The 60,948-nt window shown below is 32.1% G+C and overlaps 2 protein-coding genes across 10 annotated transcripts; both read right to left on the reverse strand.

Annotated features, from left to right (window-relative positions):
• Positions 1-11,401: 11,401 nt before the first annotated feature.
• On the reverse strand, positions 11,402-29,441 carry LOC143245511 (uncharacterized). Its single transcript, XM_076491875.1, has 6 exons — positions 29,420-29,441; positions 27,174-27,269; positions 25,822-26,133; positions 16,469-16,627; positions 16,234-16,317; positions 11,402-15,627 (listed from the first exon to the last, which is right to left on the reverse strand). The coding sequence occupies exons 1-6, from the start codon at positions 29,439-29,441 to the stop codon at positions 15,578-15,580; spliced, it is 723 nt and encodes a 240-aa protein (XP_076347990.1). The 3' UTR covers positions 11,402-15,577.
• Positions 27,196-57,928, reverse strand: LOC143243942 (uncharacterized). 9 transcript variants are annotated; one of them, XM_076487785.1, is made up of 11 exons: positions 57,732-57,928; positions 56,612-56,687; positions 40,450-40,604; positions 38,292-38,378; positions 37,242-37,319; positions 33,295-33,484; positions 30,729-30,795; positions 29,750-29,846; positions 29,420-29,614; positions 28,418-28,481; positions 27,196-27,269 (listed from the first exon to the last, which is right to left on the reverse strand). In XM_076487785.1, the coding sequence occupies exons 1-9, from the start codon at positions 57,789-57,791 to the stop codon at positions 29,459-29,461; spliced, it is 966 nt and encodes a 321-aa protein (XP_076343900.1). In that variant the 5' UTR covers positions 57,792-57,928; the 3' UTR covers positions 27,196-27,269; positions 28,418-28,481; positions 29,420-29,458. The 9 variants fall into 9 exon arrangements, with proteins under 9 accessions (XP_076343900.1, XP_076343901.1, XP_076343904.1 ...); XM_076487786.1 differs by having other exon boundaries at positions 38,292-38,363; positions 57,732-57,927; XM_076487789.1 differs by lacking the exons at positions 56,612-56,687; positions 57,732-57,928 and adding exons at positions 53,690-53,749; positions 54,453-54,535.
• Between the last annotated feature and the right edge of the window lie 3,020 nt (positions 57,929-60,948).

The raw sequence follows: 60,948 nt of genomic DNA on the forward strand, positions 1-60,948 counted from the left end.
GCAGATAGCCCGATGTGCACTTGCTACAAGAAAACACACACGCAGTCTTGACAAATTATCATTACATTCATAACACTTTGGTGCATTTTTATTTGTACGATATTCCTTTCTAACCAAAGAACTTATTCCTAATAGAGGGCTCCATTCTAACAATTTTTACATTCGAAATTAAAGTATTCGAGGTAACCTCTGATAATGCATAAAAAACTACTTGTTCTCTCTCAAGCAAACTACCTATTTCAGTTTATTTATGCTTTAGATAAAGTTGAGATCCTTCGTATCTACAAAAGGATATATTTTATTTATGCTTTAGTTGGTTGGTTTGGTGTTTTATGATAGATGAAGGTCCTTCTTTAATTTGCAAAAGAAAATATTTTATTTATGCTTCAGGCTAAGATGGAGGTCGTTCTTTGATATGCAAAAGCAAAGTTACACGATGGGCTATCTGTGTTCTTCTCACCGAGGGTATCGAAACGCGGTTTCTAGCACTGTAAATCCGTAGACAAACCACTTTGTCACTAGAGATCCCAAAATTGGGTAATTATTTGAAACGTCTGACAATGGCCGTTACGATTCATCGACTTTTACCCGAACATTCTATTAACGGGTAGCTCGAGAAATGACCGAGAACCAAGATCACAATTATTATTCCACACCAACTCAAGCATGATCAAAACTCGATACTTCACTCACTCGGTAACAATTACCAAAGGATGTTACATCTAGAAACGCTCACAAGGGGTCGATGACCCTTTTACCTACCTCGTTTTCAAATTTAAAAAGAAAACTTGTTCCATATAAAATTATTTACATTTTTTTAAACTTAGGAGCTACCATAAAGCTCGTGTATACAATCGAAAAAAAACAACCTGTTCTTAACATCTTATTTTATTATTGTCATAATGAATTTTGCATATGGAAATGTTCTGGTAATCAGTTATTCATAGAACACTGTCAATTTAACACAGGTTTGTTTCTACAAGCTATCCAAAAACCTCCAGACACCACACACTGTCTGAGAAAAGTACATCAGTGCACTGCTAATTACAGAAAACACAATTAACGTGTACAGTGATTCATTTATTGGCTTTAAGAGAAAGTTCAGTAATTCCAAGTTGTTTTTTCCCATTGTAGTTAGAGAAAGATTTAATTAAACAAAGTTAAATAAATCGAATTCTATCATAGGGTCTGGATCCTGTTAACAAATAGTAGGAAGAATTTGGCAGCAGAAATAACGTAACTCTTATAAGCTTTTACCTTTCCTTCCTTTGTGTATTTCCAGAATAATTGATTTCCCTCGTTACACCCGCTAATAAGGGATAATTCGATCAGAAAATAAGGAGAGTTGTTTGTCTTAGATAATTTATCGGAGTTTCCTTGGTACGTGTGTGAAACAAATAAAACACATCGTATATATTTGGCACACGAAAAGACAGTCGTTTCTATCGAATTGTGATTATATCTTCGGCTTTTTTTTTCCTTTCAGGATAAACTTTTGTTGTTGTTTTAATGCTTTATCCATACCTTTACTCGAAGAACTCCATATAGAACTAAACTAAAAAAAAAAAAAAAAAAAGCGCATTTTCACTCTACAGGTAAATAAACCGTATTTACCTAGTCGACAATGTGACTTTGTTACTTCTTTCCAACTAACATACAGACATTGTAGATTCAACCAGCAAAGGATATCACAGTTGTCAATCCTTTCAAAGCGAATGTCATATGTTAACGTGATATACCTGCGTGTTTAGTAAGACGTTACCTACTATGTAGAACAAAGCAAAAAGAACGAGGCAACCTCCATGTGTTTTTGAACCATGCGTTTATTTTTAAATTGTAAAGAAACAAAATAAACGAAAGTTTTTAACTATATAAATAGAAGCAGATATAAAACATGACACACTCACACATCTAAGGTTATCATACTTCTAGAATGAAAATTTGAGACATTTTTCCAAACAGAACACATCTGTTATATATCAGGGTATGAACATGATTCAGCAAATGAACTGCAGACAGTATCAAGTTATTTAAGTAATATACAAATCAGATAAACATTTGCATTACAGCATGTATATGGAATTTCAACGCTAGAAACCAGGTTTCGATAACTTTGGTAGAAAGAAGACACAATCCTTTATGAAGCGTTGTGCTTAAATACTAACAAACATATCTTGTTCCAGGAGTGATGACAAGTCGTATATACATACATATAATATCAAACTCAAATTGAGGTACAGTGAAACTGGTAAAATTTAATACTTTTACTTGTTCTAATTAGGATCAAAAAACAAATTTGGATGATCCTAGTTTCACTTAGCCATCTGGTACCCCTGTGCATACAACACCCCATAACCATTGGAATAATGCACGATAATTTACAGCGACATCTGCTGATATGAAAAAAATATAATAAAAACAATCTTTAAGAAAGCACCCTGGGCGATATAAATTATACTCACCTTTCTTTAACCCTTAAAAAGCAGCCATCATCAATTGATGCTGCTACCTACAACATTCCTGTTGTTTAAGGGTTAATAAAAAATCATTCTTGCTCTCAAACATACAAACTTTTCCTCTCCTAAGGGCGTACCTTTCGCATTATTATTATTATGTCTCCATTTAGAAATTCCAATTAAAATAATCAAAGTGAATAACAACTATAATTTTTACTTACAAATTAAGCTATATAGCCTTGATTTGCTTTGTACTTCAACTTACAATGAATAATATTTCCTTTCAACTCACCGATTTTTGGTAATTACGTGATAATCACAAATATAAATAGCACTAGATTGGCAGTTACTGTGTGTTGAACTTTTAAAGCTCGCTAGTCGAACTGACTCTAGCAAGGTGATCACGCTTCACAACTTATGGCTGTATTCTAAACTTGGCGTTTAGATAATTTTATCTGGTTTTAATAAGTTTCTCAAGATGATCTAAATCTGATTTTGACTAAGAAAGGCTACCTGTCTACAGAAATTCCAAACCAAAGTGGTGTTATGTTAAAGTGCCACTGACTTAAACGGACCTGTTAAGGACACTCCTCAACCACCAAAATCCTCTCTTCTCCTTCACGGAATGCCACGCATGGCAAACACGTAGGTGAATGTTTAGATCTCAAAAGTGAACTGAAACTACAGAATCTTCCGTGGGAGGGCTTCTCACAACATACAGAAATCTATCTTATAGGGTCTTCGAGAGAATATAGGAGTCTTAGTGGTGTGACATCTACAAATCAACAGAAATTATCTAAAATAAATATATTTAAATCATGATATGTTACATCTGTAATTGTAAGACTGTTTAGTATCTGTTTCTACGTATCAAGACTTGTTAACACACAACTTCATCTTGAGTGCTACAAACGTTTATCGCGGTTACCAGTTACTAAAATTCATTGTTATTGCTTCCGTTTACCACACTTTTCCTATTAAATAATTCCATACTTTAACCTTTAAAGATTTAAATTGGAATACGTTCGAATTTTGTCACTGAACAAGATCGTCCTTAAAGCCACGTGGGCGTAATAACATATCGGTTAATCCCAATCATTGTTGTTAGAGTAGCCTATGAGTTGGCAGTGGGTAGCGTTAACTAGCTGCGTTCTCTCTAGCCTATCACCTCTAAATTACGAACGACTAGCACAAGCAGCTCTCGAGGAGCTTTACTTGAAATTGAACAGAGAATAAAAAAAAGGCATATACATATATTCAAACGTTTAGGGACAGAAAGGGACCTATTGGTTCACCTCGACAGTCCTATCCTCTGAACCAAACTAAAAATTATTATAAAAATAAATCATACCTTTTCATTCATGTTTATATTAAGCTTTCTTTTAAAACTCACCAACATTTACTGCTTCCACAACATCCGAACGCAGCCCATTCCGTAGGCCAACCACCCTATTTGTCAAATAAAACTGTCTTAGCTGAAGACAGCTTGTACCTTTCCTAAATTTATCTTTGTGTCCTCTAGTCCTATAATTCTCGATATTAAGCATGAAAAATATTGATACATCAATATTATCAATTCTTTTTGCAATCCTAAACACTTCAACCAGATCACCTCTAATTCTTGTTTGTAAGGATCCTCATCTCTTCTCATATGACAATCCCTCCATTCTAGGAACTTTTCTCTGAACCCATTTCAACAATTCAATGTATTTCCTAACGTAAGGACCCAAAGACTGAACACAATCCTCCAAATACAGCCTAACCAGCGAACTACCTGTGTATATGTATTTTCTTATAGTAAAGCCACATCGGGGTATCTGCTAAGTCCACTGAGGAGAATCGAACCCCTGATTGTAGCGTTGTAAGTCCGAAGACTTACCGCTGTCCCAGTTGAGGACATGTAACCTGTACAATGAACATTTTAGACTTGTATCCATAACTCAATTATTCAAATAACCACCATATAGAAAGAATATTTATGTAAACTACTGAAATAGGTTCAGGAACAAAAATCACAAAATGTAATCTAGTAAGGGCAAAAAAATGAGGAAGTACGAACATGCACATGACAGTTTTACTACACGTGTATTAAAGTTTTGGCTTTATTCAGTTTTCAAAATAATAAAGGGCCTTGGCGAGTTTATATATACATTTTTTTTCTCTTCTGTAATATGTGTTTAAAATAATTGTTTTTAATTAATATTACTAACAACTGTGGTACCAGTAAATTGGGTAACAAGGGGCTGGATATCCAAAAATTGATCTCGGAATTTGATTGCGAAATGATACCCAAGTATCACTAACAAGTTTTATATATTTTAAAAAAAATTAAGTATAGATAAAGAAGTGGCTTTTTAAATATTGATGTACCAACAAATATTAGCTATATATTAGGAATGTCGGATACAGATGAAGATATGGCTTCGTAAAGATTGATGAACCAATGAATATTAACTATATATAAGGAATGCCATATATAGGTTAAAATATGACTTCGTAACGACTAATGTATCAACGAAAATTAGCTATATAACAGGAATGTTAGAAAACTATTTCTAAAATTATTAACAGCCTCATTGCGAATGCATTTAAAAAACGTGTCAAGCTAAAATATCAGATAGTCTATTGTGATTTTATACAAAAAAAAACAAACGAAAACTTGACAATTTTGTAGTGTAGCACATAATGAAGCTAAGATTTTGTTGAACTTTAATTATATTAACTTATTATGGATTTCATGTTTCCCTGTATTCACAACAATTCGTTTGGATCATTGGAAAAGATAATAAAGCACATTTTATTTAGTATTGAAATACTGAAGGTAATTATATGAGTTGCTTTTTTCAACAGAATTAAAGGATTAACTTTCACATGATTCTCGACTTGGTAAATTTCTCGTCAAAGAAGTACCTCTTCCGAAAACATCTCTATCGTATATTTGCATTATTTTATGACGTATTCACATTCTGTCATCATGAACGTAAATATCAACAAAATCCATATCGTTATTTTCATCTATCATAACCACCAGTGGTATCAAAAATATTCTCATTATAATTTGGTTACAGTTGTTTTCTTCAGCCGTTTGTTACATTATTAGTACTTGTTAAGATATTTTATGGCTACTTTCTTCCATAACTCTCACAAACACAGCGAGATCATATTAAACACTTCAGCATCAAGATGGTTTACAATTGAAGATGAAATTTCCACTTTGAACTACAACATTTTTTTCAACTGTCAACACGACTTTCTCAGCAATTTTGATCCATCGATTTAGAGTGACCAGTGGTCCCCTGAAGTTAAAACAGCCTAAAATAGTCATATTTTGGCCAACGATACTGCTCAGAAAAAGACTATCTACAGTTGGTCATTTTTCCTGACCAACACCAGCTAACCCAATTTCCAGACAAGGGTGGTGTAAGTTAACCAACGTATAGCGTCCAACTTACATAAATTTTTATTTGGTTTTTGAAAAGCACCGACTTTTATAAAACTAAAGAACTCTGTAGTACTATCTATCAGTTTAACTCCTACAGTAAGTTCAGGAAATCGTGCATTACAAGTTAGTACGAGTACCACTGGTTACGTATGTAAAGAAGTCTGGCTTCCAGAAATGTCTTAACTTCAGGTTGACATTCTTCCTACCGACTTCTCATGAAATGACCGCTTTTATTGAAGAGACATTCCAGGCTCCTTTTTGTATCATCCTTCACCTATGACTAAAGGATAAGCTTATAGCTCAAAATTATGTCTAAACCCCCTTCAAAAGTGGCATAATAATAATAAAACCATGAGTATGCCAACACATACTGCTTTAACCAATTATATGGTAAACATAGAAGAAAGCTAGGAAAAAAACAAAACATTGATGTGTTATCAGTGATAATGTCTTGGTCCTGGTATAACAATGTATTACCATGACGTGATTTAAGTTATAGTTAAGCACTATGTTTCTAGACTTGAAGCGACAGTTAAACGATAACTTGGCAAATATGACATCTTTACAATATACTGTTGACATCTCACAATTTCAAAAATATAAAGTGAAAAGACAGAGAAATAAGATATATTGTTTAAACTATTTGACTGAGTCACCAACTGAAAAGATTGGTTGGTTGACTTAGTGTTTTATGGCACAAAGCAGCTAGGCGATCTGAGCAAAACATCCGGTAAAAGTAAATGTAGTAAAATTCATAAAAGGAAATGAAGGTAAAACAAAACAGCATTGAAAAACATAAATAGCATAAACCAACGTTGACATCTAGTCTACAATGTTAAGAGAGAAACTAGAGTAAAAGAAGTTGTAAAAGACTTTCCGTAGCATAATGGTAATTACCATAACCCGCCAGGAAGACTAACAGGTAAGTATAAGAACCACCGTCAGTCACCTGAAGTTGGCCTTTCCAGTCCTGGTTCCGGGTTATGTGTCATTACAGCCATTATCAAAGGGTAAAGTAATAAAAGTATTAAAAGACATGCAGCAAAATTGTAATAATAACTCGCCAGGACGACTAACGGGTAGTTCAAACAGCAGCGTTAGTCACATGAAGGTGGCCTTTCCAGTCCTGGTGTCGAGTTATTTAATGTTACGGCTATTTTCTAATTTCAAATCGAACTAGAGAGATTGTGACTCTTAAAAGGGAACCACAATATAAAAAAAAGGTTTAATGAAGAAATATAAAACACTTAAATGACATTAAAAAGTTTAATGGCTGTTAAAAAAACTAAAAATGTTATCAAGGTGGACAGTGTTACCGTCACCCATAACACTGGCAAATGTTATGGACAAACCTTGGGACAGAACATGTTTAAAATAGCGCCGTCGTTGAGTCGTAATGACGACAAGAAAGTAAAATGTGGCTTATTGTGATCTGAGTGTTACACAAACAATACATCGGTGCATCAGTTCCAGATAAAAGAAAACAATGAGTTAAACTGTGACCAATGCGTAGTCTAGTCAGAACAACTTCCTCCTTCCGATCCTTACGGAAGCAAGACAACCAGTTCAATACAGTTTTGTTTGAAAAAGCTTGTTTTCGCGTTGCTCACTCCAAGTCGACTGTTAGCTAGCACGAAGCCGAGCCTTGAATACAGAACCATAGTCCATTATGGAATAGGCACAGTGGTGATAGTGCCAGAGCAGATAGATTTAGCTGCCGTGTCTGCAAGCTCGATCCCGCGAATACCAACGTGTCCTGGTATCCAGAAAAACTGGATAGAAGTGGATGTTAATGAGAAATGGGCCAGTCGGTTTTGAATATCAGCGAGAACAGGGTGTGAACCAACGTGAAGCGATTCCAGGGCAAGTAGAGAACTAAGAGAGTCAGTATAAATTGTGCAGTTGGAGTACTGCTTAGCTTTAATATGATACAGGGCAAGAAAAATGGCGTACAGTTCAGCAGTGAACACAGAAGCTGTAGAGAGGATTCTTTGCGCAACCACCAAGCTGCAACAAACCATGACAAAGCCCACAGTCTCATGATTTGGAACCATCCGTATAAATTGGAATGGAAAGATTGTTTGAAAGATGCTCAGTAAATAAAAGATGGTACTTCCAATCGAGAGTATCTGCTTTTCTCAGATGGCTTAAAGAAAGGTCACATTTGGGGACTGTAATAAGCTATGGTGGGATGGGCTGACCAGTGGATTCTGCAATGTTATCCAAGGACAGACCCAATTTATCCAGTTGCACCTGGATGCAAAGGCCAAAAGGAGCAATGGCACATCGTCTGTTCTAAAAGTATGGCCCACCGAGGAGGGAAAACACAACCCCAAGTAAGATGTTTTGGTAAAAAACAAAGTTTCGAAGAATATAGTAAAGAGAGTTGCAAATGGCAAAGGTGCAAAGAAGGTTCATGAGATTCTACATATAAGCTCTGAACTGGGGAGGTGTGGAAAGCCCCAGTGCAGTCGAAGTCCTTGATGATGAATGAGGTTCAGCATCTTTAAGGCTGATGGTCTGGCAGAGCCATAGACCATTGATCCATAGTCGAGTTTCGATCGAATAAGAGTACGATATATCTTTAACACAGAACATTGATCCGCTCCCCATCTGGTAGCTGCTTTAAGTGTGGTATAAAGGTAAGCTTAAGGTCAAAGATAAGCCCCAAGAACTTGGTCTCAGGGACCACAGGCAGTGAAACTTCACCAATACGGAGTTCAAGATCAGGGTGAATACCCCGTTGGCGGCAAAAGTGCATGCAAGCGGTTTTAAAGAGAGAAATTAGAGCCATTCGCCATGGTCCACTTCAGTACACGATCGAGGGCAGTTTGTAGTTGCCACTCAGTATATCTCATATTCAATGACTGACACGAGATGTGAAAGTCATCGACATAGAGCCCGTTTGCAACAGTGAGAGGGAGTTGTTCAGTTATGGCATTAATCTTTATACTGAAAAGTGTGACACTCAAAACACAGCCCTGAGGGACCCCAAGTTCCTGTAGAAAAGAACAGGAAAGTGTTGAATCCACACGACTTGGAATCTGCTGCCCATTAAAATTTTTTTAATAAACATGGGTAAATGGCCATGTAACCCATATATATGGAAGTCTCGCAAAATGCCATACCTCCATATTGTGTCATAAGCCTTCTCAATGTTAAAGAATATTGATACAAGATGTCGTTTGAGAAAGGTTTCTCTGATTGATGTTTCAAGTCGAATTTGGTGGTCCATGGTGGAGTGCTGTCGTCGGAACCCACAATGGGTGGGAGAGAGGAGGTTGTTTAATTCGAGGAACCAAACAAGACGAGCATTAACCATCCTCTCTAAGGTCTTACAGAAGCAGCTCGTCAAAGCAATTGGATGGTAGTTTGAAGGAATCTTGGAATCTTTCTCAGGTTTGGAGAAAGGTAAGATAATAGCCTGGCACCAGGCATTAGAAAAAACATTCTCCTGCCAGATCTGGTTAAAAACAATTAGAAGAATATCAAGAGAAGCAGGAGAGAGATAGTACAGCATGTCATAGTGTACATCATCAGGTCCAACAGATGTACTGCCAGACCAATGAAAGGCCATTTTCAGTTCCACCAATGTAAAGAGACGATTATAGTCAAAGAGACAATCAGTTCAAAAGGAAAAAGGTGAAGACTCTGCCTGAGTCCTGATGGCCAAAAAGGTGGAGGAACAAGCAGAAGTGCTAGATACCCAGCAAAAGCATTCACCTAGTGTATCGTCGATACTCCAGACATCAGCTACTTCTTGGCCATCACAGGGGGGTACAGAATTGTAGTGTCCACTGACCTTTCGAACCCTATCCCATATGACCTTGGAACTGGTTGTAGAAGATGTGCTAGTTGTGAACTTATTCCAAGATTCCTTCTGGCTTTGACGTCTTACCCACCTAGCATGTGCACGGGCCCATTGGAAAGCAATGCAGTTTGAAAATGTGGGATATCTACAGAAAGTATCCCAGTCCCATTTTTGAGCCTTCTATGCCATGTGGCAGGCAGGATTCCACCATGAACGAGGATATAGTGGAAAATGTGTCGATGTTTTAGGAATACACTGAGCAGCTGCTTGTATAATACAGTCAGTTACCTCTGCCACAGAGTCTATTGATGGCTGACAGACGATGGCAGGATACATTCTTTGAGAGCAGTGAAAGTGGACCAGTCTTCCTGATCCAGCTTCCACTAAAGCACGTGGGTAGGGTGGCATCGACCATGGCCAGTCTCTCTCAAAAGTATAGTAAAATTGTCACTGCCTAGTGGATTATTGCCAAACCTCCATGAAAAATGGGAGAATAATGAAGGGGAGCAAACCGAGAGATCAATAGCAGTAAATGACTGACTAGGTGCATGAAAATAAGTGGAAGAACCAGTACTGAAAAGAGAAATGTTGTGATCATAGAGCATATGCTCTACAGAGCGATCCCTCCTCTCAATAACAGCACTTCCCCAGAGGGAATGATGTCCATTAAAGTCCCTCAGGATTAGAAAGGGAGAAGAACTTCCAACTCTGGTACATGGTTTACTCTAGCCCAAGTGGACCAGCCGATTGACCCAATGGGGGCCACCCAAAGGCTGCCCGTCTACAGAAATTGAAGGCCAAAGTGATGTGTTAGGGTTGGACCTCTCAACAACCAGGATCCTCTCCTTCCCTACACAGGTCGCCACGCAAGGCAAACATGTGGGTGGATGTTTAGATCCCAGAGGCTGTAACCTGAATGAACAGAACCTCCCATGGGAGGTCCCCTCACCATGTACAGGAACCCACACCGAGTGGAACTGAAAAGAAATACAATTATTTGTACTCCCCTTAATAAAATGAAGTATACTTCTGTTACCAAGTCATCATGGTAATTTGACATTGAGAAGTTTGTTTTATTGCAAAGCTACACACTGTGGGCTATGCACTCTGTCAACTGTAAGGAAGTGAACACACTATTTTACCACCTAACTCCAAAAATTTATTACTGACACACTGTGGGACCCATACTAAAAAAATTGATTTTTTTTTTGGTGAATTTTATTCACCAGTATACAAGCAATAACTTACGGTTAAAGTTAGTTTTCAGTTTCCATACAAAATATGATATTAAATTAAAATGTGCAAATATTCCATATTAATATTCCATTAAAAGACATTACCAATTTGTGCTCAGAATTGTATTTTCTTCTTTTTTTTCAGTATCTGGATTTTCTAAGCCTTTAATTGCCAAGTTTATATTGTCTGTAATCAGAAAATCACATTTCACATGAAGATGTGTCACTGAATGAACAAAAATGGTTCTTTCCGAGTTAAAATCTGAATGGAACACATCTACAAACCATGTAAATTAATCAGTTGAAACTTTTTGTATCAAGAAGGCAGAAATAAGACAAGATCAGGAAACATTGATTTACAGGCTGGTTAAGGCAATACTGTTTCAGTAAAAAGATCAAATACAAATAATATACTTGAATTATAAAAAACAACAACAAATAAACATCACCAACACACTTTTTGTTACTTAGTTTATTAGCCATCAGTTTAACAGAAAAAGTTGTACATTTATCAATGTAACCCTGGCTAAAATTAATGGGTTGACAGGAGAAGTTCAAGAGATCTGTGAATGATAACACCCACTACTGCCTCTCTAACTACTGTGGGCTGCATTATAACAAATACTGGTAGACATTTCAGTAAGTTTATCTTTTAAATAACCAGTTCTTCCACAGACAACTGTCATTCATTGAGCTAGGTTTTGTTTCTGAAATAGACCCAAATCATTTATCTCCTTACATTTTTAATGTAAATAATGAATGAAAATTGGAATTTTTGGCAGAATTGGAAAACTAGAAACATACTAGTTATAAAGCACAGTTAGCACTTGAAACTTTGCTTAGAACAAGTTTTTCCAGTTATTACTCATATGAACAGCTGACTGATGGAACTGATGTAATACATCCTACATACAAGAAATGAATCAATGAAACTTTCAAGTCAACTGAAATGTTGGCTACCAGTTCAAACATTAAATGTTATACTAAAATTTGTAAAAGCTTAGCTATTTTTTTTGATTTGGCAGTTTTTTGTTTTGTTTTTATATATATATGTATTGTAGTATGTTCTTAAAAGTCTATTAGTAAACAAAATTTAACTGCACATTGTTTTGTAATGTTTTAAACAAGTAACAGCTTTCGTAAGTAACTAAAAACATTCATGATTCTTTGGTTCACTGATTAGTAAACATCTTGATATTTATTTCAAGTTTCACCTAAACCTGTTTTGTTTTTTGTAATACTTCCTATTAAAAATAAGCTGTCAGGTATATAATAGCTATGGATCATTATTAAGAAGTGACTATGATATAAAAACTAATTACAAATAATCCTGATAGTGTGAAAATACTTAAAAATAATGAATATCTGTTTGTGTACAAACAACCCTGCAACTATTTGTTTCGATTATAGTATACACCAACTGGCTGAAGCAGTATTACCAACAATAATCTGATTACTGCATACACCAACTGGCTGAAGCAACATTACCAATAATAATCTGGTTACTGCATAGGCCAACTGGCTGAAGCAACATTACCAACAATAATCTGGTTACTGCATACACTAACTGGCTGCAGCAACATTACCAACAATAATCTGATTACTGCATACACTAACTGGCTGAAGCAACATTACCAACAATAATCTGGTTACTGCATAGACTAACTGGCTGAAGCAACATTACCAACAATAATCTGGTTACTGCATAGACCAACTGGCTGAAGCAACATTACCAACAATAATCTGATTACTGCATACACTAACTGGCTGAAGCAACATTACCAACAATAATCTGATTATTGCATACACCAACTGGCTGAAGCAGCATTGCCAACAATAATATGATTACTGCATACTCCAACTGGCTGAAGCAACATTACCAACAATAATCTGATTACTGCATACACCAACTGGCTGAAGCAACATTACTATCAACAATCTGCTTACTCCATACACCAACGTCCTAAAGTTACAAACAAAACCCTGATTACCAGAATACATTAACTTCCTGAAGCAATATTAGTAACAAAAATCTGATTAAAGCATATACCAACTTTCTGACCACTATTACCTAACAAAAATCTGATTAAAGCATATACGAGCTTTCTGACCACTATTACCTAACAAAACTCTGATTAAATGTATACAAATCTGCTGAAGCAGTGTTACTAAATAAATAAATAACGTTAATATTAAGATAAAAATATACACATAAGAACTATTCTAACAAAACACTCTACTCAATGAAGTTTCATGCAAGTTGATTTAAGCAACAACAAAAAAAACCTTTGTCATCATGTCAAGCATTTCTCGTTGTTCATTGTTTTGTTCTTTTATCTTACAACATAAACTTACAAGACAAGCATTAATAGATGGAAGCTTAATAGTTAACAGCTTACTTGAGATTTGAGTTAATAAATTCTCTCACTTTGGTTCTTAAGATATTAACATTATTTATGTTTCAGCTATTCATTAAAGAACTTTGATAATGCTCATAAATACAGCAGTATCAACTATGCAATCAGTATCTGTGTTTATTACATATTACGGTTTTTAACAGTATTTCAGCAGTTATGGTTAATAAAGCTTTACACTTTAAATACAACCAAATCATGCAACTGTTAGAAGTAACTTAAAACTAGCCAGTCTTAACCAAAGCACGTCTACCTGACATCTGTACAAAATGCTCTTTTCAACTCACACTTGTATCATCTAGTTCACACATATAGCAACCTTACTGATACATTAGATACATATTATTAAACAGTGCAATCTACCTTTTCAGTATGTATTGTATCTGGATGTGTTTTAACAAAAACATTGTAAAAACTTAGTTTTATGTGGTTTCATGTCTACCTCCTTTCATACAAGTTGAAAGTTGCCGACTACAAACCGACCGTTTCATATTAACAATGTTTCTAAAGAAGGTTTAAATAGAGAATATATGAACAACAAAATGCTACTTAATTTGTTCTTAGTTTGTCAACTAATACCGAGATCTATTTGCTATATATTACTAAACTTTTAATATAGATGGTAAAGAAAAAAGAATGTTTAAAATTCATAAAACACTGTTCTTGATTTCAACATTTGATTTGCTTAGCCTTAGACTATTCTAGAGTGAATGAATAAAAACTTACTAATAGAAATGTAGTTCCAAATATTTCTATTAATTAAAGTATACTGTAAGAACTATTTATTTCAACTTAAATGCTTTGACAACACTGAAATATGGCTTAAAGGTTCCTGTATTATTATGTTAAACATATAAAACTCAACTAGATCAAAAGAAAGCTTTACACAGAAACAAATAACTGAATGAAAACAAGTTTTCTTTAAAATTGTCTTAAACTAGCAACCAATCCTTATGATTTACTAGAAAGTTAAAACAAACATTTGTGTTTTGTATTTGGTTAAAGACTAAACACAACATGTGTGTGTGTATATCACTTTTAAGATCTCAAAGCACATGAATAGAATAAAAATTACTGATAGTTAAGTAATATCTTTGGAGTATTCATAGCATGTTTTGCTAATATAAGGTTGATATGGTACGAGATAAAATATACCAGAAACATTATAATAAAATTTCTATAATTATAAAATACACATATAGGAATATTCACATGCCTAAACTATTTCTAACAAAAAAATAAATGTATGATTAAAAAAAAATAACACAAGAAACAAATATATGTAAATAAAAGAATAGAATCAAACTCTTATGGATAAGCTCACCTACAATATTAGTGTCGTACTACTTATAATTGTATACATTTATATTTTGATTTTACAAAAAATATCTTTGAAATTATTGTTAACCCAAAAGGATCATACACAAGTTAAATAAAGTTGGCTGGTACTCTGAGTAATTGGCTTAGATTTAAATTCAAGAAATTGAATTTGATTTAGTGAATATTTTTCCTGATCTCATTGACAGAAGTAGCATAAGGTTGTGTTAACACGTTTGATAAATAAGCTCATTTTGTGATCTCTATTAATACGCTGACATTAGTTATTGCTGCTAAATATGCCAGTGAGGAAGACGATTATAAGTTCAGAAATTTTTAATACACTTTCACAACCAACTTCACACTATTCCTGTAGTTCTAGAGGTAACAGGAGTTTATCAACTTAAGTTTCCCAACTTTATAGATGTAAGCTTTTCATTCTACAAAATTACATCATACCATTTACTTGGAAAGGTACAAATAAAAAATACATTGCATCACAAAAGCTAAATTCAATAAGTATCACAGAATAAAAAAGCCACTTACAGAATGATAAATGTGTAAATAGAGACTGCACAGCCCCTGTCACACTTCTTTCAAGCATTACAATAATATACACCCTTCACTAGGAACTTTCACTGACAAACTGATATTACTAAATATTATTTAAACGTGATTACAAACCATCACAAAGTAAGTGCTATAGCACAAAACAGCAAACTTAAAAATCGTGATCTTACTCATGATAAGCAATGCCTCGTCATTAAGCTACCTAGAGATGTGAAGATTGATGAGAAGAGGAAGAGGTGAGATCAAAAAAGGACATTGAGCACCACTAGCTTCTGTTTCAAGAAATGTCTACCCTAAAGCGTGTATGATCTATGTCATTCATAGTGTTGCCACTAGGTGCTCACCTCAGACCCAGAATGAGGAAAATTAGAAGAATTTAAACCTGTTGAAATAAAGATTAATTATTAAATAAAATCATAAAAATAAAACATTTTCAGATAATGTGGTGACTTAATGAAGTGATGAGATGAGTAAATAAGCATTTAAAAAAACCCAAACGTTCATCATTCATTTAAGTAATTAAAAATGGTGAAAGTTAAATAAGTATGAAATAATTTAAATGTCCTTAATATCCTAAATTTTAATATATTTCTTCCTTTTAGTAAATAGTTTTACATCTAGAATATTGCAACTGTTCTTCTGGAAAGTATATATTAATAAGCTAGCTTCATTAAAGTATATTTATCTCAATGAAGTACTAATTAGAATGTCTGGCTTGCATGGATTCAAATGAGAATATAATTAGTTGTGAAAAATGACAGTTAACCAGATGACAGCTATCAAATAAACCTTAACAATTTCAGTGTGAAAAAGTTTTAATTTTTAATTAATCTATAAAATATTTATCTGTCAAAACTGCAGAATGAATATTTTTTCTAGATAGTTTTATTTTGACTTTATAGTACCTACAAAACTATGTATTTGAGGTTTTAATTTGTGGTACTTAGACTAGCCAGTAAGTAATCTTTGAGCCAAAATCTACTAACACCTGACTCAACGAGTGCTCCATTTTCAGGAAAAGCTTCAGCTTTCATCAGAAACTCGGGAGGATACTTGATTCGCTTTGCATCAACTGTTGGTTAAAGCAGTTTTTTTTTTAAAGACATCATAACATACATAACTCAAACAAGTTAAAACTAAAACAGTATCCCATCAAAGTTAATCTACTTAAGGACCAATTCAACAGAATAACTGACAACCTTTTTTTGGTAATCATGCTTTACCTGGGATATGACCATCAGTCCACTCAAGCTCTTTGTTTGTCTCGAGTGGAATTGTCCAGGTTTCTGGATCCGGAGACTTAATTCCAGTGACCTCTTCTGGTGACTTAACTGTAGTCAATGGAACAGGTCCAGTTGGAGGTTCAGGAAGGGGTGAAGGAGCTGGTCACATCAGGTGATAAAAATTTTATTAAAATAAAACAAAAAGTTTGTATGTTGGTCGTGTTCATAGCAACAAAATAATTTATCAGTAACTATTATTAAACTATTAATCTTTGTGTAGTAATTGAAACAAGTTTTTGTAAGAAAATGTTTTTAAAAATTGTATTTACAGTAAAGCTACCAAGGCTACCTACCACTCTTTCTAGTTTTGAGTTATTGACCAGAGAGAAAACAACCAGTCAGTGGCATACTACGTCCAACATTTAGTTACCCCCAATATTTAGTAACAGAATATCATTCTTGTAATTCATTCTTAGCTTTAATCAGATAACATTCTCTGGTGCTACATGTATTCAAACTAGACTCACTGGTTTTGAAGACCAGAGTTTAAACACAGGACAAACATGTGTCCATTTCTTTCATTAACATAAAAAATATGACAAAATGTAAAATGTAATTTCCAGTTGAATCCAATAGATGGAAATATTTTTTCTTGTTTGTTAAAATGTACAGTACTTATTACAGTCTTGTATAGGTAAAAACCTGAGGGTTGCAATACTACAATATCAATATTTTCTATTCAAGATTCAAATAAATAAATTCCCCAATATTAACACATGGATCAGTGGCTTTAGTCAATTACCAGCTACCCATGACAGCCAGCACTGCTAATCCAAATGAAGATTATTCATGCCTTTAGTTCAAACTTGGCTTCAAGTTTTCCTAGGAAAGTAATTTGTAAATAAATAAATATAACACATCACAGAATGGAGAATTATATCCTAAGCTAAAAGCATTATTCTGGATAATATGATAAGAGATCCAACAACAATTTAGATATAACTGTTCTGATTTATTTATGCCTGTAAAGAAGTTATTTTATTATTTTCATGGAAATCTCCACAAGTTTTTCACCAACCTTTTTTTTTTATCTAACTAATCCTTTTTCCAGAGTTAATTCACTACTCTCCACTTTGTGTCAATTTTACAAATACTTTGAAATAGTCTATTAAAAAAGAACAAGTTAAAAGTAAGTGTCTAGGATACACTGATCATATCTGACAGAAAAACATGGTTCTACTTTGTCTCCAATGACTACAACAAAGAGAAGAAGTTTATACATGAGTATTAAAAAAACAACCAATGATATTGTATCATTCTCAAAGGGTATACATTATACAATATGTATAATTTATATCTGTGATTAAATAAAACATAACTGATAGTGATATCATTTTTTTTCTATTGTTCTTTTCTCCTAGTATGGATTACTATTTTTCAAATTAATTTTAGCAGATCTGTGATAAGAGAAACAAATAAGGTTTAAAGATGTGACTGTTGAAAAAATTAATACATACTGATGTTACGATTGCAATAGTAACTATAAATATACATAATATGTGAATATAAACAAAATATTTAAAGTTGACTGAAACTCTACACTTTAGATCGTACCAACAGATTTCCATCTCTAACATGTTTTTCTAATTTTATTTTCCTAAAGTGGTTAAACAGATCTTGTAAATCAAACTTAAATTGCAGAAATAAGTATATCTTTAGATAGTTAAGTACATTTTAAACTAGTTAAACACTGATGTGAGGAAATAAAATTAAAGAAACTAATAAAGTAAAAAACATAGGTTTTGTTCATTTCAGAGATTATTTATACCATTTAACTCTTTATTTCTTAAGTCACCTAAAATGGTGCTCAATACATTAATGTTTGATTTTATAGCAAGATGGAATATTACTTAGTATTCTGTTAAAATGAAGTAATAATCTTAGTTTGGTAATTATGTATATCCACGAACTACTCTCATTTATAGGATAAGCAAATCACTGAAATTGAAACGTGTGTGTTTCTGAGTACAAAGCCCAAATAAACTTGAACTAAAATTCATACATCACTAAATATGAATGTTTAATATAAATTGGTATAAGGATAAAAAACAAAGTTGGCTTCATATTTGGATTGCCTGCTAAAGAAATAGCACATTAAATCTCAAAGCACTACAAGCATGATAATTATAACTTAGAGTTATCACTAGATGTCACTGCACAAGTAAAACAAACAGAGTGACAGCAGATATTTCCAAAAGATTACAAGAAATGAGAGCCAGCTGATCAAAGTCAAAATTTACAAAATTCTGATAAGCCTTAGTACGATATTGTATAATATCTTAAATGTTATTTCAGGTTTAACAATAAGCTTAATTAGGCTAAATACAGAGCAGAGATACTAGCCTTTTTTTTCTTTTTTTTTTTTTTGTAAAGTATGAGACCAATTTGCAAACTGAGTGATTTCACAAAGAAAATGTTAAAAAAATCATGTTTAAACTTTTTTTAAATAATAAGTGCACTGGTTTCTAATTTTCTTCTTTGAAATTAAAACATCAGTAGATTTTTTTACACTTTTATGTAGAGTTAAAAGTATTTTAGTATACTAGTAGATACAAAATTATTCTTCCTCAAATGTAATATATTTGCAAAACAAAAGTTCAATCAAGGAAAATATTCAGAACATGACTGAAGTTTCATGATGAGAACTGAATACACAGATATGAGAAATAAAATGCTGATGGAATTTAAACCTTAAAACTATTAGCTTCTAAACTGATTATTACAAATTTCACTAAAAGCACACAACACAAAAAAATTACTCATTATACACTGCTAATGATTATTTGATATAAAATAAAAATAAACATGGATTATTGATTCATGATGTTGAAAGAACCTGTAGGTTCAATGAGTCTTGATAGAAATGAAATAAAGACCTTATAACACAAGTGCTTTCAAAAGTTGATTATATATTTTATTCTCCTTTTTGTCATAAAGCACTTCTCTGCTGACATAAATCTACCTTTATAAATATTGTACCTAAATGAGGTTATCCTACATTATTTTCTTTAATTCAAAGTGTTTTATATTTTATAAAGTTAAAAGTTATAATTTACCTATATTGAAAATGTATTTCCAATAGGTACTTACCTTCTATTAGCTATTCTCATTCAGTGCTGCCTTATACACACAAACATTTTCCAAAATTGAAAATGTATTTCTGATAGATACTTACCTTCTCTCATAAAATTAGCTATTCTCATTCACTGCTGGCCTAAACACACAAACATTTTCTTTAAACATGCTAAAAGCCTTCTACTGCCCCTTAATGGAATTGCAGACAAAAACATGTCCCTCTCATGCAAATCATCTTGTATCACTTCCTCATCAACAGAAACATGACATGTTCACTTGATGCATGTGACTCCCTCTACACTCCTCAACCAGACTATTGCTTTAAAGTATAGCAGATGTCAGCACCAGAAAACATAGGGAGGAAGAGCGTGAATTGTAAGGGGAGATATGTAACTATCAAAGATACATTTCTGTAGAGTAAAACTATAACTTCTAATATGGTACTTCCTTCTGCTCATAATATTAGTTATGAAACCACACTGATAGGGAGGAGAGACCAGTGCCAAGGAGTGACTGAAGTAACCTCTAAAACTAACCCTAAAAATGAAAATATGAGAAGAGAGGAAGCATACACTTCTGGGCAAGATACGCTCTTTGCCCACCTGTGAAATGTGTAAAGATATACATGTAAAAAATGACCAGAGCATATCCAAGTGGAAGAGAATTTGGCAGGAAAGTAAACCTAACTGCAGAAATATACCAGAACCCAATCCCATAATAAGAGAGGGGGTAAATAAATGATGCATGCTCTAGATGTAGAGTGGCTAGGTACTCAGTAAGTCATCTACATCCGAAACCTGCAAGTAGTGTACCAATATTCACATGAGAGTAGGATGAGAATAATACTGTCTTCAACTCAAACTCAAGAGCCCATGGATTGAAAACCACTCCAATTTGTGGGCATGACATGAAGATTACCTCTAAGCTTTTAATCCAGAAACTTGAAATCCAGAATTAAAAGGATGTCTATAGCATGCAATCAATTCCCTTAACCATGAAACAGGCTGGGGCCATCCAAATAACAATAACATCCCCCTAAGAAGAGAGAACAAGGGATAGCCAAAGATGAAACAAGAACAATCTCATGTACCATTGCTTTAATCCATAATACACACAGAGAAAATCAAGGGAGAAAGATAGACAACACAAAGCCCATGTGAAAACTTATGCTGACTGGTTCATTCTAAATCCAAAGCTTGTTCATGGGTTACTGACATCCATGCACAAGTAGAATGAGGACTCCTAATCAAAAAAGTGAACTGCATTTTTACCTCTCACTTTGTTGTCACTAGTTATAACAAATAGGAGGATATCACATCATCTACACCTGCAGAACACTAAGGTCTTACTTTGTAACTGAATGGTTATTATGTAGAATTCATTCAGCAGGTACCTCCATAATCAACCATCCTAGTGGCTTGGAACTGGAAAGTGATAAGGACTCCTATACTTCACTCAAAGAAAGGAAAGTGACAATGAGGTAGAGAATCTGAAGGAATGATCATACTTGAGACAGTGTAATGGGCAACTACAAAACCTTGTTTTGAAAAACAAACAATACTAAGGTATTAATTTAAGACATGGCAGAAATGGGCATCAATTCCCTTCTGCTTTACCCGTGCAGTCAATGAGTGGTACAATATGAGGCAGACTTGTTTATGAAGCAAAATATCATGAGTTTATGAACTTAAAGTGATCTTGTGGAACACCCCATCTTAAACATGAATGGCATAGAACCATAAAAGATAAAGCACTGGTCAATGTGGGTGGACAGTGCTAATTTTGAGTTAAAGAATGCCTGATCATCACTTACCACAGATTAGAATTCTTGGTATGAAGAACTAGAAAAAGGTCCCTGAAAAGGAAGTATGAATAAAAGGTTATCAGTTAAAGTCACAACAAAGTCTAAAGAATAGTCACAGGTGGTATACAAAACCATGACAAAGAGAAAACCACAATTCAATGGAAATAGTGATATATGACAGCATTGGGTGTGATCCACATGCGAAATTGCAGATTTTCCTTCACAGGACAATGAAGATGAGAAGCTAAGGAAAAAGTTATATGTTGGATCTAATGGGAGGACACCTGGAACAAATTCCAGGAGAAAGAAGATAGGAAGAAATAGGCTAATTGAACCAAAAGATGGGCCCTTTTGGGAAGGATAGAAGTAAAAGATCCTAACAGGAGGAGGACTGCCAGGATATGCACCTGGAAGAAAAAAACATATGCAACATAACAATGAAGAATCCTGACCAGGCACAGAAGCCTACCTAGGTCTAGGGTGAAGTTGGTAAATGGAAGGAAGGGAGACAGGATAAACCACACTTCTGAGCTGCTAAGGTCTTCAGGAGAAAGTAATGATCTAGATAAAGGAGAAGACAGGCATGGTGATAAAGAGTACATGAAATATCAATGGCAAACAAATTTAACCATTGAAGTCCATAGGGTAATAAGGAAATATATTTTAAGGGAAAGATGAAATATAGAACATTAGGAAAGTGGTTCAAATGGAGGTAAAGTAAAGGAATGGAGGACCACCTTAACATCTCAATCTGGAAGAGCAGGTTGCCTCAGAAGGTGATGTATCTTGAAAGAAAACATGAGCATGATAAAAATAGGGGAAATAAAAACTTTCCAGTATCAGGAAAAATGAAAGGTGTGGGATAAGGTTGCATAATATTTTGAAAGCGAGAAGACTGAAAACCCACAGTCAAAGAGTCAAATGAGAGATTCTGCCACATAAGCCATAGTAGGCCAATCAGTGGGAAATCCCCAAGTTGAAGACCAACAATAGAATACCTTTCACTTGCATTGGTACACCACTACAGAAAATGAATAGATGGAACTAGCTAACAAAAAAGTGACTCAACATGTGAAATCAGATCTTCTTGCCAAGGACTGGACAAAAGCTAGGCACAAAGAGACATATCGAAACATTGTTCTGTACCAAAAGTACACAACAGTGTTTTAACCTTCTTTTGTTAACCTAAAGATGACCTAAGAAGGTCAAAATGTTGTTCAATATATATACTTTATTTCAATTAAAGATTTAATACCCATACTAGTCATCCTAAGAATACATTTTTACTTCAAGTGGGTTTCTCTGTCATCATAAGAGAAGTAACTTATTGTTGAGGCCCTGTGAGAAGAACCACACTAATAGAAAAGATCCCTCCAAAAAGGGGGATCTAATGTCCGTTCTATGGAATGTATCTAGTAGGAGAATGAAAGAAAGACAATCCCCATAACATAACATGCAATAAGATGAATGTGATGTGCTCTAGCACAGTATTAGAGATTCAATGTCTGAAAACAGAGACCTTTGGACCAGGTGCCCCCTTGTTGGTTGACATGTACCACCACCATAGAACTGTCTGAATAAACAACCCTCATAAGACAATTGTGGGCAAAAAAGAAAAAGTGATACAAAGCTTGTTGTATGGCTAGGAGTTTGAAAACATTGATCTGTAAAGTATTTTCATCTTCACATCAATGGACTGAAGTCTCCTGGTGATTGACCCATGGCCTCATCCCTAAAAGAATGTATCCACAAAGTTGTAGATCCTGACACAAGAGGAAGTGACATGCCTGTTGACATATAGGTTTTGTCCAACCACCAAAGCAGATCATCTTGCATGAGAAAAAGTGAAATGGGAGTAGAAAGAGGACTCCAAGCAAGTTTTCACCAATTATGAAGTTCTCACTAAATGGATCTTATATAGGCACAACTGAGGGAGACCAGCATTGCCATTGATGATCACATCCATAAAAGCAATAGAAAGTTGCAAGGTGTAAACATGTAGCCAAGAAGATGTGGTGAACCAACAGTTTCATTGAACTAAGTCCTAAACAAGAAGGTTGGGCCTGACAAATATAATGTTAAAAAAGACCCCCAAATGGACAAAGCATTGTAATGGGCCTTTTTCACTTTGATCAACCAGCTCACCCAAGCTGCCATCAGAAGGAGTTAGTATGATTTGATGATTCCTAGCCAGAATGAATAAAAAGCCAATCATCCATATAATAATGAAATTGCAGGTATTACTCACTTACATACATCTCTTTATGAACTGAATTCACTATATTGGGTCTAAAACAAGTTGCACATCTCACACTTCAATTAAGTTGCAAAAACTTTAAAATTTATACGTTTTAATTATTCAATAACTTGTATTATGCCAACAATGGAGAGTTCAGTCTGAAAGATTAAGAGACTATCAACTTGATATAATTTGGTAGGAAAATAATGACTAAACTTACTAAAAACATTTTCAGATAAGAAACCTACAATACACTAATCACAAGCTAGAAAAATGGGCCATAATTAACATTTGAAAGTTTACTTTCAACTAATCTGAAATCTCTTACATCTGTTGATTATGTCAGTGACAGGTAATTTATGAAATGACTGTTGAAATGTCAAAAAGAAAAAAGAAATTATACACAGTTTATTTCTTTCCTTATAGAATCTATAAATAATTTAGGATAATGATTGTTCAAAGAGAGAGAGAGTGCCACAGATATAATTCACAAGGCAGTAAATGTCTTGTGACATTTGAAATACACAAAGTTATGTATTTGTAAATGTTGTAAATTTGATCATTTTTGTCAATGATCAAAAATCTGAACAACATTAAATACTACTATTACTACCAGTAAGTATGCATGTTTACTTGTATAATACAGAAAAGAAAGTGACCTGACCTGCAAGATTAAGTTCAAAGTTTACCTTGTATTTGGCATTTCTTTGTACTCTGTGTCACCAAACTTAATACAAGGCTATTCACCAACAGCAAAGATATACCGTACCTCAACTTCAAACGCCGTTCGATTCTCTCTCTACACTATTAATTAACTCCCATCTTTTCATGTACAACTTGTTACAATGTTTAATGTTAACCATGTTGGTAGGTGATAGTGAAGGGCAATAAAAACTTTAATTGTTAGAAGTAAATAAAAAGTGTGAAACATATCTACTTACTGTAAATTGATATTCTCAAAATTATAATTTTAGTCACTGGAATATATCCATGTGCATGGAAAATAAAATAAAATTGATGTAACAGACACAGTGAGTATCCATAAATATGTTCAAAGGACAGTAAGAAATCTATAACCTTATTAATTTGTTTCAACAGGCAATGGGATAACATTTTAAACTAATCACTAGATCTATTTACATACAAGTGAAAACATCTTTCAATTGACAGACATGAAATGTTGTTAAGAACTGCTAAATATATGACAACTTTATATACCAGACAATTAACAAATTACCTAAAGACATGTAAGAAAGAGAAGCTAAAATGATCAGAAAAACGAAAATTAAAAGGTGCAAAAACTGAGAGTACAGATATATGCAAGCTTCATTCTTTCTGAATGAAAATAAAAATATTCATTCATAAAACACCCGTGTAGTTTTTACTTTGCTATCTGATTTGCCAAGAACAGATTGTGCCACATTATAACCTCAGGATCAGCAACTATTATCTCAGAAAGTTTTCTCAATCACTGTGTTTAAGATCATATACAAACTAAATAACTTTACCCATACTAAGAAGTAGTACTAAAGTAAAACCATTTATTAGGTTCATTATAAAGTAAAAAAAAACAAAAAAACACAACAACATTAAAACACTTATTCACCAACTGCTGAAGGACTGCTTCTGTTGCAAATTACTAATTTTAATGAGCATCCAGGAAAATTTGCACATTATTAAAAACATGGGGTTGTAATTTTTAATCACTTCAAGACAGCCAAAAAGATTACAATAGTCTAAGGAAAAACTTACAATAGGAGCTTGAAGATAGTATTTTGAAGGAGAAAACTATACCTGTTGTAAATTTTGTTGCACAGTGTTAATTTTTAAGAAACTTCAAACCTCCATAATGGGTAATACTCCTAATTTCAAACAACTATGCACCATTTCAGATACCACTACATAAAATTAAACTCATCTAATAGCTTCGACTTCCCAGCTCAATAATTAATGGTGAAAAATCAAAAATACGTCAAAGAGATAAACTGACAAGCAACATTAGTGAGTACAAGTTAAACTTCCAAATAGAGTTGGGATTTCATGAGTTGCACTTAATTATTACAAAATGATTTTACAATCTCTCCCTATTGAACTACCAGAGGTAAAGTATTATATGTAATGAAAATCTCTAGAATAGAATACAAATCAGAATTAAATGTGCTCCTCTAATCTTACTTTTAGATTCCAAATCTCCATTAACAGTTTGTAAGGAACTTGGACGAATTACATCCTGCGGAGAGATTTTCTTCATTCCCTGGTCTTCTGACTCTGACAGACCCTTTGCTGCATCCTTCTCATCAACATCTTTCTCTAGCTGTTCTCCATTTACTATTTCCTTCTCTTTTGTTGTTGGTTTCAGCCATACTTCAGGCTCCTCACCATTCACCATCGATGATGGTGGACGACGAGGCACAGGATGAGGCTTGATACCTGGAGGGGTTGTGACATCAGTTCCTTTGGTAGATGGTTCACCACGAGGCACAGATGCTGTTAATGAACAAATACCTTTCAGTTATAAACCAAACAAAAGGAAGTTTCAAGCAGATTTAATTCTCAGTTAACATCAACAAAACCTCAAGTTACAAATCAAACTCCTACTTAATGCATAGAAAAAAACAAAACTAAAACCAAGTTTAAAACTAAAGGTGGTTCTAAACACAATATAAAACCTATCACATTGTAATAAAAAAAATCACATTGTTTCCAATTTTTTTTATTCAATAGAATGTTTATCTTTGTAATATGATATATTTCTTTTCATTGTACTGTCCTATTACACAAGTATTACGTATCATTGACTCAATTGTCTAATCTGTTTAGTTTTTGGATATCATTGTTGTAATGAGTCTGATATTTGTAGGCACAGTGAACTAAATTTCAGCTGAGATTTCAGTCCAGAAATGAGAAAATTCACTTCAAGTTTCAACTCCATACAACACAGATACAGTAGAACAAGTAAACAGATCAAATCTAAAAACAAGTGTTAAAAAAAACACTCTAAATAATATACATTAGTCAACAATAATTTATCAACATACCACCTGCCCATTTAACTTACCAGGTGAAATATTCAGTAAATAAAAATGACATAGTATTCATTAGAATCCAAAAATTTATTTTAAAAATATTGCTACTTAATACCACAGGGTGTTTGGAAAGTCACTGTGCACTTTTATATTTATTAACAGACATGTTTCAATATAGAATACAGGAGGTAAATATGAATGACAATTATAAACAATGTTTAAAGTGACCCCTGTTGGCATCAATATAAGCCTGGATCCTTCTTATTTTGTTTCTAAACACCGCTATCAGTTGTTGGCTTGAAATAGACTGAATAAAATATGATTACAAAACTGCATAGTGACTTTCCGAACACCCTGTACAAAATCATTAAATGAACATGACATTATCTTTGTAAGCATTTTTCATCTTTCTTGAATTATATATAAGAATGTCTGTATGTACATCTTTTTTCAGATTGAAAATAAAGTTACTAAATTACTGATATAATTCCTACAACTGACCAGGCTGAGTAGATTTCTTGGGGGACAGGCTTTCTCCTGATAGAACATCAGGAGTACGTCCTTCCCTAAAGGATTTAGGCTGTCTGCGGGGAGAAACTGGAAACAAGATTCATAAATTTATAGTCAGGAGCTGCTTATATTGGTCATGTAATTTGTCATTCATGGCAAACCACTTATAAAAATTTTTACATGTACATAATTAGTTATTTTATCATCATGAAAATTCTAATCAGTTTACTAGTGAAATATATAGTAAAACACTACGTATTATTTTGATGAAGAGATACATTTATTACAAATTACCAAATTATTACAAACAGATGTAAAATATGTTTACACTTTTGTGTCAAACTATATAGTGGTCAATCAATCACAATTTAAAAAATCTTTAACATACATTTTATATGCTGGAATAAGTAGTTTTGGTAACCTTCTTTAATTAGAAGTTATCACTGACTACTTTATTAGCTTGACTAAAACAGATGACAAATGTTTGGTGATAAAAATATTTTTGTTTAGTACCAGGAAGTTGAATGGTTGCATTATGGTCCAGATAAATTAATTCAGAATATTATTTGACTACAGAATACATATTTTACTGTAGCTATCTAGCACATAAATTATGTGAAATAAAATGAAGATATAACATTGACCACACTCTTTCACTCTTTATTATATTAATAAGTGACTAATTTATTAACTATGACCCATTTTTTTTTCACCCTTAACTTCAAGATCAGCTTATTTACTCTGCAACTAGAATATTTATTCATAAGTTACTAGAATATCAACTGTGCCTTATTTGTTGCTACATGTTTAACTTCAACAGCAGCTTACTCATGATGTCATTATAATATTTCTAACTAAAAGACTTGCACTACCACACTTTCCAAAATAGCCAATGAAAAACCTACAATATAATATTAAAAAAAGATTAATTAATCATTGATATTAAATAACAGTTTTGTACAGTTTTATTTGTTATTGTTATCCAAAAGCAAAGCACTTTCATAAGAAAATCAACAAATGTAAATAAAATCAAATTTAAAACCTATGTGTATATATAAAGAAATATAAATGTCACATGTAATGTCAGAATATACATTTGACAATAAACAATTTCAATGACACTTAATATTGAACCTGAATTTAAAGATTTGATTCCTGAAAAAATTATTTGATCTCAACATTTTCATTACTGTCTTTAAAATCATGACAAAGATAGTGGAAACAGCTTCCCTTACTTTCACGTCTGGATTCAGGTGTTCTATCTTTTTTCGCTCTGAGCTTGCTGAACGAGGCGATGGTCTATAAAATACAAAGATCATTAAAAATACTTCTTCTAACAATGTGTTTCACACATCATTGATATCATGATATGAAAAGAAGTCTATATTCGTAACTTATAATATTCTTCAACCAATACACCTCAAATACAATTAAACTTAATACTTACCTCAAAAGTTGAAAATTTAACCCCTTGTGTTTTAGGGATAAGTATTATATTAGGTTGAGGAATAATTCGTGAGCATTTTTAAATAATTTCATTCAAGCATTACATGCAAGACTATACAATACTTCAATGCATGAACACATTACACCCAAAACATTTATTATGATACTTTATTTCATGTAATACCTAGGTATATAGTATGCATTGTTTTAAACGAAATTGCAAGAAATTAAATGCGAAAAGCAGATGGTGTCGAAAATGCTCGACTTTGTCCAATTGACATTCCATTTAATGAGCTAAAAATGAAAGCAAAAATTAAAGACATATGAAAATCAAACACACCATCTATTAGAGCAAAATATTATCTACCAAATGACATGAAATATTTTGCGAAAGCGTTTCATTTATGAATATATTTTTTTTAACTTGAAAAAACGCTCACGAATTATTCCTCAACCCAATAGTATTACTCTTTTCTTATTTATTATTGAAATTAATTCAAGATTGTCTAGACATTATGTCAGAAATAATTTTAGGTTTATTTAAGCCTAATCAAACCATATCAATAAACATACATTATTATTCTCTTTCTTACATTAGCAACAATTTTTGTGCTAAATGCAAAAACAGTGCGATTTGGTAGCCCCTTTAAAAAACCTTTTTCTAGTATAGTGAAAATACAAAAAAATGTTTAAAACAAAAATAGGCTGCATAAAGAAAAATAATAAAATGTATTGACTAAGTTAATATCCAGATAGTTAAAATCAAATTGGTAAGCAGACTCAATATTCACCTTGAAGTTGCAATAAGGACATGGGTAGGGAGTGGACTGTCACCTTCGACAGATTTTCCTGGAACGAAAGGAGAATGATCTCCATAAAAAAGGTCTTCCCTGGGATCGAATGCGGTACTCATCTGCCTTCTTTAATCGCTCTACAACTTCAGTGTACCAGGGATTTGTTTCATCTAGAGGTTTCCCTTCTACATCCTACAGAAATCAATTAGGAATACATGGTTTACTTTTGCCTGTGATTGATACCAATAGAAAGAACTGTGTGGTGATCAACCATAAAAAATAAATAAATAATGAATTAATAATCATTAAATAAAATATTTTTGTTACCCCCAGTTTTTGGGTTTTCTTCCAACTGCCATCCACATAAATGTACGATGAGAATGGTTGATATTTGGATTTGTATTCTGTCTTTGATCCTTTTTTTCTATACATGGAAAATTAGAAAAAAGTAAAGTAAATATACACTTATTATATTTTCACTAGTACAAGTAATTCATTATATAATTACACTTAAAGCATATTTTGTTAAGGACTAAATAACCATGCAAATAATCAGAATAATTTTTAAATTATTAGAGCTTTTCAGTTATAAAAGTTATACTTATTAGAACTGTTTTTCTACATAAAATAGATCTGTCAGAGTTTATTACTTTCTGAAAGGTATTATATCAATATTACTTTCCTTGAGGCAAAATAAAAACATTTGAAGATCACAAGTGTTTAAACTATTACATATTAAAATCCAATATATGATTGCAAATTCACAAGCCTCTAGCCCAATGTTAAATTATATTACATCTTGAAAGATTTTTTTTTTTTTTAACTAATGATAAAACCAATCACCCATGCATGACTGGTTTATATTTAGTGTAAGTGCTTTCCAAGACTTCACTTTATAGAAATGCTTTTTTATACTTTATTGTACATAATAAAGGAGATTTTAGAAGAAAAAATAGTCTACCAAATTTGATTCGATAACTAAAAATAATAATATTTGGGAATTATGTTTAATGTGCAGACTGAGTTTACTAGAGACCACATGATTTTAGACACTGAAAATATTGAACATGTAGAAAAATTATAGAGTTTCTACCCACCCCCACATTATAGTTACATGTAGATCAAACCTATATATAAAATTAAATTATCTTATTGAGAAAAAAACTAGCAGACTTCCATCATTATCATTCTTAAAAGTAATTGAAAATTAACTGAGAAAGGACCAGAGTGAAAATATCTGGCATGTGGTCCCTAATGTGTAATTATATCCACTGTTTTCCATGAACAAAAACAATACATATAAAACCTTGGACTTGTCTGTTCATCTTCATTCTGTTCTTCTGTAATACCCTCTGAAGATTCAAAGCTGCCATCTAGTCACGAATAAAGCAACCACCATTCATAAAGTTCACCATTTTCACACATTTTGTATGCTTCATTTTAGATACGACTTGTGGTTTTACTACAAATCAAACATTACTGAGTATAGCTAGTCTACAAAACTCTATCTTTATTGTGTGTACCATGTTTTATCTTGCAATACAGTGTTTAGCAAAAAAAGAAATAAATACAGTTACAATGGTGATGTTTTCAAAACAGTCTGATACATTTACCTGTTTATTAACAATGTAGGTTCCAGCTATTTAGAAAGAATCTACAATACAATTTCAGAATTCCTCGAAAAAATGCATTTTAATTTGTCAGAAACAAAAGTATCACAAGTTTTCAATATCAGACTTTCTTGAGCAATTATTAATCTCTAAATTATTTTAATGGTTATTAGATATATGGCAAAAAACATAAATTAAAACATTTTCCAGCTTTTAAAATTGAAGGAAATAGGTACTACAGATCACAAAATAGTAAATACATTCTGATTGTTTATTAGTAGTTACTACTAATCAAATTCTCCAGTCAGTTGTTAGGGTTTTATAATATCCATAAATCCCTGAAGTTTTAAATATATTTTAATTATTGCTAAATAATTACTAATCAAGTTCTACAAACAACTGATGTTGTTGAGGTTTTACTACATCCATAGATTCCTGAAGTATTGCAAGCCCCCAGTCTGTTATGGCCTCGTTTTTTCAATAACAAATTTGTGAAACAGAACTGATGTGGGAAAAACATTTTTGATGACATTAGATTTACCCCACATTCAGAGGGTAATTATAGTCTGCCCACAAATTATGAATATTCAAGAATAAGATTTATATGCATTTCTGCAAAAAAATCATTGTAAAAATTTGTTAAGATTTATGTGTTGTAAAAATTATGCCCAGATATATTAAATATCATACTTGGAAATAAAATGGCTACATCCAAGTTCGTTTTCAAGTGTGTGCATAAAAGTTTTTTGAAAATTATTTGCAATGTGTTGTACTAACTCTCAAACTAGGGGTTTAGTCAAATCACCTGAATTTCGTAACTCCAAATTGACCTTTGTAATTTCTGTATTATAACTTGTAATGTTTTATGCATCTTTGTAAAATTTTGCAAGCTTTCAGTAAACATTATCAGTTTTGTAGACAAAAAAATCAGAATTTTTAATGAAACATTTCTCTTTGAAAATACAGAGTCGAAAGTTTTGATCTTTCAGGATCAAAGTGATTTTCTCATTAAGATTAAAAATATTGTTTTTTTCATCTGAAAATTGTCAAATTTTGTTTCATTATTTCTAAAAAACCCTAAATAAATTTTTTTCTGCAAAACTTTATATATTATCAGCTATTTTCTCTACATTAACGTCATATAAGGTTATTCGATTTGTCTAACCTATTAACTGACATAAAAAGTATGAAGTAAATCTAAGTTACCCCTTTCTTCTATCTGGAATGATTTCATATTGTAACAAGAAACTACAATTGTTTATTTTAAATAAATAGCTTAACTCTGGTAACAGTATACACCTGATTATATTTAAATTTTTGTTTTATTGCCCTTTCAACCATGCTTGGTGAACAATCCCACCACAAAAATTGTAAATTACTTGGTGGAACATGTAGCTCATGTTACCTTATTGAATTACATAAGGTGTGAACTATTAATAAGCATATCTCATGGAAATGTTTTATTATCATTTTCTGTGTTGCCTAATCTAACTTTGGCTCTTCAGATGCACTAACAAATTGTTCATTTAAATTTTGACTTATCCATGATAAGTATAGATACACAGTGGAACTTGTGTTGATTCTGGAAACCATGTGAAGTTAAAACAAATCTTCTCAACTTTAAGCCTAAACACGTTATTAATGTTATGTAAACTGTAAAACTCTTTGTTTGTTAATAAGCACAAAGTTACCCAAGGGGTTATCTGTGTTGTGCCCACTGTGGGTATCAAAATCATACTTTTAATGTTATAAGACCTCAGATTTACTGTTTAACTATTAGAGGCAGGTTAGAAAGTGGTGATTCATCAAGAGTTTGTTTGTGCAGAAAATATAATTTCAATTAATACTCTCTCTTTTACACCAATGTAAAGTGAATGATAGCCCCTCCACAAAATACAGCAAAAACTATTTACACAAAAAATATTCACATGAATTAAATGCATTGTTAAAAAATAAATTAAAAAAAGGTGTCTTGGAAATATAATCAATCAAACACAAATAAACCAATAATTAACTAAGAGTTTAACTTCCAGGTACCCTGTTTTAAAAAAAAACAAACTTAAATATCCAGTCACTTCAATGAAATTTTAAAACAATAATGCAATTAAAAATAGGAAAACTAAAAATAATTTGTCACTTTGCTTCATTTTTTAAAAATAAATGACCAATAAGAAATTATAGTCTTTAAACCAACCAACTTAACTTTATAGTTTTACATATTTCATGAGTGCCATGCTACTAGCAACCACTACACTGTTGTACCTTCTGTTGCCCTAGGAGCTGATTGGTCCAACCCATAAAAAACAGCCCTGTGTGTTCCAGGCAACACTGGGCAATCTCGAGGCCATGCATAATTTGAGCGATACTCTGTCACTTTGGGAACATCTGATGTATCCTCAACAGGAGCAGGATTCCCATGAGTCTGGGTAGAGGAATAACTCTGAGACATAAGCTGTAGAGAAAAAGTGATAAAGTAATATTCAAGGAAAACTTGAAGTGAAACAGTGTTTAAGGTCAAATATGTGTACTATAAATTATTTCACTAATTGGAACTATGATCAGAATCTAATTCAGTTACTTTATAAAATTAAAGCTGAATAAAAAGTCCTAATACTTGCTTGCAAAAATTAATACTAAAAAATAATCACACTTCACAAAAGGATTTATGTTAATACAACTGAGTGATATATTGTTGCCTTTATCAAACAACTTTCCACCCTATTTTAAAATAACACAAAACTTTTAATAAATAATGTGGTATGCTTATAGGTTTATATTATTGGAATAGCAATGTATTTTATTAAATAAAACAAAAGGCTAAAAGTTATATGTTGGATAGGAAGAGAGAAGGTATATTCCAACTGGGCTGAAGATCTCTGGTATTGGGAAAGGCCTTGTCAGCACTTGATGCAATATGAATAACATTATTATACATTTTTCTTTTCTTCCAAAACATCCTCAGAACTCCAATATTTACAAGAAGAAATAGTTTAGTTGAATTTAACCACATTTAGTATCATACTATGCAACAGGAAATGGCCTATCATAATGCTTTCATACAAATATGCAAGATGCAATACATAAGATAATATTGTAGTTAAGGCTTTGCAAGTTGTCCACCATTCAGGAGTCTATTCCCCTTAGAAACTTCACAACCTTCAAGGTCTCGGTTGAAGAGTTACTATCGCATGCTTTATAGCTAGTTCTCTTATGACTATCTGCACAACTGAATAAGGAATTGATATAACAAAAGGTGTGGTTTATTGGTTGTTGTCCAAGTCAGAATATCCCAAACTGTGAAATTCTCAAGAATATGTTCTTACAAAAACAGGTTTATTTGGTCACATTTATTGCTGTGACCCTTGTATCATTATGTGATCACGTATAATGCACCACAATCACTTATGACACTCTTCCTATCCCTGTTGCCCTTTGTAGTTGAGAATTTGTTGTTTATTCATCATTTAGAAAATCATTCTTCTCAAAACCCCTGATGTTTTAGAAGCCTCACAAACAGCTGTATCAATCAAAAGCATCCCAACTGTTAAATCTCTTTGGAAACCTAAAAGAACGATTGTCTTGCCTATTTTGCAGCAGCACAATTAAGTTTTCATATAGCACTAGATGTGTCACCAGATATCTATTTACTGAACAAGTTAATTATTCACATAAGATACACTTTCTACAAGCCAATAGGAATGTAAAAAAACTGTTAAGGCCAAGTGTTTTTACTTTTTTTTTTTGTCTAACTCCTTTACGTGGCTGTGCAGATACCAAAGAGAAACTCACATAATTTAACACATTGGCTCCCTAGCCTATTTTGCCAATACTTTCCAGGGTCTCACTAGTCATTTTACAATTACTTTTTGAGGAAGAATATATATGCAAACATTGTGTCCCAGCCAATAAGTGGTCCTTTAAAAAGAAAATACAGCACAACTCACCTGTGCGTCATGTTAAAACCAACATGTTAAAAGGCGAAAAAATTTTACTTGGTACCTAGCTAAGTTATATTGAAGAAACAAGCTTGCTTTTCATATACAAAATGGCACCAAAAATATAGGATACCTTCCATCTTGAAACCAAGAGACACGAAAGAATGATATGAAGTGCCTCTGAAACAATTTTCTTTATTTTTGAAACCAGGAGAAATAAAAAAAAAAAACCTACATTATAAAAGGTTCTATACAAAGTAGAAAGACTCTTTGTTGAACATTATTAAACTACATTTGTTAATTCTGGTAGGGTTCATGTATTACATGCCAAGTTTCTATGGGATTACCCACGTGCATATTGTGAGACTGAAAACTTTTCTTGCCTAAATTATTTTGTCCCACAAGAGAGAAGCAAATTAAATAATATGTGAGACATCTCTGACATTATTTCATGTCTACTATTCAGAACAGCTACATAACCCACAACACACACTCTACAAGGAGAAAGATTAATTCAGAAAACAATACAAGAAATAAAGAAAACACCATTTAACATTTGCAATAGTTGCAAACTCTCCTTGTTAACCTAAATATGACCTAAGAAGAATGAAACATTGTTCTCTACTTTATTTTAATAAAAGTTTTAATACCAAAACCAGCTGTCTTGAGATACCATCTAACATTGTTTTTTACAGAACAAGTCTTGAAGAGCAGAGGAAACATCTTTAGACAAAGCTTTCAATAAAATGATCCACTCAAGGTATTCAAAGAAAGTTGCTCTCTAAATGTATACAATTTAATTTTTAAAGTAAATTATAAAATATGCAGAAAAAGTAATTACATAGAACCCAAAAAGTTATTTAAAATTTCTCCTTAAAACAAATGAGTTTCATTGAATATAATCATCCATGGGAAACTACTATTGTTTCTTAAGTGATGTTCTATCCAAAACTCAATTCTGGTAAACAGTTTCATAAGAGCTAAGGCTGAGAAAGATATGCGAGAGAGAAAGTAGGATAAATTGTCTTATGTGAGTAGTTTCAAAAAGGTAATGAACTAAAAAGTGAAGGAAGAAGAATTCTTGTTACTACCAGAAGACTTTTAGTAAATTCTCTTAAAAGATTAACATAACAAATAAAACAAGGAGTCTGTAGTGATTAATGATAATTTAAGTGTCATATATACAACAAGAAATAAAAAAAGATAAATGTTCAACTTAATAAGGCTACAGAAAAAATTATACATCATTACGAAGGATAAACACATGCAGTATATTCTAGTAAGTAGATTTAGTTTAATAGCAGAAGATTTAGTCTTATTTACAAATAACTACAAAAACTAACCAAAAGAAAATTTATAAAATCACAAAACCAAGACTGAGGCTAAGGAAGTCTTTACCCATGTTATGTGCATGGATGTAAAGTAAATGTTCTTGCACAGCTGAACGTCACCTATAAAGTCGTAACAAGTTTCTGATAATTTTGTAAAGAAGGGTATGATTACACGCTTTCAGTTCACAATTCACTATTATGTTTACAGTAGAACAAAACATTATATTTATGCTAATGAATATCTTATAAAACATTCAATAAGAGATACAATCAGTCAAGTACAAAAGAAATTATCTCGTAATTCATACACAGATATCAAATCAGATTTTTCAAGTGGTTCCATTAAAAGCATAAAGTACCAAATGATAGCCAAAAAACCTACATTTTAAAATGTTTGAGTGTAACTGTAAACCATTATGAATGAATCTTTCAAAGACATGGAAAATGGCATAGATTAAAAGGACCATTTTAACCTGTTAACAAGAATTTACTTACTATAATCACATTTTATGTTTAGTCATTTATTTGTGTTATCAAATGAAAATAGTTTCATTACTACAGGAGTATCTTCTAATTCACTAAACATCTTAGTCGTTCCAGCTCCTTTCCCAAACCTGTAGTTTAAAAGTCACAGTAAATAACTATGACAAACATAATAGAAAATATTCAATACATGCTTCTCTACATGCATTGGGCATAACGATACTTTCAGTTTAAGTACAATGATCCATGCAAGTAATATGTTCTATAGGCATGTTTAGCTGACCTGAATAGATCTAAGTGCAAAATGATGAATGGGAAACAAAAATTAGATCTAAAACACTACTTGCTTACAACTTGAGATCAGGACTGCACAAATTAAAAAGTGTGATAACTTTTTCTACCTAGCATGAAATGTCAAAACCTGTGTGTTAAGTAAGGAGTAAAGGTTTGAAAAACTTACTGGTTCTCCATCTACTTCAGGCTGCTTTACACAATCTTTATGTGGAATGGATGTTCCATTCAACAGATGTTCTTCCTTCTGAAAGAGGAATAATTGTAAACTAAAATACGTACATGCGAGTAATACTTATGTCAGATGTGTGTAAATGGTGGTGTTCAAAGTGAATATTACATGTAAAAACATCACTGTCAAGCAAAATATGCTAAAAAATATACATTTGTAACATTTAATAGCAAAAAACAAGAACTTCTGAAAAGGATAACCAATCTGTAGAAATATCTCAATAATAAGAGTTACACATACTGTGTAAGACAAAGAAATATGTTTGCACAGTTAAATAATTTTTATGGAACTTAAGGATAAAGTTATCATTGCAAGTATGTATAACTGTTAAGACTTATCAATTAGTAAGAAGTAATTCATTACAGAAATTATACAGATCTGCACATGAGGATTTGTTTTTGTTTTGTTTTGAATTTCACACAAAGCTATACAAGGGCTATCTGCACTAGCTGTCCCTAATTTAGCAGTGTAAGACTAGAGGGAAGGCAGCTAGTCATCACTCACCACACACCACCAACTCTTGGGCTACTCTTTTACCAAGAAATAGTGGAATTGACTGTTACATTATAAACACACACCCCCATACATGAAAATGAATTAATAAAAACAGCACACATACAGCAATATTTTATTCATTCTAATATTACCATACAGAAAAATTTGAACTGGAAAACGTTAATTAATTGATGTTCAATCATTTGGCATACCTATTATACAAACTGTGTCCTGCTAGTTAGTTATGAAATACATTGCTACTTTTTAAACAGGTACACATAAAATATTTAATTAACAATATGCTTGAAAATATAAGGTCACTAACTGACAACTTTAAGGCGAACAAGAAACAAATTTAAACAAGTTTGACAGGACAGAAATAAATAAATAATATTTATAACTGATAGTTCACGCTGACTTTCAGTTCTATTATGTGTGTAATTATCATGAAGTAAATGAAACTGAATTAGATAACAAACAAAAGTTACTCACGTGTTTGAATCTTTCTAATTCTGGATCAGCTGACTTACTTCGAGATGACCCTTTAATAGTCCTATCAACTGACTGCAACACAGTGTACAGTTTAGGAATGAAAGATGGAAAGAAGAATTATCTTCAAAAATAATTACACATATTCTCTTAGTTCAAAGTTTGGGTTCAAACTTTTCTCTTAGTTCAAAAAGGCTGGGTTGTTATTCTTTGCAAATGAAATCAATCCAAGTTTTTCATTTCTTTCTGTATTTTTTAAATTTGTGATGACTTTCTAATAGCCTCAGGATGTATAAAAAATAAATTAAAACTCTGTATGATAATTAAAAAAGTTTAATAACTAACTTTTACCATTCAATATATATTTTTTTACATGTTAACATAAGTGATCTATCCTTTTCTAAATTTATTTAGTTAGTTAGTTGAGAATATAATCTCAAATAATGGTCTCAATTTTTAATCTTCCATTATTAAAATTCCATTAAATGCAATTACAAAGTTAAAAATTGTTCAAATTTACATATGAAGAAATGCTGTCGAATACGTCTTATAACCTTCAAGTTGAGCACAAACAAACGTAGGATGTCAATTTCTAAAAATACACTCAGTTGCATACGTCATGTGTAATTAATGTGGAGGGAATAAATAAAAACATAAAAAGCCTGTTTTAACACCACAACTTTACTTATGAATGATATAAATGTGAAAATTGACACATATGCTCTTGTGAACATCCTCATAGCTTGAATTAAAAACCTTGCAAGTTTTCCACAATGTTAACAAGCTATGGCCAATTAATTTTAATAAATCCTTCTTTACTAGTAATTTGGCTCATAACAAAATAACTGGTAGAATGTTTTTAAGTTAATTTCCTCAGTGTGTAAATTTACACAGTTTTAAGGAACAGTGCTACCTCAAACTACAACCACGTGAAATATTATTATCTTGTTGTTTTCTCAAATTATAAAATGGCAATGGACAGAGAGCTAACAAACTGTATCACATATTCTTCATAGCAGGAATGACAACTTCTTTATGCTCATGAGCCAGGTGTTTACTTAGATTGTAGTCTGAGGACCCAAAACTATATGACCAGGTCAAGCACCTTCAGTATATTTGCTTAATTTGAATACCTTCTATACACTACAGATCCTCAGTTCATTATATGGTTTAGAATAAACAAGTGAAGAGAATTTTAGGAACCATCACAGGATTAGTTTGCTTGGTTACTGTTTCATTTTGCCCCTTTGGCCAAAATTAAATATAATTTAAAAAGAAGAAAAAAATTAGGGTCCAAATAAAATACCTTTGCAGGATTGATTTGACACACCATCCACCAGTTAACCATTCATGCTTTAGCATATAGTTATTTTTGTTGTTTTCTTAATAGGAATACCAACAAGTTGAGCCACAACTACTGTGAGGAATTAAAAATGACTTGTACATGTACATTCCACACAAATATAATTTCACATTGTATGACACCATTAGTAGAATACTACAGAAGTTTCTTTGGATATAAATCTTATTGTTATCTGCCACCATCCTTAAATTTGAACTGCTAACCAGAGTAAAATCAACCAAATGCCAACTATTCACCAATACATAGTAGCAATCACCATCAGGTTATAATGCCCATGACTAAAAGGGTGGATTTGTTCAGCACCAGGTTTCAGCCCTGTAAGATGTTAGTGGTTCTTCCAGTGCTGAGGTACTATTCAAAATTCCCTCTTTACAAACACACACACACACACACACTTATAAACAAAGTTATATATACATGTACATTTATCCTTACAAATAAAATTATACACAGAGCAAAAAAGTATGCGCACTTGATCTCCTACATTTAAGATTTAAAGGCAGCCCTGTGGTATATTTATCGATTTCAGCAAGACCTATAGCACAACCATAAATGTGCATAAAAATAAGACAAATCATATAAATAAAACATACAGCTTATGAACACTACAGAGAGTTGAGCAACTTGTACAATGAAGGATACAGTGTACACATGAAAACTGTTAGTTATTTTACACATATTTCTTCAATAAATTATTTTTAGACATGCACTCAGCGTACTATATTCTATATTTGGAGCCTGAAATATTGGTACTGGTAGGTTTAACACAATGATATACATTTTTTTAACACTTCTTACCCGAGCTCGAGCTTCCTGTTCCAAGTGATGTGATGCACTGCTGTCCCCTACATCTTGATAATCCATTCTTTCTTCTTTATACGAGAAAGAATCCTTTTTATAGGCCAATTCTGGGTATTTTTTCTTCCTTGAGAGAGCTGGTTCCATTGTTTTATCTACAGACATATGAAACATGTACATATTTTATATGTTGGCAATATTCTTACTCAGAACCAACTTTTCCAACCTAGATATATTTAAACCTTCACCACACTGGCTTTCAAGCTCTCCAATGTCTGTTCTGACAACACTTTCAATGAAAATAAATATTTATACTTTCTCATGAGAATGTTTATTCAAGTTTGCAATTTCATTAAATAGTTTTGAATAGTGTACTAAGGAATTCTTATGAAGTGTGATGAACTGAAAAAATGACTATAATAAGAAATCCTTAAGTGTCAGTTATTCAAGATCTAAAAATGTACAAGACAATTCTGTAATATAAACCTGTACAGCCAACAACCCTCAAGAATAATATACAGCTGCAACACCAATCATATTCATAACAGTTTTCATAAATCACCTTCACTTCTTCAAGTTAAATCTGAATGCCAAAATTCTGGTACATCAAACACAACAGGAAGTAAAAGCACTACTTATGTACACCTTTATGGACATAAGAACGATTTCTCTTTCTCTTCAAGATTCAAAAATCTAACTTCTTAATGAGAATGTTTAACATTGTGAAACTTCAGAGAAGCAAACACCAACAATAAATTGGAGTAGGTATTTTATGAGGTCCCTAAACACATCAACCTCTTTGGAATATACTTCAGCATCTAATGATGGATCTTGAATTCTAAATCCACTGGCGTAACCAACGCTACAGAATAATAGTAAGGAAAGTCAGAAAACTGAAACAGAGGACTTATATGAAGTCTTGCACTTTGTCATGTCAGTTGCCTGTGTCTCAGCATGAGTTTAAAGCACCCTTTAATGAAATACAAAAATCACACTTTCATATCCCTAATAATTAACAATATTTTCTAAACAAATTATTGTATATCCGTTAACTTCAGCTTTCAGAAAATATCTATTTTAGCTTATATCTTCTTGTGTTAAAAATCTCTTATTCATTAAACACTTCAATCTTTCATAATTAAACTACTTAACTGTTCATTTAAGCCTTAGCTGATGTGATTGAAGAACTGCATATCCACTTTTGTACACACATTTTTGCAACTTAGTCAACACAATTTCATTTTATAGCCAACAAGTTTCTGTAAATTCACTACACATAAAACCAGCTTCTTGACTTAAGCAAGACCTGTTGTATTCACTGTTCCTAAATCTAAAGACTAACTGTTCCAATTTGGAATTAAATCTAACACATTTAGCTTTGAAATAGTAACTTGAAGTTTTCGTATTCATTAAACTTTAGCAGCTATGAATTAAAAAGAATCAATTTATTTAAATTACTGATTTATCCTTCACTGTTTGGAATGAATTATATGTAAATTTATTTACATGTTAAATAAATTATCTACAAGACTTAGTTCTATGTTATTTCAGTAAGGATCTTCAAAACAGTAGGGTTTGCAGTCAAATAAGCTTATATTTATCTACAGGAAAGATTTTTTTTCCCCACTAAAATAAAGTGTTTTATCAAAGTAGACAGTAATGACTACAACTAAGCCAGTAGCTTATGTTTAATTCTGGAAAACAAAATTATTTCAAATTTATGTTGAATAACAAAAAAAGCTTTTCCTAGTTGTAGCATAATGGCTGTAAAATTCAAACTCTTAGTCAAATATGACAACAATCACAGCTGTTTTCCATAGATACGTAATTGATACAATGCACAACAGAATGGTTTGCATATAATTACAAGCAGCATACCTTTATGTTACATCTACACAATTTTTCTCAATCTTCACTGCACATACAGATATGGCATGGTAACGAAATGCGCATACTGTAACCCTGCTTCTTTCAGGAGTGTGAGTCAACTGATGTGTAGCATTCAAACAACTAGACAGTCAGACAGTTTATTGTTATTAGTCTGCAGATAAGTCATGTAGTGCCCATTCAAGTGTACTTGTATTATACTGGGCAGAGAATCTGAACTTCCTGTTATTACAAGAAATAGAAAATTTCTATGACAGCTCACAGTAAATATAAACTACTCTACTAACATATACATTACAGCTTTGGCTGTTCTGTTAAGGCTGATGATTTTAATCATGACAGGATTATTATAGCTCTCCCCTTTATAAATAATCATTGCTATGGTAAAAAATAAACAGATATGTCCTTACTATCAAGTACCACTGTTCTCTTGGCATACATTTACATTAAAAAAAATACCAAACTATATGAGATACAAAATGGGCCAATAAAGAGAGGTATGATTATATTATACATGTGGTTGTATTATAAAATCTAACTGTTTGTGTAGACATGTGAATTATTTTTAAATATGTTACAGGATATAGCACATACATGTAATAGTTTGTCCTCCCCTCTCCAGTCCAGCACAATGTTTTCTTGTCCATAATATTAATTTTTCAAATCTTTAAATATAATGTGCATCACATTCACACACCTTCTTCCCATTATACAGAAAATTGTTACATGTTCAATCAATATTGTTTCATTTTAAACCTTATAACCAAACATATCATGTTAGACTATACACATACTTCACTGTTTATATTTAACTACTACACTAATCCAGATGTTAACCCTGTCACACACTTGTGAAATAATACAAGTAACTAGAAGAAAGGGTCCTACAGAAGTACATATACAGTATACACTAATCCTGTTCTATAAATGCAAGACATAAAATTATAAACAATATCGATGTTTTATGGACCCGTGTGATTTTTTTGTCAAGATTTAATTACTCCTTACAAAATTAATGTTTTGCTGCAAATGGTAATAAAGTTATTATATTTGCCTTTTTTTTTATGACTTTGATTTAGTGTAAAAGCTACAAATTGAGATATCCATGCTGTACCCAATGAGAATTAAGTCCTGAATTTTAGTCTTACAAATCCTGAAATTTACTGCTTAGTCATTCTTTAGAATCAACCCAAAATGTATTTCTTGGTTTCTTAGCATATCTCCTGCAAAAAAATAAATTTATTGTAAGCTTGAATATTATTGTGTGACATTTTTACAACCAAAAGTCTCATTGTTTAAAAGATGATATGCAATATTTTTCAATATGACAAGACATTTTTATATTATAAAAATTATTTTTAAGTGTACTATATTAACTTCTTAATGAGTATTTGTATTCTACGATAACAACAGCTATCATGATTCCTGAATTTGCATATTGTGTATGGGAGAGTCTATACTGTTGATTTTGTATTAAAAAAAAAAAAGACCTACTGAATCACTATTATACAATAGATGAATTTTAATTATGATTTCAAGTTAGTATTAAAAGATAAAATTATTAGTTCAATTGTATTACAGGTAAACAAAATATAATATGTAAGTTCTTGCACGCATGCATGCATATCAATATAATATACATCACAGCCTTGTCCCATGTACATCAATTTGAAGAACTTGCCAATTTAAAAAGTTATTAACACAGCTCTTACAAGCCTTGCATATGCTGATCTTTTGATAAAATACTGTTATATTTACAATGAAGCCAATAAAATGTACAATAAAATATAGTTGCACACTTTGTGGTATTAAGTGAAGCATGTCTTGATCCTTAAGCAACAGGAACATATGAAGTTTACAAATACAACATGAAGTACCTAACAATGTAACATGGCCCAAGTTTTATTAAAATAATGAGTTATTTCTATGAATGTGGGAAGATAGATTATAAAAAAAAAAAGATTTTTTTCTACACTTTAATATATGGTTTTCTTGCCCTACTTGACACTCAACAAATTCTTAATTTTGTCAGTCACTACTAGTACTTCTGTTAAACAATGACAGTGCCTGTTACTTAACTTTTCTCGTCAGTTATTTCTAACATTCCTGATGTTAGTTCCTAATTCTGCACTGATGAGATGAGAAGGAAGAAACATAATTCACAACACACACCACCAACTGTTGGCCTGGAGTAATCAAATATTGATATTTAATTGTTACTCTTATAAACACAAGTCCACCATGTGAAGAATGGTTTTGCATCAAAAGGTCAAACCATAGACTCTCAGATCCACACAAAATATACATTTATATGCATGCAAAATGTACCACAGAATATTTCACTTTCTGCTTTTCTTCCCAGTTATCTCAAGACTGCTAGTTAGCATTTGCTGTACATATACATTTTTTCTCATTAATTATAAAGCATTTTAACACAATTAGTTATTAGGAAAATATAAAGCTATTAGTCTGACAAAGCAACATGTAGAAGAAAATATGTAACAAATATATTCTGCTCATAATTACCTGTGCCATCTAATGGCAAAATCTTAAGTTATATTTAATACTGTAATACAATTGGTGAACAGTATTTACCACTAAAATATCATTCAGTATAGTAATATTTTTTTCTGAGATACAATGATTATCCCTATACTATTTAAGAAATAGAATATTAAAAGTTTCAGAAAAACTAATAAATTAACACATGGTTCTCTTGGGTTCACCTGATCTGCAAGAGAATATTTACACCAATTTTCAGATATCAAAGTGGGAAACTTATAAAGTTTGTAACAACATTATAGAAACAGTTTACTGTTAATTGTAAAATGTGTGTCAGTACCCACTTAACCTACACTTATAAACTTGAGTGACAAAGAGATTCAAGATGACAAACAGACAAATTACATGATAAAGAGAATATAAATATATATATTTCACTGTGAAAAAACCAACAAAAAAAACACAATAAAAGTCTTCCTTATGCTGTTAAGTAGAATAAGTATTCCCTTACAGAGAACAGGCTTGACAACAAACAAAATATGCATTTAGTTTTAACTGAAGTTATTACAAATAATTATCTCCAATGAAATGACTAAACTGAACTGAAATTCATATAAAAGATCCACAGCACCTACATAACAACTCTAAATAAGAAAAAAGAAATACAAAGATGACTTACCATATTAGTAAAATGAAAGTTAAAAAATTGTCAATTAATAGTTATGACAATGAAAGACACTATCCTGAAAATAAAACAAACTGTAGTGACAGTAAGTACCTGATCTATGTAAAAGTTTGGGTTTAGATTTGGTATATAACTCAACAACTGTACCATTTTTTTTTTTTATTTGAAGATGGTAATATTGGATACCTGTAATAAAAGGATAGTTCCATATCAAGTTATTTTACATACTGGTAGATAGAATGGTATTAAATACACCATAATTGCAACATTTTTATTTAACTAAACTTAAAGGCTCAGTCAAGATAAAAGTGATTGATCCAAACTATTTCAATGCCTGGGGCTCACAACTATCCTCCAACAGAGCAATGGCATGCAACTCTAAAGTTTTGTATTACATGAAAAAAAGGGTATTTCTCTTTAAACTTCTAAAGGTTACCAGTTTCTAGTTTCAGAGAAACAAAAAGATATAAAAAATCATGTTTTTTTAGTTTTCTAATGTACATTTAAAGTAAAACTGACACCAAGAGAAATGTTTATACAAATACACACACACAACAGTTAAAATCAATGTTTATCTACAAATATGACACTTAAAGTAATTCATGATGATGATAACCTACTTGAAGTAAAAATATGTTCTAAAACATCTGGTATGGGTATTAAAACTTTAATTAAAATTGTAAAATTTTAACACCCATACCAGCCATCTTTAAAATACACAGCAGTTAAAAAGAAATATTGTTTATCTGTACACGAGATTTAAATAGTTAATGAGCTTAAATACTCTTATAGACTTTTACACATTAAAATTTCCTTGTTTGTGTCAACAGTGATATGAAATTCAACATTATTATTATTATTAGCATTAGTTCTTTCACAAATTACATTATGAATTTGTCTACCTGTACCTATCTGTCTGTACATCACTTAAACAAGAATGAGTTTCAGATTCATCAGGTGTATAACTTACATAGAAAGTATTAGATGTGTATTATAACCGTGATGTATATGTAATACAGTCTCATCTGAAAAATAAGATAAAATTCACTATTTTGAGAGAGATTATACTTGTACACTGTTTATGAATCATTATGTTATTAAAAAGTGAATCATCTTTAGTGATGTTTAAACAGCTTACAAACAGCAATAAAGAGAGACAGGTGTTAATACTTAATTACAGTGTATATTTTTTGTACCATTTAAATTTATATGTTAGTTCATCTAACTTAAGACAGCAAACCAAGAAAAAATTGATTAAAATAACACTTTCTTCTTTTTTCAACATAACTGCAACCTAAGAGTACTTTTGTAGAAGCCCAGATACCTTTAAAACTGTTTAAATCTTGCAACAAAAATAAAGTAAGACAGCACATACTATAAAAGGTTTTAATTTACTACAAAGATATAAAACTGTACTGCTGTAACTCCTCCCCCCATAAAATAAATAACAATTCCTCCTCTATTCATTCAGCACATGTATATAAATGTTTTGCCCACTTCACAGTTTCACACTACTTTGCTTCCCTTAATTCTGCAGATACGAACCCCCTGCTGTAAGAATGCTTTAACTGTGCACCTGTGAACTATTTTCACACCTTGATTATAAGAGTTTGACTGGTAATATTTATAGCCTACACTAAACAAACAAAAAAAAATACAAAAATTACTTGTTCTGCTTTTCTAGAAGTTTCTAAACTAGGAATGCAGTCCATGTTTTATAATTTTAGCATAGTTCTAAGAAGTGCTTCATGGAAAACATAACTCATTAAGCAATTACAAGATTTCTAAGACAAATAACATCTATCTCTTAGCCATCCTTATAATACAACTGATAACCTTGGCAACCCACACTGATAATAAAATTTTGAAGGTCTTCTTGTTATAATTAGAGTGCTTGTTGAAACTACAAATGAGGCATAACAATAAAATTCCTAAAACCAATCGTTTTGTGAATGATTAACTCTTAACTTTGACAAAATAAATAACTGAGAAGCTTTAATTAGCTCTTACAACACTTACAAAAACTACAAGTATACTTCAATAATTACAAGTCTTACAACAATTTACTAAACACTGCACATATTTTTCACTTTCTGAAAATTAATATTATAGTAACACTTCAAAGACACACATTTCATATAAAAAATTCTTAACATAAGTATCCACTCTCTATATCACACATGCATCATTTAATATATTTGTTAAATTTTGTACAAAGTTACATAAGGGCTATACATGTTAACCATCCATAATTTTGAAGTGACAGACTAAGAAAGACAGAATGTTAGTCAACACTCCCCACTGCCACATTTTGGTAGACAGATATAGTGGGATTTGACCACATGTATCAATTAAATACTTCAGGGCTACAATTATTGTCATAGTATGACATACTTATTTTAACAATTTAAGGCTACTAATATATTCATTTACAGTGAATGTATTAGAACTTTCCAATTGTTAACAAACAATAAAATAATAAGATTAATAATGACATGTAAATCAATTTAATTTGACAAACAAGGCAAAATGTTGACATACTAATTACACCACACTCATTACCACTGATTTTCTAAAAGATATTTTTCAACTACACAATTGTATTTTAACTACATTTTTAATACACAACACTTTACTGCACGACATACACATGAAAGTCCAAAATGATCAAAACAAATGAAGAACATTCTAGTAAATACATATATTTAAGACCTCTGGAATGGGATTTTATATTCTTAAATATGTTTTTAATATTTATCAACTTGAACTTACTTATTTAGGTGAATTTTCAACTCCATAGATATTTTAACAGGTGCACAATTTCAGATAAACTATATATTAGGAAAACCTCTGTGCTTGGTACAAGTTATGATGGCATGAAAAGGCTGTTCCTTCTTTTTAAATATTTATAAAAGGTGAGGTTTTAGAGAGAAATTTCACTTTCCTTTCAAAGTAACTTACAAATATTAGCTTGTCTTCTTACATCCAAAATATCTCCCATGATCAAATGGCTCTCTCACAATCTCTATCAACATTTAAATGGTTCTGAATAGTCATTCAGAATTATCCTAAGAAATATTTCTCAGTATACTCTAGTACAGGTTATTGCCTCAAACATACTTCTTAGATACCTGTGTAGTATACAGTAAAATTACTCTTTAATCTAGACTGTCATACTAATCTTTCATTTTCTTAATTCTTCAACTTAACTCAAAGCTTCTTGCTCAAATCTGACAACACAGAGAACACTTGGAAAAACAAACACAAACTACTACTCCTTTAATTCGGTGAACAAAGAAACATTTTATACATGCAAAAACGGCTCGTTTGGGTTGACAAAATATTTTACGTAGAAGAGCGAACAACGTTTCAACCTTCTTCGGTCATCGTCAGGTTCACAAAGAAAGAAGGTAACTGACCGGAAGCTGACCACATGTTAGGAAGGGGTTGTGTAACTGAGTGTTGGAATGTAGAGGGCGGTGTTAGATGTTTGAATATATAATTTTATTTTATTATATTTAATATAGGTATAAAGGCGTTCCTTTATATTGGTCTATTTTGGGTTTAAGTTGTTGTATGAGTAAGGCTTCTTTAATTTTGCATTTGTTTATGTTTGTTTCTTTATTTAGTATTTGAGTGTTTTCTATGGTTATGTTGTGTTTATTTGACTTGCAGTGTTCGAAAACGTGTGAAGGTGACTTTTTATGTTCTTTGAATCTGGTTTCCATTTTCTACTTGTTTCTCCAATATAGAAGTCGTGGCAGTTATCACATTGTATTTTGTAAATAATGTTGGTGTGGTGTTTGTCAGTGTAGTTTTTACATAGTATAAACCTCAGTTTTGTGCCTGGTTTTGGATATAAACCAATATAAAGGAACGCCTTTATACCTATATTAAATATAATAAAATAAAATTATATATTCAAACATCTAACACCACCCTATACATTCCAACACTCAGTTACCCAACCCCTTCCTAACATGTGGTCAGCTTCCGGTCAGTTACCTTCTTTCTTTGTGAACCTGACGATGACCGAAGAAGGTCAAAACGTTGTTCGCTCTTCTGTGTAAAATATTTTCTCAACCCAAACGAGCCGTTTTTGCATATATATTTCTCTACAAGTGGGTTTTCTCGACATCACTGAAAAAAATATTTTGTACTTAAGACTTCATGTAAAAATACCTTTGTCCTCCTCTCCTGATCAAGAATATTGACACAAGTTACGAAGATAAGACATTAAATGAAATATAATTTTAACATATTATAAATATCTGAAACATTTAACATAACAAAAAGCAGCATAAAAAAATGGCTAGAATGTTGGTATTTGCACCTGGCATCTCAAAGTAAATGCTGATGATGGACCTGCAACCTCCTACCCACCAAGCTACAAAGCAGAGTTTATTTTTACTTTTTACTGCTTCACAGCCTCTGTTCTGTAAAGCTCTCCCACCTACCAGGCTAGTAACTAAAGTTTATTCTTACTGCCTCACAGCCTCTGTTCTGTAAAGTTCTACCTACCAGACTAGTTACTAGTTTATTCTTCTGCTTGACAGCCTCTGTTCTATAAAGTTCTCCCACCTACCAGACTAGTGACTAAAGTTTGTTCTTACTGCCTGACAGCCTCTGTTTTATAAAGTTCTCCCACCTACCAGACTAGTGACTAAAGTTTGTTCTTACTGCCTGACAGCCTCTGTTCTGTAATGTTCTCCCACCTACCAGACTAGTGACTAAAATTTGTTCTTACCACCTCACAGCCTCTGTTCTGTAAAGTTCTCCCACCTACCAGACTAGTGACTAAAGTTTATTCTTACTGCCTGACAGCCCATGTTCTGTAAAGTTCTATCTACTTACCAGACTAGTAACTAAAGTTTATTTTAATTGCCAAATTTATACAGCCAACACTTAGATCCCATTTAATAGTTATTGTAACATTTAAGTATAGCATTAAACTCTTTAATGACCTTTATATCTACGAGTGAAGTAAACAGTATCCATTACTGTAGTAAAAACCAAAAATTATACATCAATCTTAAGTGGGATTAAATCAAGAATAAGATTCCTATATATGTCTTCCAAGTAGTGTGTGTGTGTGTGTGTGTGTGTGTGTGTGTGTGTGTGTGTGTGTGTGTTTTCTTATAGCGAAACCACATCAGCCGAGACTACTGAGAGGAATCGAACTCCTGATTTTAGTGTTGTAAATCTGTAGACTTTCCAAGTAGCATTACCATCAAACTTGTATAACTTATTAGTTTCCCTTCCATCACTAAAGTTTAAGATAATGTGGCAACATCTAGTTAAAGTGCCATCTCTTGCTCACTTTTTCTCCAAATTTTAAAATGAACTGGTTGTTTTTGAACATTAATATTTTGGAAGAATTTCAGGAAAACTATTTGCAAGTCAAATTATCATGCTTAACACATACTTTCAAATATTAAAACTAGAACTGAAAAATGACAACAATCAGTAATTTTCCAGAAGAAAAATACCTAAATTAAATTACTGCAAATGGGACTAAAATGTCCTAATCAGTCAACAGTTGAGAAATAAGCAATATTTTTTTCAGCTCATCAAATATCCTATGCAGTTATATGCACCTAACCCAGACTTATTATCCCTTGTTGTACTCCATATATCAAAACACAGTATTTTACCCATTTTCCCTAAAGTGCACAACCTTTAGTTGAAAATTATTTTACTTTCTCCATTCTGAAACTTCCTTACTTTTTTGGAACAAAAGACATATAAGCATGCAGTCTTAACAAATCAGTTTTATGTTTTTCTAAAACTACACTTTAACTCACTCAACTCAAGCACACTCTCTACACTTATCACTCTCAGCAACCTTCAGACCATCTGTTCTTTCCATAGTTTTAACTACATTGAGCAACAAAGCAAGCAACTCCTCTACTAAACAGGATCACATAAAAGTAAAGACCACAAACCTACATATAATACACAAAAAATTAATTACTGCCAAATCCATATTGGATTGTATGTTTAACCCTATGTCTAAAGATAAAGTGCATGTGCTCTGACATTTTACAGAATTCGATTCAACAAGGTATTGCGCGTTTGGTGTTAAGAGTTATCAATTATTCATTTTACCCAAAACTACTGATTTAACAATGGTTGGTGGTAAAGTAAATATAAGATACAGTATACAGGGATACTGGAAAAAAACAAACTATATGTGCATTTTGGAGGTTCTAGAGGTTGTGCAAATACAACATGCAAATGTACAATAAACATCACTTTACAATGGTATCGTCAACTCACAGTCACAACCTAAGCATACATAGTTTTGACATCTAATTTTCTATGTACAACAGATCTCTACATTTTACTGAAAGCTTGCTATATTTTATGTAAATACATATAATAAACTTAGAATTCTATTCAATATTCCTTCTTCAATATATTGGTACTGACCCTATCTATGCACACTCAACTGGCTCAAGAAGCGACCCATTGTGCAAATATACTTTATTGTTTCATTTTGAAAATGCCTTTGTGACACATTACTCAAAAATAAATATTAGAAAAGGGCATATTTATTATCTAATTTTTGTACTAATATCAATCTATCTATTCACCCATTGTTCAACTTGTGATTCATGGGCCCTTGGTAATCTGTATGGATTCTGAAAGTAAAGGTTTAGTTTTTGCATATTAAATGTAAAAAACAAAACAAAATGATACTAAGTTCAATTGTATGGATATAACAAGTGATTTCCAAATGAAAAAAATTAATTAAAACATCAAAAATAAAGCTTTAGCTTCAGATGAATGATGCTACAAGTTATGACAAATAAACCAAAAGCTAAATTTTCTAATGTAAAATAAGTAACATGCTCTTTTTAAATCTAAAGAATCAGATATGTGAAACTGTGGGCCCTTAGTGAAATTACTCACTGTAGGGTGTTATGTTTGCAGTAAATTTCAGGTATGTCAATACTGTTGTTTAGTACCTGTTACTGATAGGGACAACTCTACAGGTTGGAAGATTTCCAAATTTACTGACAATTTGCACTAAGTTCATTTTTTTGGAAAATGCTTCCTTAATGCAGAAGGACTTGGACAGCCTTATTTAATGGACCAGTTTGTGAGAATGATTCAATGTTGATAAAGTGATACAGTTAGGACATGGAAATTATGAAATACCTTATTTTATTGTGTATGTGAGGTAATAATTGTGAATCATTAGAATGATTTGGGTATGGTAGTTAACAAAAAAAACTTTACAGGCCTGGTCTCCTTAGCTCAATGAGATTCAATAATTAATTTTAACTATGCAGTACCAATGTCTATTGAAAGAGAGGGGGGAAGTATTACTTAACTTTCAAACATCCCAAATATCTGCCATGTCTGGACAACCAAAAATTTTCTGAGATCTAGTTTATGAAGTTTTGATTTTTAAAATTATGGAGATACTCAGTCACATAACTACAAAAGAAGCCTCTTTCCCTACATGAAAATTAACTTGGGCCCCTACTTTATTTTCCTACAACTGCAGTGAGAATTCTGTCCAAATGATATCACTAACTTAACAGAATAATATAACTGCCTTTTAGTTCAAACAAATTAAGTTGTATGTGTATATATATCTCCCTCCTTGTTTGCAATTCTTAAGTTTGCTATGCCTTTCAGGTCCCCTTGCAATTATATGAGCATACTTATGCCACTGGAGGTACTCCACTTTGTAAAACACTTTGGTAAATGTTCCTTGAAGTATTTTTTTCAGTTATGGTCCCATAATAATAATAATTTGTTCAAAACCAGAATCAAATTATGCAGTATATCATACTAAAGTTGTCAAGACCTGTGAACTATTTATAAACTTGAATCATGATATTTCAGCATACTGTCAAGCCAGAAAAAGGAGTTTATAATTCACAATTTCCTCTAATTTAACAATAAGAAATCATGAAATAAATATAAATCATCAGCTTCTCTAATACTGATTTTGCACTTTTATGCATACAAATTAATCTAAAAGCTCTTAATTTTCTAATCCAAACAATCTAATAGTCTAGTATAAATAGACGGACAAACAACAAAAATGTACAGAATACATGAAAGAAAAGCAAGAATTGAGGAATTCTTTGATCTATTAGTTTAAGAAAAACACTCAAAATAAATATATGTATCAAATTTTCAGCTCACTCATTTACATTCTGGACATTATCCATAAATCATCCAAAACACTTTCAGTGAAGAAATATACTGTAAAAAACAAAAGCTATATGTTTCTCTTCACCTCTATTATAAATATGTACATATGAAAATATTATAAATATGTATGAGTTTAAAATTACATTAATACATATTGTTATATAAACTTTATCATTTTGAATGATAGCTAATAAAAAATATTCCAAAAATAATAATTCTCTGTCAATTAATCTCAGTAAGAATTTGCAGAATTAAAAACAATATACAATGCACTTGTTCAGTCCTGACTTTCCTGGCTCAATTTACACTCGCAGTTGCTCAATGAATAGAAAGCTAATAGAAATTAACTCAAATACAAAAACACTTAGAAGTCACCCTCACAGTAACATAAAGGTAACCCTGCCTTTTTTTAACTTAAGTGACCAAAAGTAGATATTTTACTCCAATAAACTGGCATTATAAAACGTAGTTATGCGAGTTTTTAAGTTACATAAATAGCAAGAAACTGTTTTGTACAAAGCCTGTAAAATACTCTTGGACATACGCCTTACTATACTACAGATATAATATTAGCACCCTGCAACCACTTTGATCCTTCACAATTTTCAGATTACTAACGCCGGTGGACGTTACATGCATCAACACCTTTCTCTCAAATGAGTTTTCAAACTTGGAACTACAAAATTGCTACAGTTCTAAAATAGACTACTTTAGAAAATTCCAAGAACTATTACATATTTAGAAAATTATATACCGTTTCTCAGTATCTGTTACAATTCAGTTTAAACAATTCTGATCTATTTTTCTCAGTTATAACTTTACCAGTTTATGCAATTTTATACTATGATAAACAAGTGTGATTACGTCAAGATTTTATCACGTGACAAGAGAATGCGGGATATAAAATCGTTGTGAGCAATAGCCTCAGTTTTATGACTCATATCGTGATCGTCTTCTATATACTAGCACCAATTTATCTGCTTCCTTTTATTTAATTTGCAATTCAGTTTAGTGTTTCTTTACAAATATTGTAGGTCCAAGAAGATTGGAACTCATAATTTAACCATCACTGATAATCTATCATGATATAAGAGACTGAATTACAGTATGAAAACCGTTTAAACAAGTAAGGCATAGTATTTTAATAAGCAGTACGATATTATTATAATATAAGGAATTATATTATAATTTTCATAACATATTTTTTACAGCTTTAATAGAGGTTTTTTAATTAAAACGAAGTATAAGAGAAGTTTCACTATATTTGTAGTCTTGCATCCCGGAAGACAAAACCTAGTGGTGTGAGTAATAGGCCAGCTAAGTTATATACATAAAACCATAGTATCAACTGAAACGCTTTTATATTATGCCAGTAATTTACGGGGCATCAGGCTTAATGGAACATAAACGATTTATACGTCATTGGCGTATAATGCTACCGTATACTCATTTTACTGTATACCCAGATGTGTCCAATAAAGAATGATATAAGATATTAGCTGTGATGCTTTATTATATTCCAAGGCACCTGTACATTGTTATAATATATATTAATATCAACACGTTTATTGGAAATTTCAAGTTCAAGTTTGAACATTTTCTACAAACGGAATATAAGCTATTCACGTTTTTATACTTTTGTTCATTTTTTATACTGCGTTTTTATTTGTAATATGATTAGATGTTTAGTCACTAGACTAGTTCTTTTTCCAACATTATCTGTTCAATTGCATCAAAAACTAACCCGATATTAGTGGTTTTAAATTACTTCCGTTTACTGGCAAAAGTATCTATCAGCATAACGAGTACTGAATGGCTTCGGACAAGAAGTCCTTATTGCTTTAAATTGCACTAAGCCAAATTCAAAATCAATAATGTTTCCTAGTTCATGTGTTATCCTCTCAATTATTGCTTTTTTCAAAATAGTTTCAAGTTGAGAGGAAAAATTCAGTTTTAATTATACAGTGTTTTCTTCCAGTATTTAATAAAAAATAACTTTTATGCACTATACCTCCCAGTAGCACAGTAGCTTTGTGCTTAATTACAAACAACTTCATGCGCATATTTCGAATAAAAATTCACTTATGAAATTACATTGTTATAATAAACGCTCTTATTTATGTCTTATCTAACATCAAATATGGCCAACTAGTAAACTTAATTTCAGTTTATGAACTGTAATTTAATCACAATATGATTCGTGTTTGGCTACGTGGCTTAGCGCGACCCAGCGATTATCATTCTAGGTTATACATCTGAGGTTTCGTGGTTCATTCTCGTTACCGAAGAAAAAAAAAGGTCCCAAACTCTGGGGTGACATTAAAACAAATAAACAACTCTTTGAGTAATGTGTGTTAATCTTGGATATTTCGAATATTTATTTTGAATAAACTCTGGGTACACAATGTATATACTGTATATATTACACATTTTTGTTCCGATAAATAAAAAAATGCAAAATAGTGTTATACCATAATACTATTGGGATAAAATGTTTTTTTGTTTTTTAAAAACTTAAAACGTTATACTCTTAAAAAAAGTAAAACGAAAACAATCACTAAAACTCGATTGCATTGATTATCAAGGTTCAACTATGATACTTTAAAATTGTACGTATTTAAAAATAGGCATATATTTAGTAATTGCAATTTTATAAATTTTTATTATTATTATTATAGATATTTCTTTGTAATGGTTAAATATTAACTTTATATTTTAACTCGGTGGGAAGTTGTATCGCTAAAACTTCATGATCGAACTTGATTACACATAAATAAATGCGTAATGCTTTGAAGTGGCTTGATATATTTCATTGATTGTGAAATCTTAACGTATTATCATACTTTCTGTATTTTACAACAACCAGATCAGGTCTCGAACTTAACTACGTTAAAACACAAAAAAATAACTCACCGTTCTCGGGTGGTTTTTGAACCACATCCTCTGGATTTGAATGCCACGTGAAACTCCGTTTATACTCTGTATACGACTATAAAATATGCAAGAAACACGTATTTACTCATCCAAATTGTTAAAAATATATTTTATATCTCTACATAATTTACCGTTTTTGGTGAACAACTAAAAAATATGTACATCACTAATAATAGTAGAGAAGGCAGAAAGTGAAACCTTTTTTTTTTGTGAAAATTTGTCATGTTAAAGTATCAAATAGGCACATTATTGTATTTAACTACACATTTCAGTCTAAAATTCTTCGATTAGGGTGAAAGTTTGAGAGCTAACAAGTAAAAGAAAAACAGTTTTAAATGAGTTTTTAATTTTTATTACTTAATTATAAATAAAATATTAATTATAATATAAAAAAATTACTTAAACATAGTTGCTAAGTAAAGCTCCTTCAGATGTTTGTGTATTATTTATAGCTCACCTATTAGCAATCACAAATGAACTATGTGCGAGAACTATCATCTTGGAGCTTTTATGACGTCATAACAGTTCACCGCATTGAAACAGCTTCATAAATTTTGTATTTATTCTCATTACGATTATATGGATGCTTCAATATAACTAAGATTTTATTATCAATACCATATGGTGGTGTTGATGGTTTTGAGGTGAGTAACTAAGATATTTTAAATAATTGTCAATTAATTAAAACGAATTTAGACTACCAAATTCTAGCATTCTTCTAGTTTTATTTTCTTGATAATAAAGCACAAAAAGAACGTTACAATCCTACAAACTCTAACAACAGTATTTATTATTTATCATTGAAATTAATACATACTTAAGCTACAGATTTTTCCCGACCTGAGGAAATTTAGAAAAAATCAGAATAATATCTTAGCTATTTTCTCATCGCACATATTTTAGTAGTGCATTGAAAGAGAAAAACGTTTTTGTATTACTGTAATGCAAAATCACTTATTTCATTAGACAAGGGACGGAATTTAAAATTAAAGTTAGCATGCTTTGGTTAAGATATATATACACTTAATTTGTGGTGTATTTTTATGTTACTAAAAATAACTATAATATCTATAAGAAAATCTGAGGTAAGCCTACTTACTTGTTTCTCATCTGTCGGCATAGGACAAGCACGACAAAGATTCCATACAGAATTGAGCATGTGACTGCCTTAGTAAATTACAAACAATAATAATTTGTATTTTACAATTTAATTTAATACAGCTAAGACTTGCTTCACCACTGCAGTACATCAACGGGTAGGTAGGTCTTCACTATTTCGAACACCTACCGGCAACACAGTCACTCAAATATCTGCAACATACTGCGTTAATTCACTGTCTACAGAGCAACTACTACCATCTATGAACAACAAGCATAATTAGTTTTTGTTTTTATGGTAGTGCATTGCTCGAGAAGAACGTACAAAAATGAGAAGTTAAGAAAGAGAAAGAATTATACATATATTTGACAAGAATTTACGTTACGTCGTCACTTTCTGAAGAACATTGTGCATTTTAAAGATCGAACGTGATGCTAAGTTATGTTTGTTCGTGTTTGAATTTCTCGCAAAGCTACACGATAGCTATCTGCGCTAGCCGTCCCTAATTTTGCAGTGTAAGACTAGAGTGAAGGCAGCTATTCATCATCACCCACCGCCTACTCTTGGGCTACTCCTTTTACCAACGAATAGTGGGATTGACCATAAAATTACAACGCCCCACGGCTGAAAAGGCGAGCATGTTTGGTGCGATGGGGATTCGAACCCGCGACCCTCAGATTACGAGTCGAACGCTTTAACCCATCTGGCCATGCCGGGCCTGTTTTTTATTTTAATACCAGTTGTTTGTTATTAGCATAATTTATCTATATTATTTTACGTCAAGTAAGTTTTTCTCACCATTCAGAAGAACTAGCCAACAGTAAACTAGCCTTTCTTTGGTTTTTTTTTTTTTTTTTTTGTCAACAGTAATCACAGCGGACCTAGACCGTAGGTCTTCATAAACGATTACCACATCGTTAAAATTTACCCCAACCCCCCACCGTACCATATGAATTAGTTCCTTTTCCCCCATGCCATGCAAGTTCTGAATTTTAAAATGAACACAACTTCGCCTTGTTTGTTGATGTTACTATTTCAATAACATAGAGAGAATTGTTTGTTTTATAGCAAAATCACATCGTTTTTTGGTCTGTTATTAAGCACACAACTACACAATGGGCTATCTGCGCTCTGCCCACCATGGTATAGAAATCCAGACTTAACGTTGTAAGTCCACAAACACTCCGCTGTGCCATTGAGAGGGGGGGGGGGCAAATCACATTGGATTATCTGCTGTGTCTACCGTGGTGAATTAAACATTGAATTTTGGGTAGCGTTATAAGTCCATAGATTTACCGTTGTTCCACTGGGGGATTTTAGAAAGAAACATAAGTCATTCAAAATGTCTTCGAAAGACAAACAGATCAATTTCATAACATTTCACTGACATCTATTGCTAAATCAGAACCTAAGCTAAGTTCCTCTGATGTAGTAGCCTCCCAGTGGACTTACAACGTTAGAAATCGGGTTTCAATACTCGTGGAGGGTAGAGCACAGATAGTCGTTTGTGTAGGTTTGTGCTTAATTTCAAACAAATTAACGTAGTGCCCGGCAGTACCAGGTGGTTGAGGCACTCGACTCGTAATCTGATAATTCCGGGTTCAAATTTCCGTCACACCAAACATGCTCACCCATCCAGCCATGGGAGCTTTATAATGTGTCGATCAGTCCAACTATTCGTTGTTAACAGAGTAGCCCAAGAGTTGGCGGTGGATAGTGATGACTAGCTACCTTTCCTCTAGTCTTACACTGCTAAATTAAGAACGGCTAGCGTAGATAGCCCTCGTGTAGTTTTGCGCGAAATTCAAAAACAAACAAACAAACAATGTAGTGCTTCACCCAGATTATTTTTCTAACATCTGAATCAACGCAGATATTATATAAAGAGCGAAAAATAATTATTTATGTAAAATCGAGACTCGGATAAAGTAAACATTTGTTTTCTTACGAGCTATAGAAATAACGAAATTAAATTTGTTAGACTCGTTTCATTTTAGTATCGGTATTTGTGAATATGTACATATATAAGTTTCGATTTAAAAATAAGATGTACGAGAATCTACTCAAGTACCTCAATACAAGAATTACAACAGAAGACGTTATTCTTTTCGTTTCAGTTGAATAATTCAGAAAAATTTATTTTCTTCGCTGACTTCTTAGATAAGGTCTTCCTTAATCTCCAAAAGCGTCAGAGTAAAGCAGAAACAGATAAATGTAAGTGGACTGAGAAATCAATAGAAGTAATTGGACTATGGGTATCTTTAGAGGAACGCTTGGAATAAGGTTCGAGATTCAAAACCATTAGCTTTATTCCGCAACTACAAAATCCATAACAGAAAACTGCATTCCTGTTTAAAAAGACATGACGCGATAACCTGTTTCGTATATTTCTTTACATAAGTATATTTTGCCTTTACAATTAAGAACGCCACGCAGTTCTGTACTTAAATATATCTTTAAAGTTGGTACATATATGTAGAACTAAAAGCTTTAAATAAAGCGAACAAGATAGTGGTAATATGGATGTAAGTTTTACGTTCTATCAATTCAACGGGTTAAGTAAACAAAACTGACCCTGCTGTGCATAATATTCGGTTTGGTGTTTGTTAAGCACAAATCAACATAATAGGGTATCTGTTCTCTACCCACCATGGGTGACCAGGTGGTTAAGGCACTCGATTCGTAACCTGAGGGTCGCGGGTTCGAATCCCCGTCACACCAAACATACTCGCTCTTTCAGCCGTGGGGACATTATAAGTTACGATCAATCCCACTATTAATTGGTAAAAGAGTAGCCCAAGAGTTGGCGGTGGGTGGTAATGAGTAGTTGCCTTCCCTCTGGTCCAGTGGTTCCCAACCTTTTTTATGCTCCGCATTCCTAAAAAAATTTAAAATGTTTTCGCACCCCTCACAGTAATTTTTTGAATATATAGGACAGTACCCTTAATATAAACAAAAACAAAAAAAAACTGAAATGTTATCTTGCACCCCTGGTTGGGTAGAGAACAGATACCCTATTATGTTGATTTGTGCTTAACAAACACCAAACCGAATATTATGCACAGCAGGGTCAGTTTTGTTTACTTAACCCGTTGAATTGATAGAACGTAAAACTTACATCCATATTACCACTATCTTGTTCGCTTTATTTAAAGCTTTTAGTTCTACATATATGTACCAACTTTAAAGATATATTTAAGTACAGAACTGCGTGGCG

The sequence above is a fragment of the Tachypleus tridentatus genome, chromosome 2 (assembly GCF_004210375.1).
Source record: "Tachypleus tridentatus isolate NWPU-2018 chromosome 2, ASM421037v1, whole genome shotgun sequence".
Lineage (NCBI taxonomy): Eukaryota > Metazoa > Arthropoda > Merostomata > Xiphosura > Limulidae > Tachypleus > Tachypleus tridentatus.

What these genes read in the sequence shown, in the direction of transcription:
- LOC143245511 (XM_076491875.1), bottom strand. Translation starts at nt 29,441, where the DNA reads ATGTCCTTATTGCAACTTCAAG. An exon ending in CAAGAAATCTACTCAGCCTG is followed by an intron (nt 26,134 to 27,173) that starts GTCAGTTGTAGG and finishes GTTCATTAACAG; the next exon opens with CATCTGTGCCTCGTGGTGAA. An exon ending in GACTGATGGTCATATCCCAG is followed by an intron (nt 16,318 to 16,468) that starts GTAAAGCATGAT and finishes TTTAACCAACAG; the next exon opens with TTGATGCAAAGCGAATCAAG.
- LOC143243942 (XM_076487785.1), bottom strand. Translation starts at nt 57,791, where the DNA reads ATGCTCAATTCTGTATGGAATCTTTGTCGTGCTTGTCCTATGCCGACA. An exon ending in AGCTCCTAGGGCAACAGAAG is followed by an intron (nt 30,796 to 33,294) that starts GTACAACAGTGT and finishes ATTCGTGACTAG; the next exon opens with ATGGCAGCTTTGAATCTTCA. An exon ending in AGAAAACCCAAAAACTGGGG is followed by an intron (nt 29,615 to 29,749) that starts GTAACAAAAATA and finishes TGATTTCTGTAG; the next exon opens with GATGTAGAAGGGAAACCTCT.